General features: G+C 50.7%; 3 protein-coding genes across 3 annotated transcripts; all 3 read right to left on the reverse strand.

Annotated features, from left to right (window-relative positions):
• Nucleotides 1-6,850: 6,850 nt before the first annotated feature.
• RPS21 (ribosomal protein S21) lies at nucleotides 6,851-11,525 on the reverse strand. The gene is made up of 6 exons (XM_074157026.1): nucleotides 10,599-11,525; nucleotides 10,324-10,423; nucleotides 9,379-9,442; nucleotides 7,799-7,870; nucleotides 7,087-7,142; nucleotides 6,851-6,906 (listed from the first exon to the last, which is right to left on the reverse strand). Exons 2-6 carry the CDS (start codon nucleotides 10,371-10,373, stop codon nucleotides 6,897-6,899), a joined length of 252 nt encoding a protein of 83 aa, XP_074013127.1. The 5' UTR covers nucleotides 10,374-10,423; nucleotides 10,599-11,525; the 3' UTR covers nucleotides 6,851-6,896.
• On the reverse strand, nucleotides 10,809-34,036 carry CABLES2 (Cdk5 and Abl enzyme substrate 2). Its single transcript, XM_074157025.1, has 10 exons — nucleotides 33,546-34,036; nucleotides 20,478-20,549; nucleotides 20,190-20,282; nucleotides 19,467-19,544; nucleotides 17,834-17,942; nucleotides 17,072-17,237; nucleotides 16,292-16,395; nucleotides 15,808-15,914; nucleotides 14,317-14,521; nucleotides 10,809-13,837 (listed from the first exon to the last, which is right to left on the reverse strand). Exons 1-10 carry the CDS (start codon nucleotides 34,034-34,036, stop codon nucleotides 13,697-13,699), a joined length of 1,566 nt encoding a protein of 521 aa, XP_074013126.1. The 3' UTR covers nucleotides 10,809-13,696.
• An 8,187-nt stretch (nucleotides 34,037-42,223) lies between these two features.
• On the reverse strand, nucleotides 42,224-55,893 carry RBBP8NL (RBBP8 N-terminal like). The gene is made up of 13 exons (XM_074157539.1): nucleotides 55,827-55,893; nucleotides 54,469-54,511; nucleotides 53,867-53,962; nucleotides 53,404-53,516; nucleotides 52,251-52,323; nucleotides 50,765-50,931; nucleotides 50,181-50,263; nucleotides 48,583-48,746; nucleotides 46,486-47,281; nucleotides 46,193-46,301; nucleotides 44,046-44,107; nucleotides 43,599-43,725; nucleotides 42,224-42,342 (listed from the first exon to the last, which is right to left on the reverse strand). The coding sequence occupies exons 1-13, from the start codon at nucleotides 55,891-55,893 to the stop codon at nucleotides 42,224-42,226; spliced, it is 2,019 nt and encodes a 672-aa protein (XP_074013640.1).
• Nucleotides 55,894-69,769: the final 13,876 nt, after the last annotated feature.

Here is a 69,769-nt window from a genome sequence, read left to right on the forward strand (position 1 = left end):
TCTCAGGTAATATACTTTGCAGCCTGAAAGCCGCTTCCTTAATCTGCCTTTTGTAGTTCATGTTTTAATCGGCACCATCTGGGATCAGCTTCCTTTTGTTTACTTTTTTTTTGGGTACATGCAGTCTTAGATCCTCAGATTTTGGTCAGCCTGCCTGGGAACTCCTCCAGGTTTGAGATGACCAGTTAATGTACTGAACTCTGGGGTGATGGTTCCAGGCACTTGAGAAGAGACACAAGACAGCAGCAAAAGCGACCCTTCAGCAGATGCTGAATTTAACGGCAGCGTCAACTTTTTAAGGTGGTTGTTTCCTCCGCACAGCTGGCTTTTGGGCTGCAGTCACAGATCCTGCGCTTGGCTGAGTGATCCAGCACGAATGACCCCATTTCCCCAGGAATGCAGAGGGAGTTCGCTGCGAGCATGGCTCCATTGGCCAGAACAGAAATCAGGCGTGTAAATCCCTTTCTTTTAGCCTCAAACTAGTCAAAGGGAGAATTAAATCCCCAGCCTTTCTAGCCCTTGTAGAGGAAAGAACTGAATGAACCAGGGGCAAGCTGCAAGTAATGATCTCTGCCACCACCTCCCCAGCGCACTGCCCAATTTATTTTGAAGTGCTATTTTTATTCAGCCTCAGACATTTGAAACACTTTGCCTAGAGCACGAACTATCGCATTTCCCAGCTCAATGAGCAACCCATATAGAGTTGGTGCTAAACGCTTTGTGAAAACACTGCCTTGTGAAATGAAACACACGGCATCTTTGCATTTTTGCTCAATTTTACTCACCTGGCAGGCGCTGCAGCTCACGAGAGTGGGGAACGGAATAACTTCACCTCAGGACGCCAGCCTCTTGGTACGCATCGATAGATGGATCAAGGTGCTCCTCAGGACTCTGGGGCCCTCAAAAAGCAATGAAGAGATTATTGCATTTAGAGACAGATAAGCAATAGCTTAATTTTGATGTACGTGTCGTCCCAGTGCACAGTTTATGGTGGGCTCGTCAAAGTGTGAAGCGGGACTTTTCCTCCCATCCCTGCAGTAAACCCCAATGGACGCCCAGCAAGCACAAGGATAGTCCTCCATCCTCTCAGAAGAACATCTGCCGTGGGTTAACAGATAATATACGTGCAGCTCTGGGGCTCCCGAGATCTGCATTTTAATCCTGGCGCTATCAGATGTCTGGCAGATGGCCTTACCTCACTTTCGGAGCGCCATCGCTTTCCTCGGTGCGAGACGGGGATAAACATCCATCTGTCCCCAGGAAGCTGGTGGAGATCTGCCTCAGGAGCAGCACAACACACACACAGGGCATTCCTAAAGCCCGTCTCCACTTGTAGCACCAAAGGTTTTTATTTTAAATACCCGTTGATCGGGCTGAGGGTCGCGCGGGGTGTGGGTGCCCAGGCATCGGCCGGAGGAGCTCTGTGAGGAGAGGCAGGGCCACCTCACGCAGGATCCAGCCGGTTCCAGCCGGTTCTGGCGGGTTCCAGACGCCCCCACAGGGCAGAGCTGAGCCCCTCAGCAATGGGAAAACGGGGGTAAGAACAGGCAAAATGGGTGAGGTAAAAAACCCAAACAATCGTGAGGAACAGCGGGGCCGGGAGGGGACAGGGAGCTCTGGGCACCAGAGCGGGGAAGAGCGTGAGGGGGGGAAGGTGTTTAAATCTTTGTTTCTTGCCATCCAACTCCATTTAAATAGGCAGTAAATTAATCTTCCTGTTTTGCTCATGATGGTAATTAATAAGTGATGTCCTCAGCTTTGCCCAGGAGCTGTTCCACCTCATGTTGTGTCCTGTGGAGAAGGGGCAGCGAGGGAGCGGCCGGGTGGGCTCCTCGCCATGGCCAACCTGCCACAGGACTGTGGAAACCAGCAGGACTTTGCTAATGGGAACACTCTGCTCCCAAACGGAACGTCCCAAACCCTCGGCAGAAGAGGCAGATACTTGCTTTTCTTCCCAGACCCAGTCCAGTAGGAAGAACAGGATTTCTTGACAGACTAAAGCTCGGGTACGTATGCTGCAGAACAATTCGCTTGGTTCAGCCTGGCCACATTTGTTTTATTTGCTATCAGCTATCTGAGTATAAATCTTAATACCTTTTCTTTTTTTTTTTTATAATATATTAAAAAAATCCCACATTGATCTTACCATTACTTTTTAATTCTTAAAATCTCAGTACCTGCAGTTCCCATAGAGGATTTAGCCAAGGAAAACTCCTGCCTAATATTAAACAATAGTGTATTTTCCAGCAGGAAAAAAAAAAAAAAGCCTAATTAGTTTTCTATGTTTTTTGCCATGCCTGATTGGTCCAACATACATATAGGGAAGCCATCTACCCCGGGATGCCTCAACACAAAACTGTCATCGATGAATTAACCAAAGTCAAAAACTCCTTGAGCCTATTCACAGCAATATTTGCAGCAGAGGGGGTTTTATCTCTGTGTGTCACGGAGTGACAGCAACTGAACAAAACAGGAGATGGGAATAGAGAGCCCTCCCTGACACCAACTGAAAAACAAAATCAGTGCCAAATTTAGTGTAACGGCTTAGCTCAGCCCTCCAGGTAGGCTTTCAGCAGGTTCCAGCACCACAGAGTGCTTTAGGAAAATTGAGTGTATCCCTCGCAAGCTGTCCCAGCATCTTCTGCACTGGTGGGAGAGCCTCTGGGAGCACTGGTGGGAGAGCCTCTCCTCCACACACTCCTCAGCAGCTGGAGCCAGAAGGCAGAAAGCAGCAGGAATGGATCTACACGAAGGCAAAAGACTCTCTTGGCCCTTTATATTCCTCTTTTGAGTCACGGTTTTTTCCTCCGTGAAGCACAAGCGATGCCAGGGAAGCACGTTGCCTCGTCTTCTCCCAGCGCTGGCAGCGTTCTGCCTGTTTGGCACCGTGCAAGCCAGGGTGATGTTATCAGAACTGCTAATTCCGTGCCCCCAGCAACAGAAGATGCAGTGGCCTCCTAACCCCGGGCCTCTGATCACAACACACTTACAGCTGGGGCTGATTAAAACAGCTTTTCAACATCATGCAGTTCATTAAAAGCATGTCAAGGCTTAAAAGAAACCAACTCAGTATTAAGATGTCTACAAGCTCCTACCAACAAACAAGGTGTTTTAAGCAGACAGGCTCTGCCTCAACAGCAAAAATTTTGGCCAAAGCCACTAAAACAGCCCCGGTTAAATCAGCTGTCTCTCGGGTGCCACTGCCAAGTCCTCGTAAGTAACAGCAAAGAATTTCACGACTCGGTGCAATGTAACCATGTAAGGGCAACTCTGTCCATCTTGTACAGTACAAGTACAGTCCATTCCCTTTCATGGCTCTACAAGATCTGAACTATTCCTGGCCCGGGAAAACAAAGAACATTTTACATCACAATACTAGAAAATGCTACTCAAAATTGATTTTTAAAGGGACACATGTCCTCCCTTGTTAGGATTTTGTTTTAATTTTTAAATTTTAATTAAGATCTCGTGTGCTACAGTCTCACTGGTGAAGCTGGTAAGAACTTCAGGAAGGCTTTAGCACAGCACTAATCCATTTCCAATTGAAGTAGGTTTTAGGATATGACGCTATAACATTTCATAAGCTTATTTGGACAAGAAATTAACGAAAAAGCAGTTTGTTTCAATTTTTTTAAATTCTGAAAAACAAAGGGCAACAACACTCACCATGACAAAGCAAAGAAAGGTGTAAATTACAACATAATTCTTAAATACTTAATCAATACAGGAGTGTAAATTCAGTATAGCTGGATGCTAACAGAGTTTTATTGCTTAAAATGTCACCCGAGAGACCTCAAGTTCATCTCGAGCTTTTAAGCTGTCAGTTGACTTTGCCTTACGGAGGAATTCCACTGGAATCCACATGGATGAGCAGAGTCCCAGGGGATTAGAAGCAAGTCAACAATATTTAAACGCTTTGGTAAACTAGGCATTTATCAGCAGTAAACAGTTACTGGTTTTATTTAAAGTTCTAGCCTAACGCCAAGGCAGAAGCAGCTAATTTAAGATATGTCAGAAAGAAACATCAAGTCCAATTAAAACTTATCTCCTTTCGCTGTGTACAAAGGAAAGTAATGAGGGTTGGACAAAAGCCAAGCAGAAATCTCGCCAGTTTGCAGACTGGATTTGTCTTTCCAGAAAGTGTTTTCGGAGATTTATCTGCTGGAAAGAATGAATTATCTACAGGAGAATCACAACAAACAGTTCTTCCCCCCACACTCCACCTTGTTTATTTTTTTTTAATGCAACTTTCATGGTTGACTTAAATGTCAGAAAAAAATAGCTCAAAAATAAAGCATGGGTTAATATTTCCCCTCTCCCCCCCCCGCTTGTGGTATTTAAAAGGTCTCTCTCTTTTGCTGCTTTCTGTATTATTAAGTTCAACATTAATCCTTTTATTGGTCTTTTTAGCTGAGTTCCCCCTTGCTTGAAACGCCCAGGAGTTTATCTCTTTAAAGCTCTGTCAGCTCAGAGGATTGGTAAATTCAGGCGTTATCAGTAGGAAGACAGAACGTGCAACCAAAGATGTTTTGGTTTGTAGCTATGCTGAAAAGGGCCAACAGCCTGTGGATTTCGGTCTTCTCTGCTGAAACAAAGCTTTAGTTACGTACTTCATTATATCCACACTGGCTTACACTTGAAATCTTAATTCACTTTATGATTTAAAAAAAAAAACAACAAACAAATGATTAAAATTAAAAAAACCGTACTACACTGCAACTCCATGTTAAAATGACTTGATTCCCTCTGCCTGGGTTCAACAGATAACGACGGTGCCAAGACAGGATCTTCCAAAGAAATATGCTGCATTTTGACACGTCTGAGAAGAAAGAAAAATACAGATAAGGAGAAAGATACCACACTGGGCTAGTCCATCCATCCTCCTTAATTCGGAGGTGACCACATCCCTGTTCCAGGCTCTCCGGAGAGAAGCCAGGGGCTTAAGTTTCCCACCCCCCCCCCCCAAGCATCCACAGCAAACAAATCAGAAATAAGCACTACACAGCTTACAGCATAAACAGGAAAGCATCACCAAAACAGCTTCTGTCACTTGAGAAAAACTTCGGAAGAGGCCTCTGCAGAGATTTGAGTGAGGACAACTGCAAACATCATCCTAGAGATGATGACAGGGGAGCGAACGTGGTATCGTCGGGATATAACCTCCCTCAGTGATTCTGGAGAACGCACCACCTGAAGGACAGCCTGGGTGTAGTTGCGGATATTAGGCAATTGGTGAAACGCAGCTGACGGAAGTTTTCACAAATAATATCACACTGCCATATTTTAAAACTAAACCATATATTGAATCATAGAACTGTCTAGGTTGGAAGGGACCTTTCAGATCATCTAGTCCAACCATCAACCTAACTCTGATGAAAACCATCACTAACCCATGTCTCTAAGCACTGTGTCAACCCGGCTTTTAAATCCCTCCAGGGATGGTGCCTCAACCACTGCCCTGGGCAGCCCATTCCAAGGCTCCATAACCCTTCCAGTGTAAACATTTTTCCTAGTATCCAATCTAAACCTCCCCTGGTGCAACTTGAGGCCGTTTCCTCTTGTCCCATCACCTGTTCCTTGGGAGCAGAGACCAACCCCCCCTGGCTACACCCTCCTTTCAGGGAGTTGTAGAGAGCGAGAAGGTCTCCCCTCAGAGATCTTATCACCAAAGACAAATGCAAAGAGCTGATAAAAATAAATAAATTAAAAAAGGTGATGAGGCAACTTGTTTTGGCACATAAAGCAGAAGCAAGTACCTCAAGGTCAGGAAGATGGCAGATTTTTTAAAACACTTCAGTTTGATGGTCCCATCTAGGATCTCAGCCCTGCAGGACAACCAACCTTATTTCGAAGATACTGGCTGTATCTGAAATTAAAGCTTGTGGTTTGAGTGTCAGCGTAATCTGAGCCAACAAATATTTTTCTTTCACAAGAACTGCTTCAGAAGCTTTACATTTACAAACCAACCAGTTCCAATTAAAACTAGACACCTGAAGTACAACAGGTAAAACCTTGACGCGGCTCTTTCAAGCTAAGTTATAAACAGTTCTCTGTGTGTGAGCTCAGAAGCGTGAAGTGATGGAAATCAGCCAGAGACGGGGAACTGACAGGTTTAAGAGGTAATTTCAGCAGATTCAGAATCATTCCAACTGCGAGCATCCTCCCTTGGTTCTGCTATACGAGAGCTAAAAAAACCCAACCCACATCAGCAGGGAGAGTCTACTTAATAGCCCTTTAATGGCTAGATAATGTATTAAAATATTGCCAAATATTCAGAAGTATTTATCCTTATTTCCCTGCTTTTCAACATCAAGATTTCATGTAAGAGTGAAAAGGTAAAACTTCAAGTCTCTCTCACATGGCAATCACACTGCTACGATTCCAGGAAGTATTTCTGATAAGACAGTTTTCCATGAATTCCAGATTTAGTAATTCACTTAAAGAATGAGTCAATGGCAAAAGAAATATTGCGAGTCTCTATCAGCAGAAAAACCACTAAACTTTGATAACATAACTGAAAGTATTCCTTAGTTTTTCCAGTGCAAAAGCAGCAAGCTGAATGACATCGCTACACCGCAAAATCTTCCATCACAGCTCAAAAAAGAGTTGAGCTCCAATTGCAAAACTTACCAAATCTGGAAAAGAAAGATGATCGTGAACCAAAGAGTGAAGTGGAAATTCCCGATTTTCAACTCTGACACCACTTTACGAGCTGATTTGTTTTAAGAACTCACAATCAGAATCTGTGTATCTTCTGAAGACACACATTTCTAAGTCTTTTAAGACCAGCTATAATAAATCCAACCATTTTTATGACTTGAACAAAAGAGACACAGCGCAGTATTTGTTTGGACTGTTTATTTTACGTCAGATGTTCCATACTGGGGTTTCTTCAGTTAGAAGTTCCTAGAAGAAAATGAAACAAACGTCGTTACAAACTAGTTTGCTTTAACAGCTCAAGTAAATATTTTTAACCAACTGTGTAATCGTCCCATAAATACGGTGTATAAGTTTTCATCCTAAAAGTTGGATTTGGGTATGGAGGTTACCCCTCCAAGAGTTAGAGGGTAAGATAAACATACGTACTTGGAAACAATTCCGTCATTTTTTGCCAGACGCAGAATGGAGTCATCTGATTCACCCTTTAAAGAAATAAAAGATGATTCTGAAACAACCAAATAATTGCTGATACATTAAAAAGAGAGGCAGCTGCAGCATTTAATGCTGGTGGTGAAACGCCCTATGCTTTCCCAGATCACTACATTTTATACGCTCACATCAGTGTTTTCAAAACAAGCTGTTACATTCTTTGTCATGGTTTAGGATAAGAAATAGTTTTAACTTGGTAAAATACACACTTGCTTTAACAAGATACATTTCTGGATAAGCAGACTTCTCGTGAACTCTAGGAAGCTTCACACGTTTAACAAATTTAAGTCACGGTAGTATCATCTCTAATGCTTACAAACAACAAATAAAAGCCAGATATTAGTAACTACGTACATTCTGAAAAGAGAAGAGAGGGGAGAGAGGGCCAGAAAGTCACTTGCATCCTTCCGTGATTTAAAATATAAATCAATAAATATACATAATTCTACAAACCAAAGGATTGAGGAAAAAAAGAGAAGAAACTGATTCTTGCAAGTGAATTTGTTCATGTCTTCACTATCCCCACAGAAGCTCTTCCTCTAGAATGAGCTGAAGGCACATTGTGTCTTCGGGGCCAAACATAAATCTAAAGAATTACTAATCAATATAAAAGGAAGCAAAATCATTTGTAGGTCAAGAAAATACTTACCATTCTACGAATTGGTCCACAAATGGCATAGGTTTTGAACTGGCCATTTACTCTGCCTGTGACCTTGTCAACCTGGAATTACAAGCAAGTTACTCTGTACCGATCCTTATAAAATTTTATGCTTTTACATCACACTTGCCAAGCACCCAAAGATAAAAATTACTTGTTAAATACTGCAAATAATTTTCTGCAAACTGCGAAATCACAAGGCAAATACTGAAGTTGAAAAGACAACTATAGAGTATCTTTTCATGGCAAATTTATAGTTAATTACATAGTGCAGTTATACAATTTAATGGATCACAGCATAACACGAACATACTACAAAATGGTAGCTAAAAGAAGAAAATATTGGGGTTCTGAAAAAATGGAGAAGTTCAATGTAAAGTTTACTTGTGGATTTTGCTGGTTTTTTCATGTCACTTTTAATTAACATCAGTATTTTGGAAAATGGAAGTGAGGGGGAAAGGGGACAATCTTGTTCAGCAGGTAGAAAACTGCCCAAGTAGAGACACACGAATTGTCTCAGTTCTTCCAATTGCTGAGAAATTTAACAGGAAAAAAGACTAAACAACATAAATCATGAAATTAAACAGTGTAGGGAACCCTGTAAAACCATGTGGGTTTGCTTTTCAGTTCTGCTAATCCCCGATCCTTTGAGAACAAGCAATAGGGATCACTGCAGGAATGAAACATGGTGAACATGGAAAGTATTTCCCTTAGCATTTACAGGAAATTGCAAACAGAGCATTTTTAAAAATTCTTTCTTAAGTCAGAAAGATAACATGAGACTCAGCTGTTTAAAAATACGGGAACGTACTTTTGTGGTCTGCCATTCGAGAAGAAATAAATCAAGCGATACAGCTCATAAGCTATAGGAACATTGTGTCCCACAAGGTGAATGCCAATAAACAAATGGGGAAAAAAAAGAGGATGCTAAGAGGTGTTTAAATTAACTGGAGCCCACGTGCATTAACTGGGATCCTGCAGGAGTCAAGGTCTACTGTGGTTTTCTTAATGTGTATGTTAAGCTTGGAGGGATTCGCAGTAACACTATGTGGAGAAGATGGAATGAAACTTATACCAGAACAAATTCCTTCTGCGACGGAAAGTAAACTCAAGGTACAGCACTGAGTCAGTACATATCCCCTGCATCCCCCAGGAAAAATTCAAAGCATATAACACCTCAAGCACTGAGTTAATGAAACGATAATGCTGCACACAAAACACGTAAGATAAGAATTTCCCAGAAGCAAACACTTCTTTCCTTCAGGACAAGGAATTCCCTAACTTATAACTCTAAAGTTAGGAAGCTGTATTTAGTCAAACAGTTAAGCACTGGAACGGACTGTACAGAGCTTTACGGAATTCCCTCCGATGAATGCTTTCCAGCAGGCGGAAAGATAACCAGGGGTGAGGTAGTAATATACTTGGATGTTCGAAAGCCCTCAAGCTCCACACCGACACGGTCTCTAGTGAATTATCTGGAGATGCATCACAAACTTTTATATTTTTTTTAACTTCTTCCAGAAGTCTTAAGACCTAGTGCTCTCATTGCACACTTCTGTTATGAAACTTACCTCAGAAATATTTATCTGAATAGAAGCATGATCCTTAGCACCAATTATTCGGTTGCTGGCAGAGCTAAGGAATAAAATAACAAGATATATTCAAACAAAAGTAAACAGAGAGTGACAACAAAAAAAAAGCTAAATGTATTTAATCTATTGAAGCCAAATCTACATGCAAATTAAAGTTGCAGAGGTAGTTTAGGCAATAACAGTTTAAGCTTTAATTGCTCAGGAAATTAAAATGCAGCTTTAAGTACATTTAAAGGAGACTTTCACCTGGTAACGTTATGCTAAATTGCCAACTCTCCCTTCACTTTGGTTTTTATATGCTCACTTCACCCCTATATATACTGCACACAGCAGCACGGGCCCTCCAAACCAGACAGAATATTGAGTTTTGATTTTCTAAGGTGCAAAAACTGCAGCAATCAAGGTAATTCATAAGAATGCAGCTCCTATGCCTTTCTTCACTGGGAGCCGTTACAGGTGTCAGGAGACACTCAGGCTGCCAACCTGCAGAAATCACAGGTTGTAAACAGCACTTGATTTACACCTAGTAAAAGGCATCCAAATGGTTTATTTTTTTAGGTGATTTGTTTTTAAACCCACACATTTACTATCGTCTCAAAATTGTACTTAAGATGCGGCACATTTGCTTTGGAAATGAACCACGTGTGAGCTGCCACTGGGAGGCTGACAGAAAATGCACAGCATTCTCTTCAACTTCAGTCTTTGCTTCACATGTTTCACGTAAAATATTTAAAAACACAGAAACATGCAGAGAACACTTTTTTTTTTTTTTTAACTTTTCCTTTTTTCTCCTCACAGATGTTCGCTACTACAGGAAAACTGCTTTGCCCAGGCCGCGCAGGCCTCTGCCCGGTTCCCTGCCCAGGGTCCAGCCCCTCGGGGCCCAGCCGCCCCCACCCCCCGCCGCCGAGGGGACCCGCTCACCATTTCCGAGGGACGTAGAGGTCCACGAACTCCCCGGCGTCGTTCTGCATCTCCTTGGGGCGGCCGCTGAGGCACAGGCACCGGCACCGAGCGGGAATACCTGGAAGGCGCAAGGCCGCGCTGAGGGGCCGCCCCCGCAAAGGGCTCCCTCCGCTCCCCACCGCCCCCTCCCCGGCCTCACGGCAGCCCGCACACCGAGGGGATCCCGCCTCCCGGCCCCAGGACCCACCGCCCCAGCCGCTCTCCCCGGCGGAGATCCGCCATCCCGCTCCTACCTCGCGTGCGCCGCGGCGGAAAAGGTGGGGCGGCACCGGAAGCGGAATTACGTCAGAGGGAGAGAAGCACTTCCGGCGTGGCGGCGCGACGTCACCAGCGCGGCTGTTAAACGATCGCCGTCCGTCATGGCGGCGCGGAGCTGAGGGGAACGGGGCGCGGTGTTGAGCAGCCCCCGCGGAACGGGAAAAAACACTCCGAAACCAGGCGTTCGGGTACAAAACACGTATCAAAACAGTGTTTATTTCACAGCGTCTTAATGTCACAATGTCATGAGGGGGGCAAAAAAAAATACAGAACAGGCTACAACTCAAGACTTTTAAATAATGGAGTGAGACAAAACCGTAACAGCATTGTTTACAGAAAAACGTACAGCCGCTTCTCAAGAGCTTAGTCCCGCGGGGCCAGGACTTAACTGTGGGTCCCACCTTCAGTTCATTATAGTCCTTTGCCACATGGTGGCAGCTTTTAGGCAAAAAGATAAAACATTCCCACACAGGACCGACAGCTACGCTCTGGAAATGGAAAAATGAAGACACAAACTGACAGTTTCTGTGCAGACGCCACAGGGGAGCCGCAGGTGGCATCGGCCACAAGGCCACCAATGCCACCACCACGCCTCCGGCCTGTCCTCCTAACAGCTCCGGAGCTCAAGAACACTGCCTGGGCCCCAGCCAATGTTTAGAGCAACCTTTAACGGCACTCAGCATTCTGTAATTTAATGCTCCTTATCCTAACTTTGGTCTTTTGAAAGAGAAAACAAAAGCTTGCTCTTTTATGACATGAAACTGTAGCTTCTGGGAGTGTAACTCCAGCCCAGACGCCCACCGCAACTAGACAAACTTCCACTGAATAGAGACCGCAAAGTGTTGCAAACCAAAGTGGGGTTTTTCCCTTAGATGGTCAGAAAGGAAAGTTAATTTTGTTACAGAAAACTCTAGAATCTCACAGAATCTTCATGGTTGGGAGGGACCTCTGAGATCATCAAGAAAGATGTTCCCAGAGAAGGACCTTTTCTGCCTTCGTTCCCACTCACCCAAGTGTTTTGCTGTTTCTGGAGAGACACTGTGAGGGATTTCTCTGCTCGGTTCTACCTCTTTCCCCTCCTAATGGTTTTAGGAAGCAGTGGATGGACCAATTCAGTTGTCTTCACCACCGTTGATTAACCTGAAGGCTTGTTATACTCTAGGTGTTTAGTACATCACTATTTCTTGCATGCAAGGACAGTTATATTCAGTAGGAAGTTTAACTAGTAGGTATTTTTTTAAACTGTTTAGAATATAACCGGCAAGCTTATTGTCTAATATATTTGCTACCAGGAGCTTATGAGCTTTCCAGGAGACTGGAAAGTCCTTCTGCGTTAGAGAGAAGTCACAAGCATATCAAATTTTACACAAATAACTTGAAGCTACATACAGTTGAACACAGTTAGAAAAGATTTGATAGTCAGTGTAATTATTATATAGGAAAAATACATTTTGAGCCCTCCTGAAAGAGGAAGGGGCTCCAGTAAAGTTTGCGGCAGCTCTAACGAAGCCAAATCAGCTTCAGACAAAACACAGCTGAAGAGCAAAGACTCGGCTTCGCTTTTGCCTACAACCAACATTTAATACAAGGAACAGGAATTTACACTACTTTACATATTAGACAGCAGGTCCCTCACCTCACTACGAGGTCTAGTACTTCATTTAGGAGTCAAAGTTAAATTACACATTTCTCAGTCGTAAGAGCCAAGCATCAGTTTTGCTCCTTGCAAGCGGCCACAGTTACTCGTATCATCATATTGCTCCAGAAAATAAACCCTAGAGCCAATATCACAGAAGGTTCCACCTATAATCAGAGTTCATTCCCAACCCAGACACTTTAAAAACAACTGAAGGGATAAGCCAACGGTCAGAGAAGTTATTTAACCCCTGTGTGAGCGTCAGCGCGCTCCTGGGCACCAGCCGTGAGGTGGCTGTTCAGATGTGCAAGAAATGGCAGTTTTATGGGGACCGTCACAGTGATGCAATGCTTGGAAGAACGGAGTAAAAAAAGTAGCATTTTAAATATTGAGCATGCTTTCTCTTATTGGCTTAGTTTGGCAGCAGCTCTACTGACTTCAGTATTTGCTCAGAGCAGGTAAGACCATATATAATACAGTCGTACTAAAAAGGTGCTTATTTCAGACTAGGGAACACAGAAACGAATAAAACCCACAAACCATACATTTGACAGCAAATTGCTCTTAGGCAAGTCCTCGCCTCCCACTGAAGAGTGAATGGGGATGGCATTGGCTTTGCTGCGCCCACCTTGTTCCACGCGGGGCATTCCATGACAGATTTTCAAACAATCTTTCCTTTTTAAATAAAACGTGTATTTCTAAGGTATTAATCGTTAACTAAATTAGAATGGAGTAATTTCAATCTTGCTACTTACAGATCTATAGTAGAGTAGGGAACAGATGCCCCGTGTATCCCTAGTGCAGATATACTGGAATTGTTTTCCTCATATGCAAGGCCAATGCAGGTAAAGAATAAATGGCTACAGAAATTCAGGATTCCTCACTAAATAACGTAACTAACTTAAAAACCACTGGTACCAGACCAGCCAGTTTTAGGCACATCTTTAAAAAAATAAAGTAAGCATTTCATTAATGTAAAAATGTGAGAAGATTCTTAGAACATTGGAAACTTTACGGTGCACTGGAATGGAAGTGATGCTTCCTTTAGTTTCAAGGAATACAATAAAGGCTTAAAAAAACCAACAAAAAGAAACAATACCATAGTATTCTTCATAGGGAAGAACAGTTTTAGTAAAACCAAAAAAAGATAAATAAGGAATAATAAGCAGCTGTGACAGCTGACTGGTGAATATTTGTGCTTTAAAACGTCCAAAAGAAAATGAAAGTTCGATAACTCTTCTCGTACCATCCCCCAGACTTGGGGCGTGCGTCTGTAACGCACCCCGACAGTTTGACACCACACCGCAGGCTTCAAAACCGGCTGTGGCCGTGGCGGGACGCACACAGCAGCGCGGGACGGCCGGCGGCACCTTCACCAGCAGTGTCGAGCGACGCGATCCCCAGCGCCACCGGCTGTCACCCGGAACGCAGCTTTGGTTACGACTGTTGCGTGAGCCGTCTGTAATGAGGTAAAACTTGGTTTTCAGGAAGATAGAGAGCCAGCTCCAAAGCTACGAGGACGGTGAATTCGAACCCGATGAGATCCCTTCTGTTGAATCTGAATCTCTCTTCTAGTTTCTACGAGAGTAAGAACAAAAAAAGAGGAGAGGGGGAGAAACAGAATCAGTTAATCCACATGATGCCCAGGCAGGGGGAGACGCAGTCAGCATAAGCCAGGAGTCAGCGACGTGTGGCCTGAGCTGCACCCACAGAATCAGAAGTGTTGCCAGGGATCAGACAAAGAAACCTGCTTATCAGCTCAGGTGTGACACCCACACAATAGTTATGGATCTTTGCCTGAGAAACAGTAAGTTGCAAAAATAACCTCCCTGTAGGATCAGTAGGACATTAGACCGCACCAGTCAAGTAGTTTTAATGAATTAAAAGAAAAAAAAAAAAGAAATCAAGGAAGAGCCTTAATGAGACGTAACTAACTGATAGAGCTGGTCTTAAATGCAAGCACGTGCTGCTGAAAATCTTGGCTTTAATCTTTGTCTTGTTCCAGGAGCTAGAAAGAAGGGTTTGATGCCGCCTGAACCACGTCTCACAGTACTTACGTCTATAAGGTGTTTAACTTCGTGTTTCCTGAGATCACTGCTGATCTTGGCTGCGAGCAGGACGCAAGCACCAGCGCACAGTTTGCGGTTCTGTTTGTTGAGTTTGCCTTGGAGGACGAGCTTCTCAAAGTAAACGTAAGCCATGGAGACAGTAACCGGCTCCAGATTGCACTCTTCGCTCAGGTTCCGCATCTCTCTCTTTAAACTGGGAAGGGGAAAAAAAGACACCCTCTCAAACACGACAGCTTTTATGAAATGCTCTGGAAACACTGTAGTGTGGGAACTAAGAGCACACGGGCAGGACTCCTGTTTGGAAAACCATAACCAGTATCACCCTAGACCAGAGAAGTCCAGCTGGCAGCAAGCTGGAGCTGATGCACAACTGATTTAACCCGGCTGACAACATCTGCTGTGGAAGAACAGTTCTGCATCTGCCCATATACACCGGGGGCTTCGCTGACACACAGGCTATTGCTGTACCATTCCCTCTGGGCTCTCAAACTGGTTTGTGATTCATACCATACGGCTGAGCCAGCCCGACCTACAGAATCCCACATCAAAGCCAGGCAGATGACAGCAGCTGCTGCAGAGAGACCCGTCTCCTACACACCTCGCAGAAGAATCAGGGGGACTGGTTTACACCCTTCCCACAGCGGCTGGCCCTTCGCTTCAGCATTAAGGCAGACGTTCTGGTGCACGCTACCTCTCACGATGCCATCCAAGAAGATCTTGGTGTGAACACACTACTGGAAACAGCTACAAGGAGGAGTGTGCAAGAGCTGGCAGAACATGGACTCTGCCTGAGCAAGCAGCCGAGTTACACACAGCCCGGGTGATTCAGCAGAATCCTGCCCTAAGCCGACTATTTCAGAAGTCCCTGATTGCATTAACCGCTGGGTAATACCAGCAAGATTACAGCTCTCGAAGGCTCAACAGTGCATCTCGCTGGTGAGCAGCCAGATGCGTTTCTTGGAAGATGAGGAATTGTGCATGGCATAGTCCTGCCTTTACAAAATGCTTTTCTTTACCGCGACTCCCCAGAAATAACACTCTTCTTTATCCTAGAACCTCATTAGAGTCCACGGTCATCAGTGAGTCTGGTAATTAAAAGGTGAAAATAGCCAGAGGGTCCAGAAAGACAATCCAGTTGGAGTGAGGCTGCACTACAGCCAAACAATCAGGCTACAACTATTTGTTTCAAGGCTAATTCAGCTTCGCTGTTAATTGGCTATTAGTGTTAGCACACCACAGTCGGTGAAACAAACCCCTTTCAGGTGGAACTATGAAAAAACTGTTTTCCTTTCTCAGCATCCTAAACATTCCTGGACAGGGCTGTCATCCTACAGCCAGCTCAACTGCCAGCAAGAGATTAGTGTTTAATCATATATACTATTAATAGATCTCCTATTTGCTCCATACAAGTGGAAGATAAAAGCAGCTGTGTACAGCATAAAAACAAAATGTTCTCCTTAGTCCATGCATGTTTCTTACCTCCTAATTTTGCTCAGTGTCAACTTGATATGAGGAAACTTCTCTCTAAAGGTTTCATTCATATCCTTTTTAAGGTCCGAGGGTTTCACATATTCTATGACTGTAGTCTGAAACACAAGAGGCAAAACTTATCATTTCTCACGTGAACAGTACTGACAGCCAAATAAGTCTGCCAAAGTCACTAATGCAAAGGCAAACCTGAGTTTTATTATCACAGTTAAACAATTCTGTAAAGTCCTAGGTAATAGACCATGTTGAATCTCAACTACAGACAAAGCCTTAAAAAACTAGGAAGTAAATGGTTACAAGAAGCAAATGACAACACGGAGATATGTGTCAGGTTGATCCTTGACGAGCCGAGTGTACTAACCCAACTAATTGTATTTTTCTTCCTAGAGGAAGTTTTCTTCCTCGAGGAAGCTCTTTATAGGAGGATCTTCCCGGCAGTCACTCCCTCCTCTGTTCAGGTGTGCCGGGCACTCACCATGTAAGAGGCAAAGATGAGAACACGTTTATGTTTTCCACAGGGCCACTGAGGATCATCCAGAAGATTTGGATCATACTCTGCGGCTTCCCCAGCTTCGCTTCCTGAGGGAACAAGGAAAGCGCATCGGGTCACGAGATAAAGAGCTTTAAATTTGCTCTCTAAAAATGTTTTCAAACAGCAAACGTTAAGAGTGTAGCAGATCCCACAGCACAGGCAAACTGCCGCTACAGTCACACGTTTGCAGTTCATAAATACATCAGTCAGGTATTAGAATTATTAAAAAACCCACACAAGCTTTCTTCTGCATGTGCCTGATGCACCAGTTTAGACTCAGTGCAAACTAAGTTTGTCATCCATAAATATGCACAGGAAACAACTGCACAACACTGAATTCTTTTGCCTGTACTCCAACAGACAGCAGTTGTCAGGTTTGCTCTTTTACAGGAGAGAAGGGATTCTTGCCCCAAACCCTTTGCCTTATGCGTTGTTACGGTGCCAGAAGGCAAGGAGGGCCACCTGTAGCCACCTACACCAGGCGTTTCTTGTTGAGCAATATAAAACTCCACATTTCCAAGGAAAAGTTTTGCGCTCCTTGCATTGCATAAACCAAAGCAGGCCAGATATTTGGAGGATGTGAGGAACGCGTGCAAGTCTTTGTCCTAAGGTTCATCATTTATACCTCATTAACGAACCTTCTTTACTAGGCCTTGCAATTCTTTCAGACAAATACATTCCTGCTGTCTGCACGAACGATGACAGAGCTGGTGCTGCCCTTACCGATGTCTGGTCCTGCTGGTATCGTTTTTGCTGTCACAGGTTTGTATCTCGATGCAGGAAGACTCCGAGAAGCGCTGGCTCGACACGAGGGACCAGCACTGTGGCTGTCGGCTTTGCGAACCACCAGGGCATTGGTCGGATACAGGAATTTTGCATAGGACACAACCTTAAACAGGAGAATAGGGGAAAATTTATCGAAAAGCTTATTTCCAGACATCTAGGATTTTCCAACTCAGAGTCCCCTGGATTTTATATTTGGGGGTGGGGACCTTGAAATTGTGGGAGAAAAAGTTGGATGAGGAATGTCTTGCTTCCACGACTTCAGGATGGAAGTGGTGTAGAAGATTCGGTGGCAAAAGAAAAGGGGAGAATCACATCAGTAGAGTCCTGGCAGCATATAAATTTAACCCAAGAGATATAAATTTCACCCGTATTTCTACCAAAACGTCGCTCACGTGTTGCATGAGATACCAGAGTCAAATCAGTTCTCCACAAATGGAGGCAGAAGTGATCGTGGCCTTCAACAGCCTCCTCAGAAGCAGCTTTATCACAAGCCAAAAATTTAGACTTTAAGGATCAAAACAAGCTTCTGCCACTCTGAAAAGCTACAGCTTTCATTTTATGGATGGCAAAGCGCTGCATAAATTAAGTGATTTGCCCCAACGTGAAATGGTCCTGGGATGAAAGCAGCCAGTTTACCCACCTGCTGGTTTGATCATTGGTGTTACAGATCAAGAGACAAAAGGCAAAAAGACTCCTTACCTTTCCATCAGCACCCAGCTCTACTCCTTCCAGTCCGAGCACCATCTCAGTGGAGACTGAAACTCCCCCAGAGGGATGTCGTTGCTTCTGTCCTTCCATTTTTAGATCACTAAATGCAGTGAAGAAAAAGCACTATTGAAAAATACAGCATAAGCTCAGCTTCCTCCATGGTAAACACCAGGTCCGTCCACTGGCCACGGCCAACACCAGCCGGTCAGAGCCAACCCCTCAATCCCATCTCCAAGAAAGCATTTATTTTTAAGTATTCTTTTCAAAATGTAGAGATGTTCATTAAGAATCAGATTTCATATCATTTTAACTCAAATCTGTAACAACATACCTAGCAAATGTACACTTTTTTTTTTTTAATATGGTCTTTCTGCATAAGATCATGCTACTCGTTAACACGCTAATGCTCAAAGGCTTAACAGCAAACAAGGTTTATATGACTACTTCCTCCAGGATTAGAAACTCGCCTTTCCATTGCAATTTTCCAACCACTGTGCACACAAGCTCAAATTTAAGAATTAATGCTGCCAGCAGAGCTCTGCGTCAGCGACGGCAGCCCGCAGCTCTGTCACCTATGCGTCACCTATATTCCAACGCGAAAAAAGCAGCTTTCAGTTAAAGAACTGCCAATTTACACCCAAGCCGAACGACACCGTGCTCAGAACTGCTCTAAAATAGCTCCGGTGACCTTGCTGCTTTTCTATGAAGTGACAGAATATTTTCCCATCAACTATTTTTATGGCGAGGGTATTTGCATACAATACAATTCCCACCACTAAACATCCGTTTCCTCTGCCCATAAGTTATGCACAGGACAGAAGTGACAACACAATTGCTTTGCCAGAAGTGGCTTAGAATAAAATTAGTATTTTTCTAGGGTATATTTGTAGATCGCAGACCTTCACAGGATCAACTTAGACTTCCCTGAGCTGCAGGGAAATCCAGTTGGCAGCTCCGCTTTCTCTGAAGCGATCAGATTGACAGTTCTATACGAAAACAGAGTATAAACACTAAAAGCAGTTTCAATCAATCAAAACTGTTTCTGTTTTTCTTAGGCTGCAAATAGAGACATTCATGGCTTAGAGCTGAAAACCAGAAAAGCATCTTAAACTTATTTAGATGTATCTTCACTGTAAAACCTTGAAGGTTTCCAGTGAAGGCGGCGGCATCCTTCCCTATGTCCCTCCGTATCCTTCCCTATGTCCCTCCGTATCCTTCCCTATGTCCCTCTGTGCATTTTGCTGACACAATTGTTTGTTGCACTAAAGACAGTTTATTTCTGACCACTTTGGGAGCATAAGAAATCCCTCCCACACACCAACAAATCACATCATCTGTTCAGTGTTGGCTTCAGGGATTTTAAAGCACTGGAGTGCTTTAAAATATGAATAAACCTGAAGAAAAGTCTACCTTTTCCACTGTTTTTCTCTCGGGGTTTGAACGAACGCTTTGACACTGTGGCAATGTCAGATTTTGCCAGCAAGCTCTGGTCCTCACACATAAATGGGAAGTTAATAAGTCAGCATCCTTCAAAACACGAGATCTACACCAACCATACTCATTCAAAAAGACCTTTTGTAAACAACAGACCAGACATTTCCCAATGCAGTTAGAGACGACTCACCTGATCCGTAAACCCTCCCCGTAAGGTAGGATGGAAAAAGCCACACACAGGGTTCGTTTAGCACAGATTAACACTATCCTGTAAGCAGATGGGAAGAGAGCAGGAGAAGAATTAAGACTCAAAAGTTACAAAGCAGCTTTTTATGGAACATGACCACAGAACTCCTCTTAAATTGCTCTGTAAATCACACTGATACTGCTATGGATTTTATGTTTTCCGAAAGCGGCACAAAAGCAGAGGTTTCATTCTGTCCCTGTAGGTACTTAGTGCCAAGCTCTGTATCAAACCCAGCGTTCAGTAACTGCCGTCACCTTGGGAGCTCCTCAAAGGAGATCCTAGTCTTTAAATATATATCTATATTGATGTAATTTTTACATAAACCTTGTGAAAAGATGCTGATAATATTTTACAATTAGATGAAGTCTCTCACTTCTATTAATAATAAATATGAATGCGCCCCTCTCCTTTCTCTTCTGCCCAGCAGCTACAAGCCGAGAATTTGGCTAAACCAAGCCATTCCCCTTAAATCCCCCTTCAGCTCTAACCCCTCTGTGTGCTGGAGATAAGAAGGGTGTTGAAGGAGAATGATTTAACCTCCTCAAAGCAGGATGGCAGAATACTGCTGGAGATGAAGCAGATATGAGCACCTACAAACCTGAATCTATGGCTCCGCACGTCCTATTCCACCTGAGGACGGGAGGCACCTCCATCTCCAGAACTCACCTGCTGTTCTTGGTGTCATACTGCCTCATGTTCTTGATGAAGTGCATCTTCTTCAAACTTTTGTGTCTTGGAGACCCAGATATATGCTTGGTTCTGCAATTATAAAAAAAAAAAAAAAAACACAAACACCAAAACCTGTTAAACGCTCCGAAAGAGCCATGGCAGTCGTATGATCAGATGGCAGCACTGGCATGCAGGACCTCGGATACCGGCGTGGAAGAGGGTGGAGGGAGGAGAGGACTGCATGCAACGAGCTGAGATTAATGCTGCTTTTGAAAAAAAAAGTACCTTCGTACACTGGCATATTCCACTATGTCTTCTAAAAAGTCTAGAGAGCAGCGCTGGGAGATAAAACGCCTTCTGTAAAATGTACAACACCACGAAGAGTGAACAATATTAGTTCATGGCCTCGGAGTTTATGGACTGCAACAGATCTATGAGCTCTGAGGGCAAAAGGCAGGTTTTCTGGATTTTTTTGTTGTTGGAAGAGTGCTTACCTAAGAGTTCCAAGTTCCTAAAAAGGCCAAGAACTTGTCTCCCCCTCCAGGACCCTTGAAGTACATATTTATACCAAGAGCATTCACTATCTTCAACAGATAAGAACACCAACCTCTAAGTTAAACACCTAAAAAGCTTCCGAATACTCATTTAAAATCTTACAAGAAATATTGCAAAAAAAGTCCCCCTCATCAAGGCAAGGGAATAAGTAATTTTCTATCTATCTATGGATTCCATACAAGTATACCTCTACAATGACCGAACATTTGTGTGCATTCTCGATTCAGAACAGTTGCCTCCAGCTGCAGGAGCCACAGACCAGGAGTCTATGACGGGAGCTCAATAAAATTGACAGATCTTTCCGGAAAACAATAGAGAGGGCTATTAGAGGAAGCAAAGAGTATTCAGTACCCGTCTGAGATCCCAGAATGGAAAATGGAAGGAGAATAATAGCAGGAATCATGTGAGTTAGTGTAACAGTAATAGGATATTACATTTAAGCAAAGAAATAGACTTTGTCAAAGTAAGATACATTACTGTTGTCAACGTCAAGACATTCCTTGTTGGTAGAGATTTACAAATGAATCGTGAAGCCATGACTGTGATTTCCATAGGAACAACGCACTTGGATTCAACCGCCACCAGCAAAACACGGACACTACAACTATCAGATTCCGTATTTTCTGTTTAGGCACACATTGTGCTGCATTTTTAGCACAAGCTACACGCACTCAAGTTCCGGGTTTTCTTCCGAAGTGACACAGAAACTGAGCTAAGGGACAACACCGCCATGGCAGTCAACACAGAAGCAGCGTAGGAGACAAAAGCTGCAGGACTCTGCTTTGAAAAGATCTACTTTTGGAAAAAGTTGGAACTTTAAGCTCTATCAGAGCTCTGGCACCCAGGAGCAGCCAAACCCCTCAGACAGACCAAGGCCAAGCTCTCAACCTTGAAGTTAACATCTAACACCAAAGCAAAAGTGTGGTACCTTGGGCTGGTGCGGGAGGAAGAAACCAAAAAAGGGCAAGAAAAGTGGGATTTATTATTTGCTAACAGCTATAGAAAAGTTCTTACACAGCAAGGCCATTCACAGCTTCAGTTGATTCAAGTTAAAGATCAAAAAAAGCCATTTGGGATTTAGGTCTGGTCTTGAAGGCCAGCACTTGAGGATTTTGGAACAGCCTGACAATCTGATAGTCCCAGTGGCTTTGCCTTTCTCCCTCCCCAGCCTGAGCTGGGTAAGAAACCAAACCACACGAGTTCTGGACGTGAACAAAATCTGGCTGCTTTTTCTTAAGCATAGTGTCTAGAAATGCAAATTGAGTGTCAGAACAGGTGCTTTCACCTCTTTTCCCCTTTCTTGCAAAGTTATTTCCTCCTCTCCTGAGCTGCTTGGTGCTACTGCCAGAGCCGCCTGCCAAAAACGGTGCCAGCGAGACGTGGCGGTTCCCCCCCCATGGCACATTGTTACCTGCAGCGTCGCCGACGCACAGGACTTGCTATAAAATTACGGATTTCCACCAGAAGACTAGCAGTAACAGGAGCGTTTACCCCCCTTGCTTCAATCTATACCAGGAACACAAAAAATAGCACTTTAGAAAAGCTGGTGTTCTGGTATTCTTCCTCATACGATGATATAAATGTCATTTCAATCTATGAGTATTCCCGAAACCAGACGAGTTCCTCATTCTTCACAAGTTCAAGAGAAACAATTTACCATTTTCTCTGTGTCTCTGTATATAAAGAGAACAAATTCCAAAATCTCCTTACAATCTCCTTAATGGAATGCAGTTAGTGCCCTTTTCCAGTGCATCTGTAATATTAAATTTAAACCCCCACATAAAACTTTATTTTTTCCCCTAGAAGGAAATTGTCTCAGCAGCACTGTCCAGACATTCTTAAAAGAAAAAAAAGACGACAACAGGTAGGAGGATGAAAAATTAGCGCCCCTTTCTGTAAACACGAGAGAGGTAAATCGGGACTAACACCTTCAGCATGGCTGGACACTGCCTCCTGCAAATCAGCAGCTATTAGGGGTGCTACTGAAGGACACTCCTGGCACAGCTTCAGTGCCCTTCAGCAGCACTTCAGTTTTAAAATTATTCTTATTTTTTTTTGCTTTTCAGTGAGAACAGCACAGGAAAGTTCAATGCATTCACCTACACATGGTTGTCCGCTCTGCTTTGGCATCCAACCTGCAATAAAACACCTTTCATGGAATGTGGAGACCCATCTTGAACCTCTGGCATGGATGCAACTGGGAATGTCCCCAGCCTTCCTCTCTTCCTGGGGCAGAGCTGGCTGGATGCAGACGTGTGCCATGGGCAAAGGGGAGACACGGCAATAGGCACCGGTGTTAACAAAAGCAGCTGGTTCTGTAAAAGGATGGAGTGGGATGTAACTGGGAGAGCCACGGCTGGACCCTCACCAGTAACTCCACAGCGCTGTAGGAGGATGTGCTCACCACCATGGTGGAGGAGACCCATCTGGAGCGTTCCACCCTCTCAGGAACAGGGACAAGTGACAAACACCCTAACCCGCTGCTCTGTGAGAGCGTATCTGGAAGTCAACGCCTGCTGCAGCGCAGGGAAGATCCTGCCCCTTGATTCAAAACCACAATGACTCATCCCCGCTCTGCCAACAGGAAGCTTCACTTTTAGCTATGCTTGTAAATAACATTTTCTGTCCTCGAGCGAAGCTGTCACCTTGGAGGAATCCCAGATGCTAAGCAAGACGCTCTCCTTCCGACCTCAAAACAGGGTGTACGTAGAGAGGTCTCACCGATCCAGTTACAGAGCACCCAAACCAGTTTGTAGGATAAAACCCAACGTTTTACGGCAACCCAGCTCCCACGCCGCGCTCCGAGAGACTTGCTACGTTCCTCAGTACCACTAACGTACAGAACTTCTTTATTAGGTAGCGCAGTATTTGGAGCATGCTGCAAGATTTAACACTTTTGGAGTAGTCTGCACTTAGGTTTATATATGCACACAGATATTCGCTTTAGTTTGAGCGCTGTTCTCACGCGGCCGATCCACACTCCATGGACGGGCAGCACAGGGTCCCTTCAGCTCCTGCTGGATTGGATGAAAAAAATGACCAAGTCACATCTCTCTTGCTGAGAGGCTTCACCCTGGATAACACTTCTGGCCTGGGATCTGATCCACCGGAATTCAAATGATTTTAAGTAGTTTACACAGAACTTTTGTTGCCAAATACAACCAAAATACTAAACCAGAATCTCTGCGCGCACTGCAGTTACCCTGCGCACACCCTCACTGACACGCTGCCCCACAACCAGAAATCTAAGCATGCAATATTAAGATGGTAACGAGTTCTGGGGAGCAGGCTGTAATTTCAACGGTATCCTAAAAAAGCCTGGAACTGGCCAACAGGCACATTTGAACTATTTTCTTGACAAGCTATAAAGAGTTTGCTCCTTTGTCCATCCCTGGCCAGAAGCTCACTTTTGGGTGCTTTCCCCCCACTATTCCAGGAGCCAATAAAGCAGGATCCTCCCCTAACTTCACCATTAAACCCAGGAACTGTGTTTACACAGCCAGCACCTCGGGAGCACCCACCAAGAGAGAAAACACCCGCAGCACGTGCTGGGAGATAAGGGGCTATCGGGCAGAGAAATTCTGGATTACGCCTTGCCTCGTTATCTCCCCGTGCACACACGGACTCGCACAATCCAGCACCACTGCCAAACCCCTGAAGAGCTAAACATGAGCTTAAAAAAAAAAAAGCCCACAAAAAAAATCTTGTGTTCAGATAAAAACCTCAACAAATTACGTTCAGAGGTGCGTTTTGACTCCCACCCTGGGAAGCAGCAGCCAGCCCACCCATCTCTCCCTTTCTAATGGACTTCCCGCTGAGGAAACCCAACTTTGAGTGCTCCCAGCTTCAGAGTTGTCCTCCTCTGGTCCTGCCGGTGTCCCAGGCAGCAGGCAGGTCCCTGACACCGCTCCGAAGCGTTCCCAGCAGAAGAGGACACAGCTAAGAGCAGTCTATGTATAGCACCAGTAATCCCTACGCGCCCCGTCTTATCAATTGAAAGGAAAAAGCTGGTTAAGTCACAGCTCCAAATTAAAGAACAGTGACCTTTGCGATGGCTTGCCAAGAGTCTTTCCCCCTTCCCACCCACCTGTGGACACCAAGGGTACAGTCTGAGGATGCTGCTGTACTTGGAAGGGTCCAAGTTGACCACTCTTTAGCTGATATTATCGTTGATTGCACGAGGGAGACTAACCCTGTGCTATGACATGTGGCTTCAGGCACAGACAAGCCTCTTCCACACCTGCTCCTGGGCCACCGTGCCCTCTAAAGGATAGAGAGGTAGCCCTTTGGGCCACCGTGTCCTCTAAGGGACGGAGGGGCAGCCCTTTGGGCCACCGTGTCCCCACTCAGCTCTCCCAGGCTCCACTTCCAGGCTTGGAAACCAACAGCCCTCATGAATCTCATTTTCACCCCTAATATTGGGCCTTAGGGTGGCCAATGATCTCAGTTAAGTCCTCCCCCAGGATTTAAGACCTTCTCCGGCCACAGGGCCCGACAGGATGGATTTATTTCAGATGGAGCCACATCCATCGCTGTTCTGGGGGGGGGGGAAAGGATGCCACACTGCACCCACACCCCCAGGCACCCAGCTAAAATTAGCAGCAAGGCTTATATCCTCTGTTGCTCTTTAGCCATACGTACTGCTAATAGATGGGCAGAATGGGGGAGGTCAAAGATTTTTAATTACTGTGTAAAATGAGGGGCTAATAGAATTTGGTTTCCTATTTCTCACTTGACAGAGTTTTATTTCAATCTGGCTGTCCCTCTGTAAGGTCCCTTACGTGCCTCTGTATAATCACAGCTGTCAAGGGACTGAGTTATTAATATAACGAGGACAAAAATCATTTATTGGTTTTTGGAAGCACTAGCTTAGTAACAACTGTCAAAGGTAATTTGCACAAGAAACCCAGATCCCAAATCCTGTTTACAATAGGAAGACATACCTGTCAGCTTTGTTTTGCCAAGACATATTTTAGAGATTAAGCTGTATCGTTTTCCTTCCTCACGGGCGAGCCAGTAGCCCGATATGAACCGTGCTTCGGTTTGACTAGGAAAGATATTGGCGTCAAGGGATTAAGAAAACCAGTTTTTAAGCTTATTTTTTCGCAACTGCTATTACTTCTGCAGCCCAGGAGACAGTTACCGTTTCCAGGCTTGTATCTCCCAGGGTACGAGGGTGAGTATCCCTGTTCTCACGCCCGTGCCCCGTCCCTACCACCCTTGGTGCTCACACTAACGACTTTCCTGCTGGAAAGCAGATTGAGCACAGCTCACCAGCAGCAACAGGTTCTCAGTAATTGAAGTCAAAAGAAGTCAGAGACCACATTTATACCGAGAGACATAAAGAAACGACTTTAACGAAGAATTTACACCATGAGGTGCCCAGCACTGAGCGAGCCCTTTCCGTGGACAGATGGTTTCAGCTCTGATGTCCCACGGGAGGCAGCGGCACAGAGGACACCCCGTATAACCAGAGTAAGAGTGCAGCAAAGTGCTCCTTCTTCACAAGGTCAGCTACTCACTGGTTTATGGCACCGTATGGATTGCAGGCCACCGTCCCGGGTGCTCCTCTGCCATTTGTTTCGGTATGAGACAGCAGGAGAATAAATACAAGTCTCACAGTGGGGTTAATTTCAGTTATTCCACCGGTAATCTTAATTTTAAAAGAGTAAACCCCAGTTAGCCAGGCGAGCATGGAAAATCCTTTTATGCTTCAGGGCAGGTCCTTCTGTGAGACCTCAGGATGAGCCCGGTTCCTTCACCTTTGTGTTCTTATCCAAGGGCTCTCTGCAAAACTGAGGGGGCACCAGGGGTTTTCCTGCCGGTCCCACACAGAGAAAATCCCACATCCCTCAAACCCCAGTAAAGCCACCTGCAAGGAAAAGAATGTGTCACACAGCCCACGGGACAGGTGAGAAGGAAGAGAAATGAGGTATAATTTGAATGAAGGTGGAGGCAGAGTAGGTGGGAAGCTCACTAAGCCCGGAGAGTTTGAAATACCAACAAGGAAAGAAATGAGATACTCCTCACAGCGGCTGCTACTTCGCTGCTGATTCACAACCACACATGATTAAGACCTAATGCTACTCGGAAACAAGCTTCGTATTCATTGCCTTCCATAAATCACATTGTTTTGGTGCTAAGAGTGTTTAGACAATCCAAGGATAAAATAATGCCTTTCAGTAAGTATTATAAAAACCATCTGTTGCGACAGAACCACCAAGCCAGACGTAAGGTTTGTCGTGCCCAGAGCCCCCTCCTAAAGCCCTCTCCCAAAAATCCCTGCTGCTTCTCACAAAGCAAACTAGATGTGCTGCTCGGGACACAACCAGTAAGTGTATTTTTCCACATTTCTACCAGTTTCTGGAGGTGTTCCTGGTTCCCTCCGTGCTTTGTGCCCTGCTCACTAAGCCCCGAACCCCTGACCAAAACGGGCAAAATGCAAAGCGCGTCCTTGATAACGGCGAGGGCATTATGCTAGAAATATTCCTGCACTTCCCCCATAGATGATGCTGTCACTTCATCACGTGCCTTGTTAAAATAAAAACCTCTGGCACAATAAAACTCTCAAGTTAAAAAAAGAAAAAAGGGGGGGGGAAGGAGAGAAGGTTTTAACCGGGGAGAAGAAAATTCAAAACAGGCGAGTGGAGGAAGCCCAGAAAGGGAAGCTGAGAGCTCTCCCACTGTGTTCACGGGGGCTTGGTTCTTCCCACCACAACACCAGTCGTCTCCTCCAACCCGCAATCCAGGGCTGTAGCCTCAACCAGGGCAAAATTTTACGCTTAAATTGCAGTGACCACAACGGAGCAAGTGCAAGCCCGTTCACGCTGCTGAGCGAGTTGTTCAGCCCGTGCTGTGGCTGGCTAGCGAAGGAAATGGCTACCTGGGTCCCAGGCAGGTCTGCTCGGCTCGGCCGAGCTCGGGCACGAAGGGGGCTGTGAGCCGGGGTGTCCCCAGCTGGCAGGGAGCTCTGAAAGACTCCACATCTCACAAATCAGAGGGCTATCTCGTGAAACTCTTCTGCTTCGCTTGCACTTACGAGAGCAGTTAAAGGCTCTTCATTTGACCTCTTTTTCAGAGGTTAGACTAGAACAATTCACAGTAAGTTATATACACAATATATAAACCAATATAATACATATAAACCAAAGGTTAGGAGTTTAAAGCTCCGCACTTGGAGAGCCTGCGTGACAGCCGAGCACCCTCCGCCTGCAGTCACCTGCTCCATCACCAATACCTTGTGCTCATTAAAGAATCCAAATTTCATTATGCTCGTGCGCACGTCAGGCCATGCATTTTTAAACCCAAACTACAGAGCAGGATGGCTTCAGAACACTCTTCAAAAGCATCTCCGAGCTCGCTCAGCCTGACAGCCTCACTGGTTGACAGATGGAAAAAAGGAGGAACACAGTTATATTAAATCTTGAATACTTCAGCTAAAACACATACTGTGGGAAATTAAAAAAAAAATTAGTAGAAAGTTTTGAGAGTCACTTCCCCTCCCTCCACCTTTTTTTTTCTTCTAAACCAACCCAACCCACGCCCAGAGCAGAAGAGCTCGGCTGTAGCTCAGAAATTCCCTTTAAAACTGAAAGCAAAGATCCTTCCCTCCCTGCCTCATCCCGCCATTCATAGGAAAGCGCAAGAAAAAAATTAGAAACTCCATTAATAACTCTTCTGAACTGGTTCAGTCGTGGTGCCAAGAGTACCCAGGAGCTCTGATGAAGCAGCGTCACCCCTAGGTGAGTCCGTTCCCCAGTTGGTTGGCAAGACAGATACAGCTCTGGAAGTCTCTACAATCGTCAAGGAGGACTTTGGGGCTAAGCAGAATTATGGTAAAGAGCAGGGACCACCTGAAAACGTCCTCCTCGCCGACACCCACAGCGCTCCCCATACAGCTGCTGCCCAACACCAGCTCTGAGGGCTCAGCCTGAGGAGGAGGCACTTCTTCACCAGCAGAGATCTGGGGGGAGGAAGGCAAGGAGGAGAGAGGGGAGAACTATTTCAGACTTTGAATCAAAAAGACAATATTTTAAGGCAGTACAGTGAGATCCTGCAGACTCCAGAGTCGAGTTACATTTGAAAATAATGGTCCAATGAAGCTTTTGTTATTTTTCCTACCTTGAGGGAAGCTGGCAAAGTAAATCTTGCAAGTAAAACGTTAGAAAACAGCCACGAACGTGGCGCTGCTCCATAAGGCTTTGGCAGTGCATTCATGTCCACAGCAGAGGAGGACCAGGATAAGGAAACTCCAGCCATTAAGACTCCTACAGGAATTGTTTGCTGGAGGGCTGAGACGGGGGCCCCACCGATTCCTCCCCAAAGTTAAGCTATTCAGCTTTTTACATATCATTCGGTTGCGTTTTCCTGATGATACCTTGACTTGAAGAATCAAGACAACACCGTTCCAACATCTCCATCACCTCCTGCAGCGAGGGCAAAGGAACGGGGAGACGGAGCTTCCAGAGCATCCCCCTCCCGCAGCATCCCCACACCCCGCACGATCCCTTGGAACAGCTACAGAATCCCCCCAGCGGTGAAATCAGCTGCAAGTACAGTAAATTCCGTACAGAATCCTCCTGCCTGGAGATCAAAGGTACTTTAAAAGCCTCTGGACTCTTAAATGAAGAGGTCAAACAACCTTGGTGTTCCCAGTGTCCGGGATGGTCTGACCCGGACCCATTCGCAGAGGTGTGCGGGATACAAGGACGTGGATATTCTGATCTCCAAGCTTCCTGCTAGGCGTACAACTTACTGATTATATACCTGGGCTGGGAATGTCAGGTAATAAATGCTACAGGTAGCCATAAATTAAAACCATTTAATATTGGACACGTGCAATTCACCTGCAGTTAAAAGGTGAGATAAAGGTGTCGAAACAAACTGTGCTCCCGAGGAGGACGCTGCAGCCTTAACATTTTGCCTGACTTTTAAATGAAGTTCAGGTTTAGAATAGGTTCATTTTCAGCACATCCCAGTCTACCGTTCAGGCCCGAAAGGTGAAAGCTTGCAGGCTCTGACAGATCTTGCTGCTTCCTTGAAAGCAGCGTGTGCGCTCAGGTTATTCCAAATAGGGCTTAGAAATTAAAACTAAACCTTCTAAACATTGTATTTCATCCATCTCGACAAAATCTGTTTATTAGCAGAGGTGGTTTTAGTTGTTTTTTTTTTAAATATTTATATTTCTTGAAGTGAAAACAGCAGCTAAGCTGACAGGAGGGTAAAACACCACATTAACAATCATAAGCATAAAACCCTGACCAAGCATTTCTGCCATTCCACCCAAGGAACTAATTCGATCACACCTCTGGCAGCAGCCCGGCATCCAATTAACACTTAAAAGCCGAGCTGGTCCAAAGTGCTGCTGTTATCAACTACTGTTTAAACTCCCACCCTCAAAACGACCTAAATTAGCTCAGTCATTTCTGATTTATCAGCAACCACGAACACTCAGTTCAGCGCCCTGACCACGGAACATCAGGGACATTAAAGCATCACTTGCAAATAATTTAAGGCTCCGTATTTATTCTTAGTCCCAGCAAAACACAGCGAATCAATGGCAAACCCATGGCAAACTCAGCTTTATATTCTGTTATTCCGCAGCCTCAGAAGCGCAACGAACACTGACATTCAGGGCTGTTGTTCCCATTCTTCATGCTTTCATAACCTGGCTATTTTCAGGGCCCTCTGTTATCTGTGTTTCCCCAGAAAGCCCTGCCAGTTTCAGACCCAGCTGCAGAAATTCATTTAAAAAAAAATAATAAATAAATCTGTGAATGCCGATTTGTTCCCTGTTTGCTGCTCCCTCCACTGCTTTTTGTGAGGCTTCTTCTTTGAAAGGACAAAAGACCAGAGCACGATGGAAAAGGAGAAGGGAGGAGGGACGGCAAGCAGATTTTACAAGCTGGGGTACCCCAGAGTTGTCATTTAAAATCCTGCAAACAGAAAATTCCTTGGGAAAACAAGAGTGGAAGGTTAAAGTCATGAAGTTTATAACGCTCAGCCAGCACCGCGCTGAAACCGAGCGCCCAGAGCGTGGGCACCGCTGAAGTTTCCATCCTAAAGGACCCAGAAGCTCCTGAGAAACTCGGTGTGACACCAGCTGAGCACATCGCGGACTCCTTGGGTCCTACCGCAGACCCTGCCCGTCGCTGATAAATAACCACCCCCTCCCGCAGAGGTGCCGTCACAACCTGCCCAAGTCCAACAAGATGAAGTTTTGTAATAAAACCCTGCCCCGGTGAAACAGCCACCTCTAGATAAAGTGATCCCCGCGGATCGGGGTGAGCCCCAGCGTGACGGAGCCCCCGGGAAGGGCAGGGGACAGCAGCAGCCCCCGTCCCCGAACACGGACGGAGAGAACCTGGAGCCCTTCGGCTGTGGCTCCTGGTGCCTTTGAGGGTGGCTCCAGCGAGGGCAACTCAAAGCAGCTCTTGACAGTGACTAAAAAAGGACTCCGAGGAGAGCAGCTGCCTTAAGCGGGCACCGAAGATTAGATGTCCAGAGTTGCAGCGCAGATTCCACTCCCCCCTTCCCTCCGATGCCTTCACACCCCTGTATATTTGCAGGGGGCAAGCAGTCAACCTGTCTAGAGTAGCATGGCTACCATCTGGCAAAACAACACCCACATCCCCACGTACCACTTAAACAAAACCCATTTTGTGATTGTTTCTTGATTTCCCAGTCTTATTTTGCAAACAGCATGTCAGGAAGAAGGGGAAGCAGCCCAACCACCACTGTCCCACGGGAGAGAAAGGCCCCAAATCGCTCCTTGTGTGTTTGCAAAAAGAGGACATGCCTCCGTTCTGCGGGGACGAAGGGATGCTCTGTCCCACAGCAAACCATGGAACCGACCAGCAAAAAAATAAAGTGGTCCCAGTCCCTCGCCCTGCGAGTCATGAGTGAAATTGTAATGGGATGGTCCCATCTCGCCCACTCATGTGCCCAGCGCGACTGGGAGGAGACACGGTGGGTCTATCGCATCCCCACAGGCAGCATCAAACTGTCCTTTGGTCAGAAGGTGTGTGTATCTCCATGTGAAGATGGGGACCTTCTGCCCGAGAGCTCCAGTGGATGCCCTCCACTCACTCTTTTCTTCTTTAAAGACAAAAACCAGATGAACTCTCGCTCCAAATCACCCTCGTCAGCAGTATAACAAAATGATTAATGCAACAGAACGTACCCTTTCAGCTGTCTCTTCCAAGCTGAGAAATCACCGTCTGTTTTGTCATTACTCAGACAGAAGCCCTTTCATTCCCTCAATTACCTCCTCGCACTTCTCTCTACCTTTTCCTTCTCATTTATCACTCTTTTCAGGTCAATGGTTAGAATTACTACAGCGGAACGTAACATCTAAAATCAGATGCCAAGGAAAGAGGCGGGAAGGGCATCAAACAAGAAGATCCAAGGAATATTTTCTATTGACTCGGCGTGGGAAGGGGAAGGATTGACTCATTCACACGAACTCCATCAGTCCAGAACTCAGTACTCACAGGCACTGAGCCTCACACCCGCAGAGGCACCCGTGCTTGTGAAGCTCTTGATGAAAAACTTGCCCTCGAGAACTTTACCCACAGTGTTAAAGCGATGAAATGAATCGCCCAGCGCACTGGCTTTCGTGGGCCATTTTGCTTCCATTTCTCCAAGAAGCGAGGAAAGAAAGGTCCCTTCCATTACAAGGAAGGCAACGGGTGGTAAACGACAGCTCAAGGAGGAGAAAACCCAGGAGGGACACACGAGAGGACCCCACACTTCGTTGACAAACAGCTACTTCTCTTTAAATTCACTCGAACCTCCAGGTCGTCGTGCCCTGGGGACACAGGGGACACCTCCATTGTGAGATGCACACAGAAACAGAACACCCATCACCTGCACTAGCAAAGCTCCCCGGCTTCAAAGCACAGACAACATCTCCATTTCAGCTCCCAAACAAAGCTCTGGAAGCCACTGTGAAGACCACGGAGACTTAAAAGCCTTTGATACCGCCTCGCCTATCCGCAGGCTCAGAGGGCAGGCTCCCTTTACAAAGCTGTTTATGCGAGAAACGGCCTGAAAAAGAGCCCCTTCGGAGCTCAAATCCCCAAGATCTGAGCAAGAGCCCGCCTTCCAGTCCATCAGGAAACCGACACTTTCAGGCTGACAGAAATCCCTTGGAAACACAAGGACAATCCTGTACCCGAGGCCAGAACACCCTCCCCTGAGGCTGACTCAAAGTTCCCAGCGCACAATCGTTTATTAATATATAGAGTTACTGCAGGGACCAGCAGCAGAGACCAGGAGAAGGCACTGCACGGAGGAATCGAGTCCTACCCAGCACCGGCTCTGCCGCCTTCATCTGGAACCGGAAAAATGCGAAAATCGGGCTGGGGAGAAGCAGGGGGCGGGGGTGGGCCCCCCCCGGGGCTCCGAGCGGTGACACACTCTGCAACCCCCACCCCCCCCACCCCCCTCGCAGGCTGGAGCATCCTCCGGGCATCCCGGGGCCAAGCCGCACCCCCGGGGGGGCTGAGCATCCCCCCCCCCCCCGCCCGGGGCAGGTGCTCCCTCCCGGGGCCGCCGCCGCCTCCCACGGCCGCTCTCCCCCGGGGGCGGCCGTTTCCCACGCTCCGCTCCCCATCCCCCGGCCGAGGGCGCTGGGAAACTCCATCTCTTCCCATGCCCCCCCCTCTCCCCGCCATCCTCCCCGGTGGGTCCCGTCGCTTCCCACGCCCCGCGGGGTCAGACCGGCCCCGGGGGGGAGGGGGAAGTGTCGGGGGGGGGGGGGCAGGCTGGCCCGGCGCGCCCCGTCCCCTCACTCACCTCTGCCGCTGCGCCTCCAGCGCCGAACCGCCGCTCTGCGTGGGGCTGAGCAGCCCCGGGGCCCCCGGTTTGGCGGCCGCCAGCATCCCCGGCAGGGCGGGGGGCGGCGGGGGGGGCGGGCAGAGCGGGCCGCCCAGCAGCAGCGGCGGCAGGAAGATGCCCCCGCGGGAGGGGTCCGCCTCCCCCTTGGCTCCGGCGGCGGCGACGAGCGGGGGGACGCCGGGCAGCAGCAGGGCGGGCGGCGGCGGCGGGCAGGCGGGCGACGGGGACAGCAGGCGGGGGGGGACTCCGGCCGGTTCCGCCGCCGCCTCCTCCCCCGCCTCGGCGGGCGGCGGTTTCTCGGTGGGCGGGCAGGGCGGGCGGCCGTCCAGGGAGATGTTGTTGAGGAAGAAGAGGGCGGCCTGGCGCCGCCGGGAGTCGCCCCGCTTCCGCGGCGGCGGGTCGCGGGGCGGGCGGGGAGGCGGGGAGCCGCACGCCGTGGCCGCGGCCATTCTCCGAATGAGCCGCGACTGCCTCGGCCGCCCGGCAGGGGCGGGGCCCGGCGGCGCGGGGCGGCCGGCAGCTCGCCCGCTCATTGGATGCGTCGCGGCGGAATGTAAATGAATCCGACGGCGGCCCCGCGCTCATTGGCTCGGCTTCTCGGCACCGGTAGCCCCGCCCTCCCCTCGCCTGCCGGTGGGGCTCTGACGGGTCCTAGTGCCGGTGCGCAACGGCTCTTCGGCGGCCCGGGAGGCTCGGTGGTGCCCCCGCCGGGCGGGCGGGGGCTGGCCGCGGTCCGGCACAGCGCATCCCTGGCCCTCTCCCCGGCGCCGGCCCGCAGGCAGCCCCTTCCTCCCTCAGGTACTCCCCTACCACAGCCACAAACCCACCGTGTCCCCACCTGACCACACACCACCACCCCACGCAAGCACCCACCGTGTCCCCACGCAAACGCCCACCGTGTCCCCACCCAAACACCCACCGTGTCTCTGCACAAACAGCCGCTGTGTCCCTTTGTATGATTTTTTAAAATCTCCCCACCCGCTCTGGCGGTCACCCGTTCCCAAGGTCTCCTGCCCTTCCTGCGGGTAGGGAGGACACATCTGCTAAAACCATCGGTGGGCGTCTCTGCCCGTCAGATGGCTCCTGTAAAAGCAGACGAAGGCGGTTGCTCCTCTTGCTCCAGCCCAGCAGCCTGGGACCCAGCCTTTAGGCTTGCGGGGCTGAGGTGGACCCCAACCTGCCGGCCCCGAGGGTGCGGGTCCCGGTGCAGGGCATGGATACCCGTGCACGGCCCTGAGACTCACCAGCAGCCCCCGAAACCCGTGCAGAGGGATGAATCCCCACGGCTCCCAGCCCCCGAAGCAAAGCTGAGGCAGCACCGATCGCGGGCCGTATATGGGCAAGGCAGACCCGGGTCTAGGAGAGCAGAAACTTGGTATTTATCTCTACAAAGTGAGTCAAGGCATTTCAGCGCAGCACGCCGCTTCCCGGACTGCTGTGTTTATACTGCATGGAATAAACATGCCCCTGAGGCGCTTGAACCGATGTCTCCCACATCTCGGGATGATGCTCTGACCCCTTGCCAAGTAAGAGAGCTCTGCCCTTTCTGCCCTCCGCAGAGGACGCTGATGTGCAGTGACAATGTCCACGCCACTGGGCCTGGCGGAGGAGGTCTGGGAGCTTTGCTGGGCGTGAGGAAGCCTCTGGTGCTGCGAGGACCAGGGTGTGGGTGCTGGTGGCCTCTGGGTTCCTCCGAAGCTGAACTGGCCCTTGCAGACTCCTGGGCTTCCCACCTCGCAGGCTCTGGAGCATCTTGTGCTCTCAGGTGGGATATTGCCCATAGACATGGTCATGTCGGACTAAATTTGCCATTAACGAGGGTCTACTGAGATATTTACCGTTAAGCAGGTATTAATGTATTCGCAACGCAGGCCCCTTCGAATGGTGAATGCTTTTGCCAAATATGTTTAAAGCAGCGACGTGACAACTCCTAATATTGCTTGCAGTTTATTCCAGCCATCAAACTGATGTCTGATGATATGACCTGAAATATGGGCACTGAATAAAAGATAGATTTTGAAACTGGCCTATAAAACACATACAGGTTCTACAGCTTCTCATATGACTGTTTTATGAGATCCTTTTTTTTATATACTGTTGCAAGTGAGACATCAATACTTGTCTTATAGTATTAATAGTATTTTATAATAATAGGATTAGGATAGGAAACATAGGACAATGTTTTCTTGTAGGCTTCCATTAAAAAGCCTACAGTGAAATATAAACTCTCCCCTCAAAATTCCAGGAACATCCTCAGTGTCTTATGCTATTCAATATAGGTCAGATTTTGAGCCTAAATTATTTGGCAGAATCATCTCATATCACAGCTGCGGAAAAAATAATTTGGGATAAAAAGGAATTAAAATCCTTCCTGCTGGCAAGCTCATCAAATAAGCCAAGGGATAAATGGGCATGGAAACCTAGCTAGGCTTGTTCAAACAATTCTCTAGAACCCAAGATTGGATTTTTAAAAATAAATAGGGGATTTTTCTTTCTCATTCTTTCCTTGTAAAAACAGCTGTAGGATGTAAATCGTCCCACTGAGTCAGCGCAGGATGAAGCAGAAAGAAGGCAGCCTCCATAGCTTAGTGGGTTGCTGACTTCAAAGCTGAATTTAGCGGTGTGAGCGTTGCTGCTGTTAACGCTGGGGAGCTTTCATCTGCGGCTGACGGGAGAACGAGCTCCCGGCGTGTGAGTACAGGGGGCACGGTGCTATGTTTCCAGGATCCTGCCGCTAAAACAGATGGCTGCCACATCAGCGTCGTTTCCACAAATAGCAGCGACGGGGTACAACCCCGAGCAAACTTTTGTCCCTCTTCCCCGCAACGAGGGAATCACCGCAGCAGGGGGACGGGGGGAGCCTGAGCTCCGTTTGGCTGGAGATGCTCCTAATTCATACCCAGGGATGCTGTTTGGGAGAAAGGCCGGACTCATCCCAGGGCTGCTGCATAGCAGCTTCAAATTTTGGGCTGAAACACTCTCCAATATTAATCGCTGCATCGCCCCCTGGACAAGGGGGAGGTAGTTTTGCATTTATAACAGGGTTATCGCACAAATGTGAAGCGTGACTCTCAGCCTCCAATACTCAACTCATGCTTGTTTTGCTCCTGGAGCTCCTGCTCTACCTTAAAGGAAGCCCTGGGCTGTGTGGATACGTCTGACCAGTCAGGGGCTGCTGGAATAAGGAGCTGGTGTGGGGCCAGCCAAGCCTGTGAGCCCTTATTCCAATATTATTTGGGGAGTAGAGTTACCAAAGTCACTGGGATTTTTCTACATGCAAGAACTGCAAGATTTGGTCTAAGCATCTGATATGAGACAGCATTTTAAAGTACATATGTGGGCTGGGTGTTATAGTTTTTGCAAAATCATGGCCCAAAATCAAGGGAAGATAAACAGGTCATGAATATATTTAGGCTGGGAACCAGGAGAAAGAACAGCCTTCCCGTTGGAGGAACTGCTAGTATTGAGATAAGGCACCAGAAATTTCTGTGCACATTTTTCCAGCCTGAGCAGGGTGTGGATGGGGATCCAAGAGCCCTCACGGGGGACCAGGGGGGTCTCTGGAAGCCTGGGAGGATGGTGTGTAAGTGGAACATGCATCCAGAGCTTATTGTCTTCTCTCTCCCAAACAGGCTCTAGTTCAAGGACCTTGTCCCCAGGATCCTATCACAGTTCATCCCTTTTAAATCCTCTCCTTACATCCACACACTCACGGCACGCTTTGGAGCTAAGCTTCACACTCACCATATCCATCTAAAGACCAGCCAGCGTGGTTTTGGGACTGTGCATTCTCCTGAGCTCATCTTTCCCCTCCTATTTAGTATGTCTCAGAAAATGCCCAGAAATATCATTCCCTACATGTTTTGTCTGTAAGAAATGATGAAACCTTTCCTCACTGCACTCATGTGTTGGACCACTCCTGCTCTCCACTGGCACATCCATCTCCAGCGCTCACCTCCTGCATCCCAAACCCTCCAGCCGGGTTTGCCTCGGGCTGCTGGCCCCACCAGTACATTAGCCAAGTGACCTGCAATGGTTTTCACCTGCCTCCAGTTGGTTCCAGTTGGGAGTCCTGCTTTCTCTTGGCCATGCTGGAGCTGAGTGGCCGGGTCCCCTGGATTCCCGAGTGCTCGCCCGCGGTGGGTGACGCAATCCTGCAGCTTTCTAGTTACAGCAAAAGAACACGCTGAGCCCTGGGAGGCAAACACTGCCAGCAGACCTCTGTGCTGATAAGTCTGTGCCTTGGAAAATGACTCAGGCCCTTCTGCGTGACACCGAGTATTTAAAAAGCAGGGAGCTGATGGATTTAATCACGTAGTTCTGCGCTCGGGAGGGCCGTGTGCTCCCGCCATGAGAAATGTGTGTAGTATTTATGTGAGGATTTGTGAATGAAGGAGTCAGACCCTCTCCCCCGAACCACGTGGCGCTGCGCTACGTGCTGTTATTAATAGATCAATAATTCTCACGGGAGGATCTTGTAAAACGTGTTTTCTGGAGAAGTCCCACTGGAGCTGAGCAGCTGTGAGTTTGGTAAGAGCAGGGTGCGCAGCCCAGCCCTCCCGGGGCTGAGGAACTCTTGAAGGGCTGATGGCAATGTTGAAGGCAGACCAGAAAGCCGTGATGCCCAAGGGATGCGGGAGGAACACGCGCTTTGGCTCAAAAATTCCTATGATAAACTTTGCCTGAGAGAAAGGAGCAAAGGAAGGCACAGGATCTCTCCCTTCCAAGAACCACCACCGCAGGCTGGACTTGCTGAACCTACCCAGGGCTGCACAGCCTCCTTGCAAAAGGGTAAAGCCGTGCCCTCGTGCCCTGTGCTGAACACCCGAGTTGACCCTGTCCCCCCGAGCCCCGGCTGCCACCGCAGAGCTGTGAGGGACTGCCCGGCTGATGCTGCCTTTTCCCACGGGTGCAGGGCACGTCTGACCTTGGGAAGGACCTATGCCAAATGCCCAGCCCACTTCAATCCCCCAAACGGGACTTAAGCAAGGCTCCAGTCATGCCTGGAACGAGTTTGCCTGCGACGAACTGAGGGGTGAAGCCGTGTTTCCACAGCCAGCGCTATAAATGGGCATTACTTACTGATCAGATCTCGGCTAAAAGCATTTCACCACAGAGGTGGTGGTGCTCGGTCTCATGAAAAGAGCGCGAATTGAGTCGCCTTCAAAATACCTATTGCCATAGAGGCGGTATCACAGCCGAAAGTTGTAAGGGGGAAGAATCTGATGTGCATTTCTCTATTTTTGGTGCTTTTGGTTCCTGCATCGCAGCCAGCTGCATCCCCAGCACCGTTCCCTTCTGCTTTGAGCTTGTTGGAGTTCCTCCTTCCCTGCCCAGCACCGGCTCCGCTACACACACAACAGAGGAACCTTTGTGCCCTGGCAATTTATTTTTTTTCCCCAAGATGGAGATTTATACTCACAGCTAGACTTGCACCGACTTTTTTCTTATGAAATCAAGTCTAGAGAGTACCTGAAAACATCGGTTTATTGCTGGGTTTGGTGGGAGGCTGACGCAGAGGGAGGACCGGGGGGGGTCTGTGCGATCAGGATGGTTCAGAACCTACAGGTGCTCAAGGATCAGGAAGGAAAAGAGCTGTGATGGTCTGTTATTGGAGCTGTTTTGCATAACGGGCAGTAAGGGAGCCGGTTGTTGCTATTTTGGATGGACTAAAAGTGAACAGAAACGCTTACACCATTGCTTTTCCAGATTTGTGTGTGATTTCAAGTCCAGCCCCCGGCCGGAGCCGACCCAAGCCGTGCTCTGAGCCCGTTCCTCCAGGAAACCAGTTCAGCGGCCCAGCCGTCCTACCTGCATCGCGTCACTGATGACATCAGCGCTATAATTTGCCTGAACAAAACGAACGTGAGCTGCCAGCCTCCCAGAAGGACTGATCTGTTCATGGGACGGCTTCTCTTCTGCTTTATTGCTCTGTGGCTTGCCGTTCGAAGGGTAGTTTCAGCGGCTTTTTGGAGATCGTTGTGTAAAGCGGTCCTTCTGGTGTTGAACAGAAATGTGGCAACAAAATTTCAACAATTTTTTTTTTGTTTTGTTTTTTTTTTTTTTTTGTGGTTGGACTCGATGATCTCAAAGGTCCCTTCCAACCACGAAGATTCTGTGAAAAATGGTTTAACTCTGAAAAAAAAAAAAAAAAAAAAAAAGCAGAGATCGCTGGGTCTGGTGCAGAGATGCCCCCTGGAGTCGTTAGCCAAACTCCGGTGAAGTTGTTAAGCGGTTGCCCTGCTCTCGGGGACGGCAGGACCAGCCCGGTGTGTCCCTGCAAACACCTTACCTCCAGCAGAACCCAACCCACCCACGGAAAAACTCTGCCAAGCTCCAGGGCTCCTCGCAGGTCTCAGGTTCCCTCCTTACAGCAGAACAGCTCAAGTCTGAGGCTGCCCACGTATCACCAAATCAAAGAACGAAAGACTTGACGAGCATAATTACGAGAATTAATGGACTTCAGCAATTAACCGTGTTTCTGCAACGTGGTGGGGGGGTAAGAGCAAGGCAGGGGCTGGGCAGGAGCAGAGTTTCCAGGGCTGGAACAAGGGCAGAGTATAAAGTTTATTTCACTTCAGCACTTTGCTCAGAGCTGACAAAACTATTTTTTTGCTCTTACAGTGATGGGATTGCCCCAACTATGGGATGCGTGTCCCTGCCAGCCCCGCAAACACATCCCGCACGGAGATACGGGGCGTCAGCTCCAAACGCCTGCTGGAAAAAGGCAAGAAGCAACATAAAAGAAAATAAAAGTCCAGTACATGAAGGTGAATTCTGCAGTGGTCTTGTGCAATGGGAGATAAAAAAAAAAAAATCTCTGTGGAAAAAAAAAAAAAGAAATTGAGGAATTCATTATTTTTGGCAGGCCTTCTGCACGGTTTGCTTATCGAGGGATCGTCATAGGGAGGGGATTATTTTATAGTCGCATAAAAGTTCCCTCCCTGCTTCAGTTCTCCCGATCCCAGGCTGCCTCCCTGCAGCCTGAGGGGCCTCTTTACGGGATTACATTTCCACGACAACTTCTCTTTTTTTTTTTCTGGATGGGGTATTTTTAAAAGACAGATTTATCCCGTTCACCGTGTGTGTTCAGTGCCGCTCTGGGAATTGCTGCTCCCTGCAAGTCAGTCCGAGCAAGGAACAGACACGGTCCCGGCTGCCCGGGACTGAAGGGGGAAGGTATCACTCGTGTCCCTCATCCACTTTCCACGGCCGTGATCTGATGAACACTTTGATCTGGGATGAATCAACCCTGCACCCCCCCGGCTGCCCGTCCCCTCCTTGTGCCAGCCCCTGCACACTGCGTCCGCAAAATGAGGTGCAAAATGAGAGATGGACCTTACCTGGGCTGAGCTGGTCCCCGGGAGAAGGTGTTGTGTAAATTGGGGTCTGACCAGCGGGTGGTCGTGCCATGAAACCCCCAGGGTCCCTCCTGCGCTGCCCACCCGCCTCCCCCTGCTTCTCCCGGACACGGGGCATCGCCGGTGCAGCCGGTGCTGGGGATGGAGGTGCTGCTTTCTCCGTTAGACCCACTACCACTTTATAACCTGGACGCCTCAAGCATTTCTGAGCACAGACGTTGATTCCCAGAGTATCCACTGCCAGTGGGTAACTCACAAGCCAGGACTTTGCTCCTCAGGGCAGAGCACGGCGAAAGGGATGAGCCCAAAGGGGCGTCTCGGGCCGAACTCAGCCCCTTCTGTGTGGGTTTTTCGGGGGGAAGCAGTTGCCACAGCAGGGCAGGTGAGATACAAATTCCTGCCGCCACTCCAACCTGTCAACCCTCGCTCTGTTTTTCGGGGATCACTTGATGCTGAAGGAAAACCTGCCCTTGCTTAACACATCAGAAAAAAAATTGTTTCAGAACAGGTTATCCAGGTGAAAACAAGCTCCCGGCCATCCTGCCCCGGTCAGCGTGAACCGCTGAGCTGGTGCTCTGCTGTGAGCCACAGCAGGGTGTCACACACCTGCCTTTGCTGGGCACGCAGGACACCCTGGGGACAGGCGGCAGGCAAACCCTCCCTTCCCGAGCTCTTCTCCAGGGACATGTCCCACCTGCCCGCCCACATGCTTGCTCCTCACTTAACTAGAAAAAAAACCCGCTGTGGGCTTTCTCCAGGTCAAACAAGATCCACACGTGTATGAAACCTGGATAGGGATTTAATCAACGTGGGTTCATGCACGGGGCCCCGCGGCGCTCAGCGTGGTCACCACCCTTCGGCCACCCACCGGGACATCGAACACGGGGAGCAGGGTCTGTGTAGTTCATTCTCCTTGCAGGAAATCCCAGGGAAGAACATGGTCCCAACCCAGGGTGAGCGCTGCAGATGTCATCTCTCTTCCTAGCACCAGCCCCAGGGTCTGCTCCGGTGCGGGGCTGGGAGGTCACCGAACGCGCTGCTCCACCAGCAGTGACCTGGCTGCTCCAGGTATCCACTCCACGGCTCTTCCTTGCCCCTGACACCCAGTGAGGATTTTTAGGGTGCCGTAGTCAGGAACAAGTCCTTATGAATTCCCCGCTGCCTGGCCCAGCAGGGCGGGAGGAGTCGCTCTCCCAGCGCGGGAGGGATGCTGAGGTCTCCGAGCCCTCTCCTTTGGTCTTCAGCATCTGTGTTGCTTCTCATCCTGCCCAGCTGTTAGCTCTCCTCGCAGGTATCGTTGTGGGAAGCGGAGCAGCTCTCCGGCTCCTTCGTGATCCCCGCTGAGCACTGCTCCACTTTGACTTTCTTTCTTCCTCTCATTGACTTCTTTGTTCCTGTGAACAGCACGGTGACGGCAGGAGTTAAGCACAGAGTGATGGATTTACATGTACGAGGTCAGTGTGGCCTCGTCCCGCAACAGGGACAGCACAGGGGGAAGCAAAGCTCAGCAAAGGAAGGATGAAGAGACACCCCTCTCACACGTGAGATGCGTGGGTACCCGGGGAAGGCTGTTGTGACCCTGGGAGCACAAACGACACGTGAAGCAGAAATAGGCAGAGAACCAACCCGATGCAGGAGCGTGCCCGAGAGGGTACCCAGCCCAGCGGGAGGCATGTCCTGGATTTCTCCCCCGTCCAGCAGGGTATTCGGCACACACCACATGCTGAGAGAGGGGTTATGCCTCTTCAACAACCCATTCCTGCCACAACTCCATCCAGCCCTCGCTCGGGACGTCCCCATCCAGTCCCGGAGGGTGGGATGGTGTCCACCCCGGGGAGCACAGGGCGGCTTCCCCCCCATTGCTCCCAGCGGCTGGTTTCGTAGAGCAAATCCTCTTCTGGCTCAGCTGCGGTGGTGTTCCCTGAGCCAGCTGGCACCTCTGAAGACACAGAGCAAGGGGCAGCGCTTGCCTGTTAAACAAGCTCCCTTCATGCTTAACCAACAGCCCTCTCCACTTTTGTAATTGGGTTGACGCTTCCCTGACTTTACCAAGAGTACAAGGGGGGTTAGTAGCGGGGTGTTTCTGACAGAACACTTTTTAAGGCTTGACAGCCACACTGTCCTATCCTAGCCCTTATCAGGAGCCGTTTTCTGCTCTTTCACCTGGAGGGAGCAGGGGTACAACACATTCCTCTGTCAGCAGGGAAACCTCCGCAGCCACACTGGAAGATCAACAGAGCTGGCAGGAACCTTTCTCTGGACGTCAGTGACTCACCCCTGGGAATTTGGCCTTCTCCGATCCCCACCTCCCTGACAGGCTAAGCAAACATGAGGGACTTAGCCCTGTTAGCTTAGGCGCTGGGGAGTGCTCTCCTGGCCACCCTGCCCAGGCTCCCCTGGCTAACCATTACCAGGGGCTCCCCTGCCTGGAGATGTGTTGCCCAAACACAGCACAACGTGTCTTATCTCAGGGAAACGAAAGACTCCGCTGTATCACCTTGGGCAAACACTTGTTTGCGGCGTGGCATGCACTTGGCAGAGGAGAACCTTCCTCCAGCCGCTGCCCTCGGGTGTTCCTCCAGGAGCCCCTCAGGAAGCAGCAGAAGTTGTAGCCCCGAGCTGATGCCACAGGCAGCTCCTCCCTCCCTACCTTTTGTCCAGGGATCCTGTCCTCTTTTTCTCTTCTTCTGCAGCGCATGAGCTTTGTCTTTGGTGCAAAAATATTTCCCGTCAGCCTGGCCTTCTGGCAGGGTATCATCTTCATACGGGACAGCCACCTACACCAACGAGAAGAGCAGTCAGTCTACAAACAACCCCACTTTCCAAGGAGCTGATGGCCCGGCGCATTGCTGGGGACCTTTGTGACCATTGCTATGGGGTGGTGACAAATGCTGCTGTTCATAAACCCTCTTGACTCACTGAAAAGAGTGGTATCTCTATCCCTCAGCAACAAGTTAAGTAACAGTGTGGGAATGGGGTTTGGCACCTCGTGGAGGAAGAGCCATCACCTCCCGGAGTGAGCTCGGGCAGGGACAACCCATCTCGTGCCTCTTGGACCCGACAGCCCGAGCTCGTGGGCTGAGGAGAGCGAACAAACCTCGCTGTCCGTCGTGTCTGGCTCATCGGATTCCTGCTTCCCAGACTCAGCATCATCGTCATCTAAGGAGACACAAAAGGAAGGGTTTTTTGGCTTGTGGGGGCCTGACAAGCTCAGGAGCAGATGCAGAGCCACCGGCCCAGGCTCTGAGAGCCATCGAGGCAGAAAACACGTTCAGCAATAAACTACTGCAAAGCAGAGGCACTGTTGCAAAGCTACGTGGCTTGAAATGAATGTTCATGGGAGATCCAGCAGGAGACTGCTGGGGAACCAGCTCCCAATAAAGCTGTAGCTGAGGGACTTTGCTACCCCAAGATCACAAGCGCTGTCCCAAAGTTCATGGGCACGTCCAGGTCGGGAGCTGGGGGGTATTTAAACCCCCAGACTGTGCCTGCCTGTTTGAGACCCAGGTGGGGAGAAATGTATCTGGGGTAAAGAGGCCAAAATGGAGAATCCTGAAGTTTGCTGCCGGTCAGTGGCTCTCGGAAGGGAACGTGTGCCGAGAAGAAGAGAAAGAAGAGGTGGGGGAACTGCTTCCTTGCCCAGAAAAAGGATTGTGCTGCACACAGGCCCCGAGGCCACACAACCCCGGACACGTACCTGCACCCACCGGACACGGACCGACCCTCCGCACAGCGCGGAGCTGCCCAGGATGGGGACCCAGCCTCACTGGCGGTGGCATCACCCCATCTGCACCCACACAGCACACCTGGGGCGGGGGGGGGGGGGCAGAAAGGGCTGGGGATGGAGCTGTGCCCTTTTCCGAGGGGCAGGGTCATCCCAGGACCTCAGTACCGGGACTCTGCCCCTGACACCCTGGTCCAGGAGGAGTGGGATTGTCAGCAGGGCAGACTCCCTTGGTGTCTCTGCACAGATGGGAGAGTGGATGGGGCTGCTTTCAGGCACTCCCAGAGCCCCCACGGTCTGATCCCATCCTCACTTTATCCCTCCACGCATTAAGGTTCACTAGAAAGTGCGGAATTATTTGTGTGTCATTTCCTGGGCTTTGTGTCAACCTTAAGGTGAGAACTGAAGAAAGTCCTCTATTCCCACACCCAGAATGTAATCAGCTGAAATTCTTCTGCTATGATGATATCTCCTCAGCATGTAAATCAGAGGACTACCCCCCCCACACCCCTTTTATTATTTTTTTTTTTTTCCACCGTGCAAAATCCTGCTCGGCAGAGTGTTCCCAAACCGCTCCGACACGCCCAGACCGACTAATCCAGGCGAGCTCAACTTTCTGGCCGAGCCAGTAAGGCTGGTACCGAGCAGCTCTGGGAGACGTGCTTCCCGCTCCGCTCCCCATGGCTGCTGTCCTCCCACCCAACCTGCCGCCCACGTCCCGCGGCGGTGGGGCAGGGAGAAAGCACCGTGTGTCCCCAGACTAAGGGCACTGCTGGATCTGGGGATGGAAAAGGCTTTTACAGGGGGTGGAGGAGGGAAAGGGAGGAGAGCATCCTGTCCTACCTGCTGCAGGTACCAGCATCCCTCGCTCCATGCTCAGCCCTACGTGCTGTTCCAGCACAGGACAGGCTTTGGAGCACAGACAGGGATGGCTTTTCCATCCATTCCATGGTTTTTCCATGGTTTTAGTCCTGCAACACCTCTTGCATTTTCCTCCATCTCTGCTGGGGTGACTTCTGAGCTTCTGCTTCCCTGAGAGGGGTGGATAATGCTGGAGCAGCAATGTCGTCTTGTCAGGGCTCACCCTGGAGTGGGTTTTGCTAATGGGAACTGAGCTCTTTAGCTCCTGGAGAACCTTGTGCCACCCAGCAGCTGAGGGCAGGGGACTCTACAGGGAAGGGCACCCCAGGGGTGGCTCCTGTGCTGGGCAGAGATACCGGGCTCTTCTCCAGAACAGCCAGGGTTATTTTCTCCCTATGGAAACTGAGCCTGAATTTTGGGCATCCCTAAAGCTAAAATTGAGCCTTCAAGGATGGAAATGCGAAACCCGAAGTTCCCCCAATCACCCAAAAGAGCTGGGAACCTGGATCCCCGGAAGGGTGTCCAACGCTGGTTATCAGTGGGGGCTGCAGGTGCCTGCAGAGCCCGGCACAGAGAGCTCCCGGCTGTGAGATACCTTCACTAAAATGCACCTTTTGCTCTTGCCTTCTCAAATGTCACCTTTGCCTGGGGCTTTTTACCTGCTTCTCCCTTCTGTGCACTGGCGGCCACTCTCACCCCCGTCTCTGGAAGGGCCTCTGGGTCGCTCGGCGTGGAGTTGTTTGTCAGATGTGCCCGTGGGAGCGTGAGCTGTGGGATACAGGGAGCACAAATGCTGCCTTCACCAGGCAGGAAAGGGCTGTCCCCAGCCCCTACGTGATGACTGTGACACCCATGGGGTTGAGCATGGTGGTCATAACGGTGCCAGCACTGGTGCTGGACCCCCTGGGGAGGGGAAGGGGCCACGGTTGATGCCAACATAAGCTGTACTCACCACAGCTGCATCCTCCTCCTCCTCGGCAGCACCAGGCAGTGCCTGGGTGGCATTGGGCCAGCGGTAGTGGAAGCACGAGTTGTCCTGCTCTGCCCCATGTCTCCTGTGGGTGGCCGGCAAAACGGGGCTCTCCCTAGGGCTCAGCCGAGGGCTACTGGCCCCCCACAGCTCCCGGCGGCTATGCCAGCCCGTTTCCCTGCCACGGCTGGAGTCTGAGAGATCCAGCGGCGTGTCTGCACCATCGTCCCTTGCCACCTTCACCTTTTCTCGCAGCTCAGAGATGTCCTGGCTCAGCCAAAGCTCCTTCTCCTCCTTCCCATCCGCGGCATCCTCCAGGAGGGACCGTTCCTCCTTGCATCCTGGTGTGATGCTTGGCCACGGGGAGAGTGGCCGCTCCTTGGGCACGGGTTTTGGATCTCCGTCTGCCCGCTGGCCCGGCTGGCACCTCTGCATGAGGAACTGCTGCAGCCGCTCCTTCTGCTTGAGGAGCTGCAGCTTCTCCTCCAGGTGCTGATCCCTCACGTAGACCATGGTGGCGGGGAGCTTCAGCAGGGCTGCACGATCTTCCCAGCCCTCACGGGGCCGCGTCCTGCCGTCGGCGTCCTTGGCCCTGAGCAAGTGGCTGGAGAAGCTGCCGCCGTCCCGCTCGGCTGAGGCACAGTTGGTCGCCAGCCCCAGCTGGTGCAGGGAGAGGTGCTTGTGCAGGAGGCAGAGCTGCTCCCTCCGGGCCGTCAGTTTTAGGTTCTCATAGGATGGAGCAACCTTGGGGGAGTCTGGTTTGCTTGCCGTTAAATAGCTAAAAGGAGCAGGAAAAAAATAATCACGTTAATTAAAGAATTTTCACATGATTTTCCCCTCTCCTGCAGGCGGTGTGGGTGGTCTCTCCTGCTGTATCTGTGCCCTGTTTCAGCTCTTGGCCCATGCACCGTGTTTGTCTTTGGGTGCTGTGCTGGGGAGGAGGGTCCCGGTGGCCGTGGGGGTCAGGCAGCCGGCAGTGGGTCCCCGCACACCTCAGGAAACCATCCCCATCCCACCATCCACCAGCACTCTCCTGTCCCAGGGCCGTGGCAGCTCCAGGCAGGGGGCTGAGCGAGTCGGGGGATGCGGTGACCGCTCACATCAGTGCTGCTGCTGAGAAATCACTCGTCAAACCATGCCTTGCAGCCAGAAGCATCCTAACTACCCCCATTTCTTAGTGCCTTGGTGGGCTTGAAGACCTCCAGGACAGCGGAACAGCCCACCCTTCCCTACTCTCATTCAATGGGAGATTTTTAAACTGGAAGAGGGAAGATTTAGATGAGACCTCAGGAAGAAATTCTTTGCTGTGAGGGTGGTGAGAGCCTGGCCCAGGTTGCCCAGAGAAGCTGTGGCTGCCCCATCCCTGGAGGGGTTCAAGACCAGGTTGGAGGGGGCTTTGAGCAGCCTGGTCCGGTGGGAGGTGTCCCTGCCCAGGACAGGGGGGTGGGACTGGACAATCTTCAGGGTCCCTTCCAACTCTAACCATTCTATGATTCTATGATTTTCACAATCATGCTGAGAGGTTGGTATGGTGCATGAACCTGCCCTGCAAACCCAAGTCCCTGCTGTCACTGGTGATTTGGCAGCTTTCATGTGTGCGAGCTTTTCCTGGGAATGCTCAGCAGATGTACTGCCACTCTGGGAAACTCGCTGTCTCTACGAGTGAACTCACTGGCTTTGCTCAGCCTCTACGCTTCTGAAACCTATGGGGAGGATAAGCCCAGGGAAGTGCTGAGCCCGGCAGAAAAGCCCATTAGAATAGATAAAGAGGAGCAGGAATTGCTGCCTCCTGTGGGGCAAGTCCTTCTACTCCTGCCTGGAGGTGGGGGCACCTGGTTCGCTCTATGGGACTGTCTGACGGAGCTGGAGGAACCAGAGGCTGATCTCGTCAGGTTGGATTCCAGGCATTTTTTGCTGGTATAAACTGGGAGAGCCCCCCAACCCCAAGGCTGTGGGAGAAGTCTGGAGAAGGTGGACAGGCACAGCAAATACCGGCCATCTCATGTCTGTCTGCCCAGTGGGAAGGATCAATGGGCCACGGGTCAGACCCACACTGTGACCCACAAGGAAGTAACTCACGCCTCAAGGATGGGGCTGTGCTCGCGCTCCGGTGGGAGAGGGGTCTTCCGTGGTGGTGGGGACACTGCTGCCCCTGAAGGGCTTTTTTCCAGGAGGCAGGGTCTGGAGCCAGGTCTCACCAGGGCAATGGTTCCATGCAGCTGGTTAGAGATCCTCTGGGATGCCTGTGGCAGAGGAGAGGAAGTCTGGATGAGCCGTCCTGCTGTGCACCCCAGGATCCCCCCGAGCAGAGACACAGCAGGAATAGGACAGACAGCTCCCAAGAGCTCCGTTTGGCACAATTCTGATCAACAGCTCAACCCCATTTTTATTGGTTTTCCCAGGAAATTTCCCCTTCAGGTTTTCTAGCGGGATCTACAGCACTCTGTATTTTCTGCCTGCACCGATTGGTAGCCCAGGTCTTGTGCCTCCCCTCAAGTCAAGCCACGATTCAGTGGCTTAACCAAGATAAGACCCTGCAAATTCCCTGACCCCCAGTTGGGCCACCAGACTTGAGTTCATGCAAGCTCCCGGCAGACACTGGTTTGATGGGTGTATTTCCAGTGGAGAACCCGGCTGCGGGGCCAGGACATCATCACCTCCATCTGCTGTCATGAAAGGCTCACCACATGTTCTGACTTGACTCTCCCCTGTCCACCTGGAGATGTCACCAACCCTTCCTGCCATCCCTATTAATTATTCTTCCAGCCTGCCTGCAGCCTTAACCAAAACCCCTTTCCACCTGCTCTTTCAAGTTTTCTGTGGAGTTCAGGTAAGCGAAGCCGGTGCCAAAACAGAAGCACCTGAGTGGGTGTGTATGTGGGCTTGGGTTCCCACGAGCAGGAACAGGGCTGCAGGTTCTGCCGTCTCATCTCCTGGTGCCTGGTATCGCCATATCACTCAGCATCCCTCGGCTGACACATACTGTCTGCTTTTTAAAGGCATGGCAGGCTTATATCAACGGACAAAAGGGCAACCGCTGAATACCAGCCCCCCTGAAAATACCAGTATTCATTATGCTGCAGGTGGAGAAAACATCTGCGATGCTTTTGGGCAGGGCGGCTGTGGTGTATTTGTTCTTGGTAGCCACAACTCCCACAGTTTAAATCTTCTCCAGGCCTTTCCAGCACTCACAATGCTCCAGCTTCTTGCTCTCCCAGATGATGGAGAGGATATAACTCAGGATAAGCTACACTGAAATGATTGTACACAGCACAATCTCCACAGGTCCTTCACTCCTCAGAGCTTTCCTCAGCAAGATGTCTGAGAGAGGAATCGAAGTGATGGGCAGAGGACTCAAGGATGCCAGACGTGTTGTCATGGAGGATAAACAGGAGCAGAGATGGGCACACTCACATCGGGGACGGGAGCCTGTGTCAAACTCCAGATGCTTTGCTTGCAGTGAGGGGCAATTTCTGCATAGGATGCATCTGGCATTTGGTAGGTGCCCTCCCTCCTTGGCTCTGGCAATGGCAAACCACCCACCTCTGGCTAATTTTTTCACCCCCAAAGTGCCTCGTGCTCATTCCCTATCCCAGTCTAGATCTCTTTATCCAGTTCAGATCACCACAGTGGTGGGGAGAAGGCCTGAGGACATCAGGCTACCTCTGGCAACTCACCATTTCTGCGAGGCTTACTTCTTGGAGGACAGTGCCTGGGGAAGTCCTGCTGCTTGGAGAGCTTCTGTGTCCTGCAGGCTTTTCTGTAAAAAAGATACAACCAGGCACCGTGATGGTCCTGCAGAGCTGTTACGGGCTGCTCTGCAGTGGGCTGGGGTCTCGCAGCCTCCCAAAGATGGTATTGGCTGGCACCAACTATCTCCTATTGAAGATTTTGAGCCAAAATTTCTGTCTGGCTCAAGCCAGCACCTGGTTGAACGTAGCCTCCGTGGCATGTGTGGGTGGCAGCATGGCAATGACAAGGTGTCTGCATAACTTGGGTGGCGGGTCCACACCTGCACAACACTTGTCCTGCAGCGAGGACACCCGAGCGATCTTTGCTCTAATGCAAGGCAACGTGTTTCTCCCTGGACATGTATTTCCTGACCCCCAGCAGATATTCTGTATATGGCAATGTCCATCTGAGCCGCCAACAGCTTGGTCTTTGCTCTCCAGACCCTTTCCCAGAGCAGCTTTGCACCACGGCTCAGTCACTCTTCCCATCCCCGGGTCCCTCAAGGACGGTGGGAGCCAGCAGCACCCACCTTCTCCCAGCTCAAGACCTGGCACATCGTGGTGGGCTTCCTCTGCGCCCCTGGGAGCTGCTTTCTCAGTGCCAGCGTTCCTACTCGCTGGGGACAGTAGAGCCAAGGGGGAGCTGGGGGGGGAGCTGCTTTCTCTGGAGGTGACTCCTGGGTGCTTTGTCCTGTCCCTGTTGAGAGGAGAAAGACATGAATGAAGGAGAAGGGGCAGGAGAAGGAAGGTTTGAGAGCCACTGTACTGGGAGCTCTGAGTTATAGAGCCTGATATATAAATATACATATTTATATCTATAAGGATGTGGATATACCGGATCCTCAGACCCACCTCCTTCCATCACATTTTATTGCCAACTCAGCTGCAGCCTGGAGCATGGGACAGAGCCAGCAGGACAGCTCAAGGTCTGATTTCCCCACTTGGCCGTGGGTAACGTCGCAGGAAACCACGACGTTGGGTAAGCCAAAACCCAACTGCGGCTATTGCAAAAGCTCTGTGAGAACCTGAACCTCCCTGGCTGGGCTTTCAGCCTGATGTAGGGGTGGATTCAACAGGGGGATGTGGTGGCTGTCCCCCTTCACCCCATTGAGATGGTGGGGCTGATGGTCTTGGTCCCTACGAGGGAGTCACTGAGTCTGGGAGACCCACACTTATGTCATGGACAAAGTCCTGGCTGGACCCTGATGCCGAGACATGGATGTTTGGCTGGAAATCTTCCCATCCGGCAGCCCAGGGAAGAGCAGAGCAGGGCAGGAGCACTCGGTGCTCAGCAAACCCAGCCCGACCTACAGCTCTGAAACCCCTCAGGCCTTGGGGAGCATCGGGGAGTAGAAGAGGGAGTTTCTCTTTAAGCGGATGGTGCTTCTGTGCTCCAAAGAAAACACATTTCTAAACTAATCCCTCAGTGCTAATTCCTCTGGACTTTAAACCCTTGAGGAATGAGCTGATTTGTATATATTGGCCAGCCTGGCAGGTTACTTGGCTTTCAGCGCAGCGCTCTGCTGCGATAGGAACCTGTCGGTGCAGGTCGCTTCTGCCCCTTAATCCCATCTCAGTCCCTCAAGTGCCCCCAAAACACAGCCTGCTTCCCGCAGACCCTCTCTGGCTGCTGCAGGAGGGGAGCTGGTGCTGGGGAAAAGTCATGGAAGCCCAGGCTGAGGTCCATGGCCAAGGCAAGTAGCCCAGGGCTTTGCCTCCCACAAGATGGGGGTGTTAAATACTCTCAGTCCCCCAAAACTGAATCCTTGGATGCAGGTGATAGGGAGAGTGAGAAAAAGTCAACAAGGACTTAGAGACCACCACAGGTATTTTGGTGTCTAACATCTACGTGAATTAGATACTAAAACACCCCATAGGGTATTAGATGCCATAGGAATTAGATGCCAAAATGCCCCTGAGGATGCCACGGTCTGGATGTAGCCCTGCTCAGCTGTGGGGATGCCTCTGTCCTTACCAACATCCCTGGTAATGAAGGAAACCGAGGAGGGCACTTACTCCAGGCTCCGGAGCCTCTTCAGTTCTTCCTTGAGAGTTTTGTTCTCTTCCCTCAGGCGGTTCGTCTCGTTTGCTGCAGGGACACAAGTGGTACCATGGATTCAGATGTCCCCAGGAGAGTGCGGATGCTCCTGGGCAGCTTGCTGGGGTGCATGGGGGAGGAGGAGGGAACTGCACCAGGGATGCTGGGGGCTAAGGGATAAAAGGGAGCAACTTTCTGACTGGGGTTTGGTCAGGATTGGGTCTGCTCCATCCAGATCGGGGGGAGAGAGTGACCCAGATGGGGTGGTGGCTGCAGCACGGTGGGATGGACACAGCCGGCATCCTGCCTGTGGGCACCACGGCTGCCCCCAAGGAGCGGGGGCTGCGTTAGGGGGAGGTCTGAGGGTCTCAGGGGGGATCAGACGAAAACCAGAGGAGCTGTGGACACCCAGCAGGTTGGCATCATGGCGAGGATGAGCAGGCAGGCTCCCAGGCAGGCTCCTGCTCAAAAGCAGCACTCGGGGAGCAATGACATAATGGGGGAGATAAACCAAGGGGTCCTGGCACCTCTCCCTCCTTCCTAATCCCTAAAATACCTTATCTCCTTTAACCCCTCGACCCTCCCTGTGCCAGCCAGATCCCCAGGGAGAAATACCCCGAGCCCAAGCGGTGCTGGGAGCTCTGCCAGAGGCTCGGGAGAAGATCCATCACACGTGTTGCTTGATTTCCATTTACCCGTGCTGAGCTGCTGCTGTGACTTTCCTGTCTTTGCCAGAGTGTTGCTTCTGTGGTGCCAAATGCATCTTTTTTTTTTTTTTTTTTTTTTCCCCAGGCAGCTGACAGGGCCTGGCCAGCTCGGGGCTGCTCTCGGGGTAAGCATCTCTCATTTTGCTGGAGGTGAGGAGGGCTGCAGCCCCCCCAGCTCTGCCACTTCGTGCAAGCGGTGACCTCTGCCTGGGGGGGAAGCGGGCTGCCATCCACAGTCCTTCTCTAACCCTATTTTTCAAAGCCTCCGCACTCACATTGGCTTCCTCCCTTCTCCCCATCTCCAAACCCCTCCTGGGTGCCCGGTCACCAGGTGGGCTCAGGTCCAAATAACCGGGAAAGGAATTAACGGAGCAAAGAGACCCGGCCAGCCCAAGCCGAGCTTACAGCAGGCGGCGGTACGTACTGAGGATGAAGATGTGCTGGAGGCTCTGGAAATGGGAGGTCTCGTACTCATTCTGCTTCTTTTTCGCCAGCTCCTGGGTGACCATGCATCTGTCGCAGAGACCCGCTCGCAGCCTGGGGGAGAACCCATCGCCCGCAGCTTGTTAACATACAGTTCCCACGGGGGAAATAAGCTCCTGCCCTCCCCAGGGAGAAGGGTGTACATCCAGCCCAGAGCCCAGAATCGGTGAGAGGAGTTATCACCCGGGGAGCCCAGCCCTGGTCCTGCCACCCCCCCGAGATCCAGCCCCACCATCATCAGCTTGTTCCCAGGCTCCCCCAGCTCTCCCAGCAGCTGAATATGAGCAAAAAAGGGGTTCCTGTGCTACAGCTCGCTTCTGGGAAGGCAGCAAACCCTGAACTCTCCCCCTTGGAGGGTGCACTCACCGCCACACAACAGCACCCTGGTGAAAAATGAAGCTTACCTGTTCTCTAACACCTTTACGTTTTCTTTAAGGACCTTCTGTTGTTCCCTTAATTGGTGATTTTTAGCAAACAGCTCTTCAATTCTCTGAGCATCACTAATTGAAGAAACAGAACAAGGAAAAGAGGGTCATTAGATTCCCCCCCCAATTCTGTGCCTTTATCCACAGTGCCCCGTCAAGGGGGAGGGTTTCTGCTCTGAGCCCGCCGTGGTGCTCGCACTGCTGTGGCTGAATGACTTTTTCTTGTGTGGCAGGAGGGGAAACAAATGTGTTAGAGCCCAGACGCTGCCCTGCGACACCCGCCCTTGGAGTTGGCAGCTGCTTTGTCCCATTTTATTGCTTCCCAAGAGAGCAAGACCCATCGGCACGAGCATCACTTGCTGGTGGGAAGGTAAACCGGAGGTGGGCTGGAACCACCCTGAGCCCTGCCTGTGCTGGGGGTTTGCACGGCTGAAGTCACCAAGAGGTTGAAATGTGGCAGAGGCAAAAAGGCCAACCCTGCTCTCTAACCCCGGCAGCCTCGTGGGAGAGCCCGGGGGGGCTGAAAATGAAGGGGCACAATGTCACCGCAGCATGGGGAGGGCGGACGCGGCTCTGCTCACCGGCACTTCTCCGTCGTCAGCTCCGTCAGCTTAGTCTGCAGACCTGGAATCGTTAACAGAGACAGAGAGGTGGGTATTTATTGCCAGCTCCCCGGCACTCAGAAACAAAACGCAATGATAAGAACATCAGGAGGGCGTCTGGCTTTGCCTAAACCTCATCAATTTACAAGCCTTATTTCCCAGAAGGAACAACAAGTTGCCTGTGTTAAACAATATCACAGTTTAACGGAGCTGGAGAAGTCGTGCAAAACGTAAGCACATTTTGTATTTCCATTATTTAATGAGTCTGCATTTCCCTCCCACCCCCAAAAAGTCTGTTTCAGTTTTGTTTCTACTTATTTTTCGTTACAGCACTCATTTCCCAGGTGGGCAGTATTTTATAACTCTCAGGGCTGCAAAGCATCTTGAAGGATATTCACAGCTGAACAAGAACAGCTTTCGTTGGTGGATCTGCAGACGTTACATCTTGTCAAATCCATTTTATGCAAAGTAGATGTAAACATGTGGTTTAAATTGCTCAACAGTTTCCTCCAACTCTCACACGGCTTGAAATTACACAAGAGAAGAATGAATTCATAAGCCAGAATCCTCCAAAAGCGCTGTTGTTTTGTTCATAAAATTGATACTGGGAATTATTCTAATAGGAAAACAATTGGATTTGGCATTCGGTTGCTTAACCTAATGGCTCTTATTTTAATAACGTATGACCTGAGGAATAATTTATTCCCTAGAGGAATAAACCATCCAGCCTGACTCCAAGGTTTTCTTTAACAGAGCCTCATACTCCTGCTGCTTCTGTCCCATAGATTATTGCATCTTTCCACTTTCCCTTTGATCCCTCAGTATCCAAATATGCTCCAATCCACATCGCTCAGGGAAGATGCCGGTGGGTGCACGTCACCTCTGCAAACCTCCCAATTCCCCTTTATCACAGACCACGGCAGCAGCAGCAGGAAAGGAGCCAAATTCCCTGTGATTAATGCTTGGAGCAAGTGGGATTCCCACAGATGGGATAACTCCAGGGATATCGGATGCAGAAATGCCCTCTCTCTTCTGCTCCTCCTCATCACTCAGAAAGTTGCTGAGTTTCTCTGTAAACCTTGTTCTCCACTGGGATAAGATGGATAAACCATACCAAGGCGCCATCAGATGGTGTGGTCCCCTGAGGGCCACAGGCTGCATCCCCATCCATCCCCCTGGGTGATGCTTCCACCACATCGGAGCCCTAATTCCCAAAGCTCCCCAATCCGCACCCAGACCTCCTGCCTTTGGGTTATTTCAAACCAAACAGGTCACGGTGGCGTTACCAAGAAATGGACCTCAGCCAGCTTTTAACAAGACTTCTCATGTCTCCTCACCTTGGACCTCTTTCTCATGGATTTCCTTGAGCTTATTCAGGAATTCTGCAAAACTCTCCGTGGTCATGTTCGGGGCTGTGCCGCACGCAGGGCCGCTTCCAACCTGGGGGGGGTCCTTTCCTTTCAAATTATTCAGGTTTCAGTCTAAAACAGAAACAAGAAGTCTAATAATAAAAGAGAATTTTCTTGTGTAGGTGACGTTTTGCGAAGTCTCAGAAACGGGGCAAAGCCCAAATCTAGAAAGTGAAATCATTTGTTAAACCACGGAGACGCACAAAGCAGCTCAGCCGGGGAGGCGTTTGTCCACCCTCCCTCAGCCCCGGACTGGGGACACGGGCAAAGCGGGGAGCGACGGCTCGGAAAATGGGAGAACTGAAAGCCCAGCTGAAAAATCAGGCTTTTCCTCTGCTTTTTGAGCTGTTTAAATTGCGTTTCTCTGGGATGAAGCGGGGCAGGGCATCTTCTTGAGGAAAGGACTGCAGGGCTCGTGTCGGGACCGCGTTGCTGGGGATGGATGATGGGAAAACTCGCGGCAGCTTTGGTGCTCGAGCCTGATGGACACATATTCTGCTGGGCCTCGAGATGCTCCTGCGCATCCCTCCTCCCTCTGGCACCCCACACAGCTTCTACGGGGGCAACACGTACCGCTTGGCTGCCCCGCTGTCATCGCCCAGGCTCCCCGCGTGGCCACACTGCCTGCAGCCTCTTCGAACCCCTGGGAGACACCAAACCGAGTGTTATTCACCCCATTTTACAGAGAAATCTGGAGAGGTGATGGGCAGATGTGAGCGCTGCAGGAGAGCCTGGTGGGTGCAGAGCTGATGTGGGCACAGCACCCATGGGGCTGGACATAGACTGCGGCACCCCGGGGTGTGCTGGCAGCCCCCAGACCCTCCACACTGGGACCAGTGTCCCAGTTCCTGCCCCTGCCTCAGTTTCCCCATTGAGGTTATGGGGTTGTTAACGGTCCGTCACGCCAAGTGCCATCGCTTAGTGCTGGCAGAAGTGTTCAATAATCCCCGAGAACAGCTAAAGTGCTCTGCTTCCTAAAAAAAAAATCCACTTGTGTTTTCCTTTTTTGGTTGAAAACATCCCCAAAAAGGAAGGGTGGAAATCAGCCCATGACAGCCCCAGCTCAGTAAGATGGGAAAGACAGGAGGCAAACAAAGAGCTTGAAAGTCAAGTGGCTGGTTTGTAAGAATTTTGCCCTAATTTTAAGATTTTTTTAAAGATCCTTTTTGCCCTAATTTTAAGAATTTTCACTAATCCCATAAATTTTGAAATTACTACCAGGGGTGAAAAGCGGAAACTTCATCAATGAGAAAGCTCATTACACCAGTGATGACCTCATTCCTCCCTGAGCATCCCCGGAGAGCATCATGGAGGGTCCCCTGGGGTTTGGGCAGGAGGGGTGCCCAACTTCCTTGTCCCCCTGAGCAGGTCAGCAAAGCCCTGCCCACCCCGGGGTGTCCTCTGGGACCACTCAAACCACGCTGGGAGAAGAGGGACTTCCACATGGGGACATTCAGCATCGTCACACAGGAGCTTCTCCCCTAAAAGTCACCAGGTTACCGAGTCACGGCCAGTAACCCCAATCCCAACAAAGCACCTGGACACTCAACCTTCAACCATGCAGAGGTGACCAGGGAGAAAATCTCCTCTCTGTGGTTTGAAGGTGAAAGACCAGGCTGGGACCCGGGTTTTGCAGCCCCGTGGCAGCACGGGGAGGTTTCCACTGGGCTCCGGCACGCTCCCAGCCTGTGCCTTTATCTGCATGCAGAGCAGAGGTGTGCCGGGTTGCCTGCATATGCAAGATGTGGGCACGCAGAGCTGGAAGAAGAAACTTTCCCCTAAAGCGTCTGATTTTCAAAAGAAATGAGGCACGCGCCGGCGAGCAGCAGCAGCGAGCTTGGCTTGTGCGCGCTGGGATCCGCGCAACAGCCTCCTTGCCTTTTGAGCAAACAAGCGGAGATCTCACTGTCTGGAGAAAGAATTAAAAAAAATTATTCATCGCTCTCCCTCTCACTTCCCTGATCTCTCCCAGCCGGTAAAAGCCACCGGAGGCACGGCACAGCTTGTCACAACTCGTACAGCTCGGGATCGATTGGCCACCGTGAAATGGGATTGGGAACCGATCTCTGCTGCTCAGCCCCAAGAGCCGTAGCTGAAATAATACCCAGGGAAATAATACCCGGCTCGATTCCAAAGGAAAAAAAAAAAAAAACAAAAAAAACAAAAACAAACCCCTGATAAAAAGATGTTAATGGGAAACACTTCTCAGGATTGCTGAGTCCCGAATCCGGCTCTGCCCCGAGCAAAGCACCTCCCCAGGGCTGCGGTTGTGAGACCCACCGCTGCCGTCGCAGGGCTGACACCCCGAGTGCCGGCTGGGGAGGCTTTGAAGCGCTCAGGCACCAATTCCCATCGCCTTCCCCAGTGCTCCAAACTGGGAAGGGATTACAACTGGGAGCAGAACCGGCAGCGGTGGCGTGGGCTCCCTACCATGCTCGCTGGGGCTGGATCAGCCCCTGCCCTGTCCCCAGGGCTGGTGTCACCCAGGGCTGAGCATCATCCAGCATTTCAGGCCACAGGGCTCCAGATGGGATGTCCCGGGAAGGTGACATCCAGGCTGGGCTCGGGAAGGCACGGTTGGGCTGTGGTGGGAGGCGGAGGGTGCGGGGACAGCCCCGGTGCTCAGCACTGGGTCTGGATCCTGCTGCCGTGACTCAGTGCCGTGGGCAGAGCCCGGCAGATCCGGATTTGGGGCTGTGGTGCCAGCAGGGTTGGGGTTCACTCCTGATTTTCTTTTCCTCAGAGCCGCCAGGTCAGCAGGGATCTGTGACCAGACGGGGAGTCGGTCAGTGGGGAAAAGCTATTGCCATTTTTGGTGCTTTTTGGGATGCCAGTATCCATCCCTGCCTGCAGATGGGACTGCCACAAAACCTGGCAAGGACTTTGGGTCTCTGGTCCACACACACACAATTATGGAGGTGTTGCACGAGCATCACCCCCTGTGTATCTGCACCCAGAACCTTTTGCCGTGGCAGAACAGCCCCGCAGACAGCCCAGGCTCCCCGAGGGCTTCAGCTTTGCTCCCTTCCCGCCTGGTGTGGACTGGCCCAGGCACGAAGCCGCAGCCCCCGGCTCCTCCACCCCGCTCGAGAGGATTTATTGAGGGAGATTTATTGATGAAGACCAGACCACAGAGTCCCTCAGTGTGGAGCTTGCTCCCCGAGACAGGGATTTCATTTACAGCCCTGTGCCCTTTCCAGAGCTGTCACTGTAATATACACCCGGCGGTGCCGGATGCGGGGCCGGGAGCAGCCCTTTGGCGTGCCGGCGGGGCCGGGCGTATTTCAAAGTGACGGGTGCCCTCTGCAAACAGAGCCCCAGTGTCGGGGACCGAAGGCAAACTCCTCATCCAGCCCCTAAATCTGGCGGGTTTGGAAATCCCAAGCCCAGGGCAGGGTGGATGCCGATGGCTGTGACTTTTCTCACCTGCTCTCTGCGTCCCCTGATGCTCAGCTCAGGGTGGGACACGGGGTCCGAGTGAGGGCACAGGATCCCCAGAACGTCGGCTCTCACACATGGGGTTGGGGCACCCCCTGGCATCGCTTGGGTACCGATGGCATCGCTCCTCGGGGCCGGATGCTCCTGACTGCGGCCAGGGAAAAGAAAAGCAGCAGGGAGGTTATTTCCTAGCCCATGCCAGGGGACTTGGGAAGGGACAGCCAGCTCTGAGCGCATAGCACTCCCCCGTTCCCTGGGCCTGGGGGGTTTCTGGCCTCTTGTCACCATCCCCAGTGCTGCCGGCCACGCTTGCATCGAGCCACAGCACATCCCCACCTTCAGCACCGTTTCCTTTCAGAAGAATAAGGCAGTTCATTAGCTAAATGAGCAGAAGTTGTTAAAAAAAAAAAAAAAAAGTAAATTTAAAAAAAAAAAAAAAAAGGCAACACTCTGAAGTTCTGACACATCGGATCAGCGAAGCTTAATGGATTTACAACCAGATATTTCCCCATCAGCAGCACTGGAGTTGTTCAGCTTGAGGCTGGATTTATGTAGTATATACCTTTCGCTGGGCGATTGCCGGGCAGGGCTGCTTTCACCAGCCAAACTTTCTTTTCTTGGCTTACCCTACCATGTTCTTGGTCTAATTTTAGAATTATAAATTGAATTTATACTCAGAAAAGCTGCCTGATCACTCATGGAAAATCTGCAGTGCCAGGAGTACTTTGCAGGCCAGCGTGAAGCTGATGCGCTGATGTACTGAGCACTTGGCAGACTGGGGAGGGTTTTTTTTTTTGGTGTGTTGGGCATTTATTTATATTTTTTGCTGGGCATTTATTTATAAGACTTAGCATGGCATAAGCTGTCCTAAAATGGAGCCCAGCGCTTGCTCTCCACTGCCCGGCTGTTGGAGAGGGGCTGGCAAATTGCAAAACCACCCCCCGACGGGTGAAACAGGAGGAGCAGCTTCGCCTCTCGCCTGGCCGGGGAGGAGGAGAAGGTGCCTTCCTCCACCTTGCACAACCCGAAAATCCTCCCCGGAGCAGGGCAGCCGCTCTGTGCTGCTCCGCCAGCCCGGGGGCCGGTTTGCAGAGAGCCCTTGCCACAGACACCCTGCCCCAGGGTGCCCCTCTGACTCAGGATGGGGATCCCACCCGGTGCGGAGCCACAGCGGGGCTACAAGCCCTCTCGTTGGCTGGCCCTTTGGCTTTGCTGGGGGCCAGGTACTGGTCACAGCCCCCTGAACAAGCTAAATGGGACCGGCAGAGCCAGGGACATGCTGCCCCTGCTCATGTATGCGCAGACATGCCCCGTTGCTGGGAGGGGAGGACAAGAGTGAGTCCTCCAAGTCCCAACCCCTACACCTACTTACTTCAGCCCTACAAAGTGTGTTGCCATAACACAGCACAGCTCCAGCTACCCCAAAACCAGCAGCTCAGTTCTTTCCCTGCCACCCCGGCCCTTTGGGGGCAGCTTCTGCTTCTCTGTTGGTGGCAATCACCAAAGCAACGGGGATCTTCTTCCATTACCTTATTTCTGCTTGAGACCCCCCGAGGTGGTGGGTGTCCCTGCCTCCCCTGGGCACGGAGACATCCCTCTTCCCAGAACAGAGTCCTCACTGCCTGCTGCTGCAGGATCACTAAAGCAGGAGAAGTTGGTCCTCTGCAAAACCTGAATATATCCGCGAAGTGGAGTTTGGCTTTTATGCAGTGGGGTGAGCCGTTAAGGGGCTTGTTCATGCACTGTCCCCAGGTGGGAGGAAGGCTTTGTCCTCTTCCTCCCCAGTTCCTTCAACAAACACCTCCCTGCTGCTTTGCTGAGGTTTAGCAGTAAATATTTGTCCTGCTCCCCTCTCTGTGGGGGACACACTCCCACGCTTTCAGACCTGCTGGCCGTGCTGCGATGCTTCCCAGAGCGTGGTGGGCTTTGGCAGGATCCATGGGCAGGTCCGTGTGCCCGCACGAGGATTCGGAAGATGATTAAAAGTAGCCACTTATCTGCCTGTGCATCTCGGGGTAACCACAGCTTCTGTAAACATTACTTAATTAGCACCTCAAAATGCTCTGGGAAGTGGGTAATGAAACATTATCGCATTTTTCGGGTGTTTTAATTGAGAAGTGGTGAGGCTCGGGGAATAGCTCAGGGCCCCGTCGGGAGCGGAGGCACACGGTCACCGCCTCCACCCAGCCCAGGACACGCTCCTGCTGTCTCCCCCCGGCCCCCGAGCCCTCAACTGGGGAAAGCGGGTGGTAAATACCCTGGGAAGCTCTGACAGACGGCGGTCTCACCCCACGCTCTGCTCACGATCCTGTTATGCTGTGCACGGCACCCGGAGAGCATCTCGGTCTCGCTGTCTCCTCCTCCGTGGCAGAAGAGCTCGGCAGCAGCATCCCTGGGAGCCCACTCTGCTCCCGACAGATAGAGAACCCATCGCTCCTGGTCCTCCATGGGCAAGCAGGTCTTGCATGGGGTAAGAGGCATGAAAATCCTTCGTGACCACTCTGACACGGCACATCTGCTCCTGCTGTGTTGGGGTGTGTGCGGGCATCCCGACTCTGTCTGATGGCCACACAAATGAGAAGAATAAATCTCTCCTCCCTGGATACGGTGCAGGTAATGAAGTCCTTAACTGAATCAGCTTTTTTTCTTCAGAGCTATTTAAAAAAGGGGTTATGTGTTAGGAAGATTCAGTCCTGCAAAGCCATCCTGGGTGCTTTGCTCCCACTGGTTGGACCAGGTCAGCTGGATGGGGGTGAGACAGCCTTTCCCTTCTCCTCCGTAGAGCTCACAGGGCCTCGGGGGACCGGGTCTGGCCCCGCGGCTGGGGCATTTTAAATCTGCTGGTGGTGCAGGTCCAAGAGTTGGAACTCGGTAGCTGGGACCCCCCGCTGATGAGGATGCCCCACTGGGGAATGCCCCAGGACCCCCTGCCAATGGGGATGCCCCAGCTTGCAGAGGACTGGGAGACCACATCAGGCTTCTATCTATTGATATAAGGCTAAGGCCTTGGTGGTCAGTAAACATTTCTTTTTTCTTAGTAGCAGGAGCTGCAGGAAGGGCTCCGCGTGCTCTGAAAACCTTGGGCAACATTGCTGTGGTTGCTGTTATTCTGCCAAACAAGCTGCCCACCCACCAAAGGACATCATCCCCTTGGCCATGGGTGGCTGCGAGCTGCTGGGACCACAGTAGTGCCCAGTTTGAGGGGAGGGGAGGTTGGGGGGCTGCAAGGGGCCCTTTCATTTGTGGGAATCTGCTCCATGTGAGCTGTACTTGTTGCTCTGGTCTTGGGCAAGACCTCCTGCTTTGGGTTTCCCCGCACATCCCCCGTGGCTCTTCTAAGGCAGTGACGAAGAACGTCTCTGGATGCTGCTTCTCTGCTTTCAAGGCTCCTTTTGGGCAATTTGAGCAATGACAGGGTTTCAGGCGTCACACAGCTGGGACCTCTCCAGGTCAAGCACAAGCGGGGCAGGAAGGGCAGATGCTTTCTCTTTCCAGCCTCAGCATCTGCTCCTGACGAGGTTTGGAAGCCAGGTTCCCATCGCTGAGGTGGTGCAGGACTGTGCTTATAGTGTTGAGCTGCTGGAACAAATGCCCTTCCTCCAAAAGCCCCGGAGAAGCTTTGGCGAAAGATGCCAAGGACTGATTCCACCAAATCTCTGTTCTTCGGGAATTCCTGCAGCTCGTGTCGAAACAGGTGGGAGGTGCCACTTACCTCCCTGCTTCTGGGGAGGGAAAAGTGCCCAACGCCTCTAATTTGGAAGAAAAACCCACGCAGCGTGGCTTTGCCTTGCTTGCAGCTGTACATCAGTCCAGCCAGCTGCAGGAGGCTGCTGAGCAGAGCTGGTCCCCTTCCAAGTGCAGCCGCTTGCACACCTCATATTTGGGGGCTTAGCTGGGACGTGGGCACCCTCTCACTGCTCCCGAGTGGATCAAGGGAAAAACCTCAGTGGGAGATGCCCTATTTGGGAAATATCTGCTTCTTCAACAAGCTTGCATGGACCACGCTTCTCTACCTTGTTTGGCAGAGCCCTGCCAGCTTCTGATCCTGATCCTCCCCGGAGCAGCTCTGCTCTGCCTGGGCTTTAGCCCCACTGCAGCATCACGGATGGGTCCTCTCTCGCCAGCTCAGCCCCACGTTGTGCTGTCCAACAAGTGGGACAGCCCCAGCCAGGCATTTTTATGGGCTGAGGCATCCCTGCTTGTCCCAAATGCTTGGTGACACATTGGTGCTGGGGACACTTTGCTGCCTGGGTTGGGTTTTGAACCAATACCATGCATCAGTGTCCCGTGTCCTCCAGTGAAGCCATGGGGAGGATCTGCGATCATCTCCCCTGTAAGTGCTTTCAGGGCTTTCCCCCATCATGGGACTGTCCCAGCAAGAGGGGACAAGGAGGGGGCGGAGGGGACAGTCCAGCCCACAGCAACAAAATCCCAGCAGCGTGTGTGGACACAGCCTCCTCCCAGCAGCAATCCCACCTCTGCGTCCTTCCACCTGGATTTAAAGTAAGGAAGAGGGACGACAGCCCCCAGTAGCATCCCTCCTCGTGCCTGGGGCAAGCTCCAGCATTACTGAATATTTGCGCTGCCCACAGGAGCGTATCTGCACACCCCAGGAGGACACCAGCAGGATGTCCCACGGGGAATATGATAGGGACAGAGGGTATGAAGGTGGGGGGAAAGATGGTTATTTTGTCCATCTTGCAGGGGTCACCGCAACCCAGTTCCCATGGAGGGAAAAAGGGAGAAAATTTCTACTTAGCCCTGAAAAGACAGATACAGTCGATTTAGGGTGGGGAAACTGGGGGTGGGAAGGGAGCCCCTTCACCCCATTGGAAGTTATTTGCTGCTGAGTGTGCACAAGGTTTGGCACAGGCCAGCGCTGCACGAGATGCTGCAGGTGTGAAAGGGGGTGATGCCCCCCCCGCCCGGTGCCGGGCACTAACACCGGGGTGAGCGGAGCTGCCGGGGCCGGGCCCCGCTGCCAGCCCATGTGCTCCCATGGAGCCAGCCCATGCGGCCACGGAGCCGGCTCTGCTCGCACGGCAGCTGTCGCCCAGCCCGGATGTTTGCTCAGAGAAAACGTCGATATTTGCTGCCTCCCCTCCCTGCTCTCCAGATGCAAACCTGACCCGGCTCCCCGGTCACATACACACTGACACTCACAAACTGCTCTCACCCTCACGCAGCTATTTCACTTCGCCCGAGCTAGAGCTGGATGCCATTTCTTTGCATTTCCCATTCCAGTGATCTCTCATTACTTTTAACGTTCAAGTGGAAAACGCCAGAGGAAAAGTTTTTGTAAGAGGAGAGGAGAGCCCCGGGGTCCCGGCTGGACACTGACTGCGCACCCCAGGCTGGCTCCGCTCCCTGCCGACCCTGCACGCCCACAGAGGCAGAACCAACACTTTGCAACAAGCCATCAACTCTCCGACTGCTAGAAAAATCCAAATTTCCTCCACGATCTCGGAGAGGGGACAGAAAAACCAAGCAAACCCCTGACACCACAGCCTCTGCCCATCAGATGGGAGCTGACGCAGGCTCCGGCTGCCAGCACCGAGTGACAGCTCTCCCCGGCATCCCGCTGCGTGGATTTTGGGCAGTTCTCCACGTGCAGCTCAAGCCAGCTCCCTTCCCGGCTGCCTAACGCTGCCCAGGATGCCAGGGAAGAGATAAAAATCAGTGCAGGCACAATACTCACATTGGGGGACTGTGTCTCTCCCTCCACTCCTCCGGCTCAGTTAAGTTGTGATCAAGAGACGGTCACCTGGGACAGGGAGACAGGAGTGAGCAGCGCGGCTGAACTTGCACAGACAAAAAGCCATAATTTTTTTTTTTTTTTTTTTTTTCCCCTTTGCAGTCTGACTGGCTCTACTGGTTTGCGTTTCTTTGCCCCAGCAGCAGAAAGGAGGCACAGCTTAACTAAAGCCGCCCAACAGGTTCTGCTATAATAGGAGAAAAGCGGCAAGACCAGTATGGTGTGAACCCAGATAGAGATTTGATTGTTTTCCCATAATTACAGTCCAACCCGTGCTGTTGGTTGAAGTCAATCACATTAGCAAACAGACCCATTTAAATAATTCATCCACCATTAAGATGGGAATTTTTTTTTTTCTTTTTTCGTTTTATATAACTTGGCTGTTTCCGAGAGAAAGAGAAAAAAAGGAAAATCAAATGTGACAGCAGCAGCGTCCTGTTAAACCAGAGCAGCACGGCCCAGGGCACACAGCAGCCCCCAGCCCAAACAGCTCGGGAAAGGGCAAGGAACGTGCCCAAATTGACACAAGTGGCTACTTGCCAGTGCAGGATGGAAGCCCCTGGTCCTGGACTGTCTCTTGGGGGCCTGTTGCAGCCGCTGGGGATGCTTTGGGGACCGGGAGGAAAGGCTGGGTGCCTTGGGTGCCGATCCTGGCCGGCAGCCCTGGCTCAGCCCAGGTTGCCTCCTGGCTCCAGCTGCTGACACAAGCAACTTCCACCCCGAACCGTGGGCTGGTGGAGCCAAAGGCAACGTGGACACGTCCTGAGCCTTTGAAGTGCAGCTCTTTCAGCATCCCCTGGGAAAACGCTGGCACAGATTCCCCTGCCCAGGCTGGGCAGGGACAGCCTTCCCACGCAGGGGCTGCGAGAGCAAGAGGCGCAGCCGCTCGCCATCAGCAATGGTGGCACGATAAAAAGCAATAAAAAGTTGTTGCCTGCACATCTGAGACCCAGTCAGTGTGTCCTGCTCGGCTGAGAGTGGCCCGGCGAGCGCAGGGCCCTGCTGTGCTGGTGTACCTGCCTCCGAGAGCGGCTCCACGCTGGGGAGGGACGCGTCCGTGTTGCTTAACAGGACACGTAAGCTGGGGAGGGTGGCTTCCCTGTGACATTTCCAGGGCCAGTGGAGAGGGAGAGCTCCTGCGGAAGAGGATTTGGAGCATCTTCTTCCAAGTCACCCTCTGGGGCAGCCACGCCGTGCGAGGAAGGCTCTGCCGTGCTGTCCATCCCCAGAACTCAGTCCCCAGCCACCAGCTTGGACCCTCCACTGGTGGGAAGTCACATCCATCCACCGGCAGTGACACCACCGCGCTGATTTACTCCCCAGCTGCTGAGCTGGCTCCTTAAGAAAGCCCAGCGCAGCACTGAGCATCCTCGGCAGCGCTTCCCCGCGGTGATCCCCAGTTCCCCACAATCGCATGGCCCATCTTCAGCTCGGCTGCCAAACGGTGGCTTGGGGCTCGGTTGCCCGCGCAGGGACAGGTCGGGCCGGCGGGGAGCAGCCGGGGCTCCCAGGAATGTGGCTGCACGCCCACGCTATGGAAATGGGCGGCAAGTAAACAAGCAGCCGCTCGGTGAGCCGTGGTCCTGGGCAGACCTGTAGGGACTGTTTGGTGGTTGCTCTACGTGCATGAAATTCCTGGCTGGTTCCTCCGCGAGAGGGACAGAGCATGGGGCGAGGGGGGGTTATTATCCCTCCGAGGCTTCTCACGAGCCATCTGCAATGGGCAGAGGAGAGGTTTTGGCCTCTTTGATCCCTTTTTCTTTCCTTTTGGGCTTTTTGCTTTACTGAGGGATATGGCAATTAGAGATTGATTGCTCGATACGGTCCGGTACCTCAGGCTGGTGTTTGCGGTGGTGGAATTAATGGCAACCACACGGCAGAGAGATCCTTGCTCAGCCCAGCCCGGTGACACCATGGGAGCGGCGGTGGGTAACAGGGAGGTGTGGAGCTCAGGAGATAACCTGCAGCAGCCAGACCTCCCAGCAGCGGCCGTGGGACATGCGGCACGAGCCGTGGGGGCACCACCACCATCTCCTGCCTCCAACGGCTCAGCCAGGGCTCTATCTGCAGCATCTTCCACTGGGGCTTTGGGGAGGGAAACACTAAAAGGAGGGCTTAATGGTAGCGGCTGCTTGTGGGGAGTGAGGAGGCTCAAGGCAGGAGCAGCTGCCCAGGAGGGTTGTGCTGATCCATGAGAAGGCAGAACGGACAGTTCTGGGAAGCAGGAAGTGATGCACTTTGCAATAACCTCCACCTTGTCTTGCAGGTGTCTTTTGGAGATCACGCAGACTGCTCATAGGAACCGTGATTCCACCAAAAACTGCTCTGCTTCCAGGCTGAAAAGCCAGAAGATCTGGACAGGACATCAGTTTCTTTACAATTAGGAATGTAAATAAAAAAAAAAAAAAAAAAAAAATTTCAAGCCCTTTTTCTAGAAGAAAAGAATAATCTTCTAAGCAGAGAAACACAAGCCCACTAATGCAACCTGGAGATACCTGACCAAGACTGAGACGGGCAGCTGTAACTGGAAAACCATGGAGACAGGAGAGCGTCGCTGCACGGGGAGGCTTCGCAGCACCGGGGCTGTGATGGGCAGCGTGGAAAAAAGGGCCATCAGATAATTGTATCTGGGAAAAAGCAATCCCTTTCCAAGCCAGAGCTGTCAGAGGCTGCTGCCAAAACACATCAGCTGTTGAAGAGGACGGTCACTAGCCGGACTCCAGGCAGAAATCCCTCCTCAGTCACCACGGGCACACGCTGCCAGGAAAGGGCCATGAAGCTGGAGGAGGGTGTTTGCCAGGGTGGGTGTCCAGAGCGGACTCCAGGCACTACACTAAATGCATATTTTAAAAAAAATTAATATAAGTCCTCCCCAGATTGATACTTTCTGTAAGTTCAGGCACATTTTTCCCTTTGTAAGCACACTTCTCGCCCTGCCAAATTCCAGCTGTTACCATTGCTGCACGAGACAAGAAGGACTTGGAATAGGTTTCAACCTGTTCACTGGATGGAAAGGACATGACCAAAATTAGAGGGAGCCCTGCCCTCCCGATTCAGGCAGGTCTGGGAGGTCTGAGTCACCCTCGGGCAGCTGCCTGCTCCATAGGAGCCATCCTCATCCTCTGCCCATCCGAGCCAGGGCCCAAAGAGCCGGTGTTCCCAAAGCTGGTTGTTCTTTGCCCATAGCTTTGAAGTCTATCTAAATAGGAGCCAAAGCAGAGGGGAAAAACCTCCCTCTCCTGCTACCAAGAAAGGAACTCTCATAATTTGCCCACCACCTTTTAGTACCAGAGCCCTTGATAACACATTAAGGAAGAGCAAGGTAATTGGTCTAAGAGCATCAGCTCAATATATGTAATGGGAAAACCATTTTAATGGTGAGAAAACCCATTCCCTGAGTTGATTCATACCAACCCCCACCCAAAAATCAGAAGACAAATACGAGTTAGGCTTTCAGGTAAAGATGGTCACAAAAAATAACATCTATTACAGATGTAGATTATCCTTCACTCCACAGGTTTCAATAGAACAGGAAAACTTTCTATTTCATGGAAGAACTCCATGAAAGCACATACTCGGTCCCACTGAAGGTCCCACCACAGAGGGCTAAAGACACCCAGTGATTACAAGGGGGTGTCCTCCCCAATGGCTGGGCTGCAGTACCTGAGCGAGGAGCAGGGCAGAGCTGGAGCTCACAAGCAGGTTCATCCAATAGCCCAGATCACCAGGTTAGTTCATGGTGACATGGCCAGAGTTGGAGACCAGCACCCTGCAGCATTGCTGGGGCAGGTACTAACAGCCCCACACTGGGCTGAAAAGGGCTCCTGGGCCAGGGGTGTGGGTGGAGGCCCCAGGTGAGGCTGCTCAGGGCTGTTAAAGCCCATTAGTGCCCCCAGGGGCCTGACAAAAGCATCCCCACGTCATTAGCAATCCCTTATGGACATGAGGAATCAGGTGAAAGGGGAGTAGAACTCAATGCCTAATTTCAGGGTGTATCCACGGTGCCAACCACAGCAAACATCACTGATACTGGAGCCAGCATCACCTGCAGCAGCCTTGGAGCTGGTGGCCCCACAGTGAGCACCCCCCACCTGCTAATGTAACTTCACGGGACCCCATTGCCATTGTGATTAGTATTTTGAGGCCAAATAAAATGAAATAGAAACCCAGGCTGAGGAGCCAGAAGCATCTGCCAGCTCCAGGGCAGGATGAGCAGCAGGAGCACCCGCCGCAGCTCTTGGGTGCATTGACCTTCCCACTCCGTGGCACGGTCATCCAGCATGTCTCTGGTGATCCCAGGTTGGAGATCCAGCAGAAAAATGTAGGGTTTCTTACCACCTCCTCTGTTTCACTCCCGTTAACTGAGATGTCAGTGCAGACTTAAGAAACGTTTTTCCAGGCTTGCGGTCCTCATTGCCTTCCCAGCGGGGCTGTGGTGTTTTTGCAGCCACGCTGAGCACAGTTTCTCTGAAGAAACGTTAGTGTGTGTCATGTGAACAGGAAATTTTTGGAAATGCATCCTCTCCTTCATTTGAAGCTGAGTGATGTGGGCTCTGCACGCAGAAACCTTGCTGGGAAGCATCTGCTCCACCGGCACTGGTTTCCTGGGAAGCAAAGTGAGCTGAATGCAATTGTCTGTGCCACGTACGAATCCATACTAACAGGGGAATATTCAAAG

The sequence above is a fragment of the Numenius arquata genome, chromosome 12, assembly GCF_964106895.1.
Source record: "Numenius arquata chromosome 12, bNumArq3.hap1.1, whole genome shotgun sequence".
Lineage (NCBI taxonomy): Eukaryota > Metazoa > Chordata > Aves > Charadriiformes > Scolopacidae > Numenius > Numenius arquata.

Excerpts from the sequence above, each read along its gene's own strand:
- CABLES2 (XM_074157025.1), bottom strand. The coding sequence starts at position 34,036 with ATGGCCGCGGCCACGGCGTGCGGCTCCCCGCCTCCCCGCCCGCCCCGC. Across the intron at positions 17,943-19,466 it reads GGGGAGGGTTTACGGATCAG|TGATCTAAAAATGGAAGGAC; the intron begins GTGAGTCGTCTC and ends CACTGCATTTAG. Across the intron at positions 17,238-17,833 it reads AGCTGGGTGCTGATGGAAAG|GTTGTGTCCTATGCAAAATT; the intron begins GTAAGGAGTCTT and ends CTCCTGTTTAAG.
- RPS21 (XM_074157026.1), bottom strand. The coding sequence starts at position 10,373 with ATGCAGAACGACGCCGGGGAGTTCGTGGACCTCTACGTCCCTCGGAAA. Across the intron at positions 9,443-10,323 it reads CTCTACGTCCCTCGGAAATG|CTCTGCCAGCAACCGAATAA; the intron begins GTGAGCGGGTCC and ends TTTATTCCTTAG. Across the intron at positions 7,871-9,378 it reads TTCAGATAAATATTTCTGAG|GTTGACAAGGTCACAGGCAG; the intron begins GTAAGTTTCATA and ends TTGTAATTCCAG.
- RBBP8NL (XM_074157539.1), bottom strand. The coding sequence starts at position 55,893 with ATGACCACGGAGAGTTTTGCAGAATTCCTGAATAAGCTCAAGGAAATC. Across the intron at positions 53,963-54,468 it reads CTGACGACGGAGAAGTGCCG|TGATGCTCAGAGAATTGAAG; the intron begins GTGAGCAGAGCC and ends TTCTTCAATTAG. Across the intron at positions 42,343-43,598 it reads ACAGGATCCCTGGACAAAAG|GAACAAAGAAGTCAATGAGA; the intron begins GTAGGGAGGGAG and ends TGCTGTTCACAG.